This window comes from Oncorhynchus clarkii, chromosome 18 (assembly GCF_045791955.1).
Source record: "Oncorhynchus clarkii lewisi isolate Uvic-CL-2024 chromosome 18, UVic_Ocla_1.0, whole genome shotgun sequence".
NCBI lineage: Eukaryota > Metazoa > Chordata > Actinopteri > Salmoniformes > Salmonidae > Oncorhynchus > Oncorhynchus clarkii.
In genome coordinates this window covers 3,365,790-3,426,737 of record NC_092164.1, presented here as the reverse complement: position 1 = coordinate 3,426,737, position 60,948 = coordinate 3,365,790, and the positions used below count along the sequence as shown (strand labels likewise).

Genomic DNA, 60,948 nt, shown 5'->3' with positions numbered 1-60,948 from the left:
ATGTATTGTTGGGAGATCATTTGAGGTCAGGAAGATGGTAAAGGAGGCATTAGGAAAGGTAGAGTCAGTCAGAGTGACCAGTAGTGGTTTTGATTTCATGCGTCTCAGAAGAGCAGAAGGAGAGAGCATTGTTTTTTGGAGCAGGGCACCGATAAAATGTGTTATATCTGGAGTTTCGTTGGAAGAGTGAAGAGTGTCTGCCTACTCATGTGATGCTGCGATATGTAAGATACGCAGTGAGAGGGATTGTGAATAAACCACTGCAGTTATGAAATTGATAAAATAATGGCCATGTTTCAAGTGTGTACCGACGGAATATTTTTGGTATTTATTAGGATCCCCATTTAACCACTGCAAAAGTATCAAAATTGTTCACTTCTCTCATTGACTTCTCAAACCCATGATTGGTCCGCTTCACAAGCGTTCTCTGAAGTCTCGCGTTGTTTGCGTCTCTTGGGTTTAGAAGCTGGTAGTGGGGGAACAGGAAATTCCACGCAGGCGCACATCATTCTTCACAACAAAGGACACGCCAGAATTGTGCAGTCGAGACCAACTTCTGTGTACGTTTCAAATGTATTACTACTGGTATGTAATAGCACGTTTTAATATCTTAAGAACCCGTCATAACATGCTAGGTAACAAATACGTCAAGTTATTATCACGTCTGGTAGAGAAAAAAAAATGTGCCAAACCGCGTGAGTGAACGTGATCACTTTTTTAATTTTTAAATTTTTACAATTGACATAGATACTCTGGGTTTGTCTGAGTGGATGTATCTCGTCAAGGTAATCTCATTAAGGATCAAATAATTTGAGATTTCTGGGTTCGTTTAACATGTCGTTTTTGGTTTTGTGTAACGTTAAAATTCACGAGCTGGTAAAATGGCGGCTCCCTCTCGGTTTGCATCAACGGACTTCAGTGCAGGCAGTGAGGGTGCAGCAGAGAGACACCATTTTACGGTTGCACTACTGTTTTGGAGATAAATGTAATGATTATCAGTTTTCTACACGTGTACTAATATTGAGACATTCAGTTGTTTCTGTCTGTCTATAAGTGTTACTATGGTGTGAACGGAAATAATATTGTTTTTTGATTGGAATAATACAGGGACGACCAGGTTATTCAGGAAAATAGTACAGAGTGCTCCCTGAAACATACTGAAACCTTGTACTAAATGGTTTTTGAGTCATTTATGTCAATTCAGAAATCTACTATAGATTAAGTTCTGTAGCCTAATATAAAGTGTATACTTTGTCTAATGTGAATGAACTCGTGTTTTGTTGTCAATGCTTAGCTACCAGATCTGTTGAAATGAGATCAGTGCTTGAATTGGACAGGAGCTCACTGGAGCTGAGTACCAGCACCTCAAATTTCTACCGCTTGAGCTCATGTTCCTCTTATAGAGAATAAAGTGCCAGAACTGTCAAGAGTAACTTTTGTATCCTTTCCTATTTATTACTACTGGCCGACTCAGATTAAGCCTGAGGCTGGTAACATCAACAGTGAGGACAAACCCAGCCTGCCTCTTATTGGGAATTTTCCAGTAAATGTGTGCACATTATACATCTTAGAGTAGTCAGCAGAATAAGTGCACTCTCTATGTATGTCTAGGTCATTAGGCACCATTAAACATGCACCTGTCTTGAGAGTGGGTGTGTCTGTTTATTGTTGTACCATTGCTATGGCTTCATGTTTACTGTTGCTATGGTTATGCCAGGAATGGAATCTATGCCCTACATGCACCTGTCTTGGGAGTGTGCATATCTGTCTATTTTTGTACCATTGCTATGAATGGAATCTATGCCCTAATGTGAAACCAAGCTAAAGTTAGTGCAAGGCAAAAAGATAATGGTGGCTAAATGGCCGAGGGGATGAACCATTAACATAAAGAGGAGTTACGTAAAGGAGGAAAACTATAACAAGTGTATGCCAAGGCTGGAAAGACACTTGCTTCATGAACCAGCTCGGGTTCTATTACTTTGTAATAAAGTATTTTTGAACTCACAGGCTCCGGTATTTCCACGACACTCTCCTTCCACACTGAGTCCAAACCTACAGTCACTGGGTCCTGATTGTGACAGTGGAGCCCAGTTTGCTCTGCAGGATCCAGAGATGGCATCAGTGAAGCTGGAAGACTGCAGTCAAACAGTGGAACTGAATGCCAACATTAAAGATGAAGAAGTGGAGGAGAAGATTGGGACATCTGTTTCTCATGGTAAGAGCAGGTTCTATCTAACTAAGTTTGTTGTTCATTCCAACTTCCCACTGTGTATGAAAAGTTGCAGTAGAACTGTTTCATGATGAACTGTTTCAATGAGAAGGTAGATGTTATTTCATGCTACTGACTAGGGATACACAATATATCGGTGAACATATCAGGTGTCTAGGTTAACGCTGATGTGCAAAACCGGTGTCAAAGCTGACGTAAATACCTACCTATATAACGTAGGTACAGGACGTAATGAACTCGCGTAAACTTTTGCGACACAGCATTCCCATCCTAGCCCACCATGTCTGCTGTGTGTTGACTTCAAATTCTGGGGTGTGAACTACGTTTCTATGTAAGCGTTGATAGACATGGTAATGGCTTCATAGTATTGGAGAAAAGCTGAAAAAAACTGACCCTCCGTTACATCGTGACGTGTCATGCTGTAACGAACAGCATGCATAAAGCAACTATTTATGTCTTACAATCTCTCTCCACCAGGTGTAGCACTTCTCTCATCGTTTTAAAAACAAGAAATGGACAGTGACGGGGGTAAGGAGAGGATACCTAGTCATTTTTTGCGTCATCATTGCATGCGATCAGCATTCTCAAAGGCGCTGTTTACTTCTAAGATCACTTTAGCACTGCCCTAAAAACCCTATTAAAATTCGACACAAACCTTCAAATAGGAATCTAATAAAACATTTATATAAACTCTTTATCGTGTTTTATTGACATTTGAGGCGATAAGTTGGACAGATCGAGTGGGGAAAAAAGCAATTTTCCCACACAACATCTCTCCTTCTCACTATCACGCATTAGTTTAGCTTCCCCACCTGCCATTTAAAAAAAGACCCCACAGGGCTCATTGCCTGCTTGAATTATGCAAGAAACGGGCAGTGTTTACGTCATGTAATTGATAATGTTGGAAAGGGGAGAAATTGTGCTTTACAATGGTATTGACATTACAGTTGATCTGGAAGTATTACGCTTTTGGGGCGCTAAAATAAGGGTAATTGTACGGACCAAGGCGATGTGTGAGTTTACGTTAGCACCAATACAACCAGCCTGAAAACAATAGCTAGGTTGCCACTTGTTGTTCGCCTATTGAAATTGAATTTCAGTTCATGAAAATAAACAGTTAGCCAGCTACTTTAGCCTGTTGCCCAAAGCTTCCGTTATAAGCAGCCAACTAGCTTCATCTGGCTAGTGAGGCTCGACCGGACCGGGTTATGTGTTGTGAAGCTAGCCACAATAAGGATTGGCACAAAAGTGGAATTTGCTGTTTTCAAAATAAAGGTATGTCATTGATAGTGATGCAAATGATTACAAATAGTAGAATTATGCCCTACCTTTACTTTGAAGGCTAACTGCAAATTCCACTATTGTGGCTAATCCTTATTGTTGCTAGTTTCACATAGATGGGTCCAACCACCATTAATCAAATAAGAACCGTCTTATAAATTAGGGCTATTTTAGATAATGATACCTAGCTATATAGTTAGCTACCTGACTATAGCTACTGAAACAGATTATGTCGGTTTGCAAAGTTTTTGGGGAAGAACATTGTTTGCATCCATGAGTTAGCTAGCTTTTTTTATGACCAGCATCAGAGCATACGTATTGATGAATCGTTGACATGTGAAATTCGAGTGATTGTGTAATCAATGTGTAATAACTACGTAAAAAAAATATGAACGCGTAAAATTATTATGTGACGGCCAGTCATATTCAGGTCCTGATTGGTCAACAAGCTTGTTTTTTGACACGCAAAGACCCAAACGGCTTCCATAGAAATCCTGGTTGAGAATGAAACGACGGAACAAATGAACAGCACAGCAAGTAAGTGAGGAAATAGGTTTTGATTATGTTTTACTGGTAATGGGGACATATGGAAATGCCAACAAAATAACTTTTTGGTGTGTTTGTGTAACCTTTTATTTAACTAACTAACAAATTCTTATTTACAATGATGGCCTACCCCGGCCAAACCCGGATGACGATGGGCCAGTTGTGCGCCGCCCAATCATGGCCGGATGTGATACAGCCAGGATTTGAACCGGGGACTGTAGTGACGCCTCTTGCACTGAGATGCTGTGCCTTAGACTGCTGCGTCCATGTGTGTGTTTGTGTGTGTGTTAACTATTTAACTGTACTAAAATGCATAAAAGGCCGCAAAAAATGTCAATATCGGGTATCGGTAGCTGTTTTTTTTGTCAAGGAAAATATCGGAATGGGCAAAAAATGTCATAGCGGTGCATCACTACTACTGACACTTGCATGGTTTGACACCAGTATTGCCAGCATTTGTTTTATTAACTGGACTGTCTGGAGTGTTCAGAGAGGAGACTAAAGAAGTGAAGTGGACAAACTGCCAGTGTTTTAAAGTTCTATGAAATGAGTCTGTGTCGTTACTAACCTTTGTGATAGTGAGTGGAGGAAAGGTTGCTGGATTGAATCCCCGAGCTGACAAGGTAAAAATGTTATTCTGCCCCTGAGCAAGGCAGTTAAGCCACTTATCCTTGGGCACCGAAGACGTGAATGTCGATTATGGCAGCCCCCCCCCCCCCCCTCCACCTCTTTGATTCAGAGGGGTCGGGTTAAATGTGGAAGACACATTTTAGTTGAAATCATTCAGTTGTACAACTGACTAGGTATCCCCTCTCCCATTCAGAAAGTATTTAGACCCCTTGACTTTTCCCACGTTTTGTTACGTTACAGCCTCATTCTAAAAAATAATTAAATAAATAAAAGAGAGTTTTTATTTATTTTTTATTTTTTTGTGTGAAAGCGAGTGATTGTTATCAACTATTTTACAATTCACATAGCTAGAATCTTTTGGTTTGTCTGAATAAATGTACATAATTTCCTCAATGTAGTTTTAATAAAGAATACAAGTATTTGAGCTTTCTGAGTTTGTTTAGCATGTTATTGGTTTTGTGTAAAATTCACGAGCTGGTAAAATGGAGCTCTGTCTGCTCCAACGGACTTCAGTGCTGGTGCAGAGAGACCATTTCATGGGCACACTCCAGTTTTGAAGCTTAATGTAATGATCATCAGTTTTCTACATGTGTACTAATAGTCAGACACCTTCAGTTGCTTCTATCTTTATCTATAAATGTTACTATGGTGTGAACGGGAAACACAATTGGTTTTTGATTAAAATAATACAGTGAAGACCAGGTTAACTAAACTTGTACTAAATGTGTTTTGCCATTTATGTGAATTGGGGAAATCTACTTTAGTTTAAGTGCACTTAGTTTGTGTAGACTAATTTTAAAGTGTGTACTTTGTGATATGAATGAATTAGTGTTTTGTTGTCAATGCTTAGCTACCTGATCCATTGAAATGAGATCAGTGCTTGACTTGGACAGGAGCTCACTGGAGCAGAGAACCGGCACCTCAAATGTCTACTGTTTGAGCTCATGTTCCTGTCAAGGCTTTGGGTAACTGGTGAAAAGGAGTCAGACGCAGGAGAGTTGAGATGCGTGGACAAGGTATTTAATACACGACAAAACACCGGTATAGAAACAATACAACGGTCCGTGAAATATACCGGTACCACGAATAAACTGGCGTTCATACAAAGCCCGGCAACAAAATACCAGCCATCAAGCAGTATGTATGTGGAAAACAGAGGGTTAAATACTGAATCTGTAATGGGGGAATTGAAACCAGGTGTGAAAAAAACAAAGACAAAACAAATGGAAAATGAAAAGTGGATTGGCAATGGCTAGAATACCGGTGACGCTGACCGCCGAGCGCCGCCCGAACAAGAAGGACTGACTTCGGTGGAAGTCATGACAGTACCCCCCCTTGAGCCGCGCGCCGACACCGGCCTCGGGGACGACCCGGATGGAGACGGTGGAACTCCTGCAGCATCGACGGGTCCAATACGTCCTCCACCGGCACCCAGGATCTCTCCTCCGGACCTTACCCCTCACACTCCACGAGGTACTGAAGGCCCCTCGCTAGTCGCCTCCGAGTCCAGTATGGCCCGAGTCCAGTATGGCCCGAACTGCATACGCCGGGTCCCCCTCGATGTCCAAAGGGGGCGGAAGAACCTCACGCACCTCAGACTCCTGGAGTGGACCAGCCACCACCGGCCTGAGTAGAGACACATGGAACGAGGGGTTAATATGGTAATCGGGGGGGAAGCTGTAACCTGTAACAAACCTTGTTCAGTCTCCTCAGGACTTTGAATGGCCCCACAAACCGCGGGCCCAGCTTCCGGCAGGGCAGGTGGAGGGGCAGGTGGAGGGTCGAGAGCCCCGGTGTGCCGTGGCGGTCTGCGCCAGTCCTCTGACGCCTCCCGGCCCACTGAAGGTGCACATGAGCGGTGTCCCATGTCTCCTCCGAGCGCCTAAACCAATCGTCCACCGCAGGAGCCTCGATCTGGCACTGATGCCTAGGTGCCAGAACCGGCTGGTACCCCAGTACGCACTGGAAGGGGGAGAGGTTAGTGGATGGGCAATCTCTGGCCAAGGTGTGAACGCCGCCCACTCCCCCGGCCGGTCCTGGCAATAGGACCGCAGAAACCTACCCACATCCTGGTTCACTCTCTCCACCTGACCGTTACTCTTGGGGTGAAAACCTGAGGTAAGGCTGACCGAGACCCCCAGACGTTCGATGAACGCCCTCCAGACCCTTGATGTGAACTGGGGACCTCGATCAGATACTATGTCCTCAGTGCATCTGCCTTAGCGTTCTAGGAACCTGGTCTGTAGGACAGGGTGAAAACAAAACGGGTAAAGAACATGGCCCACCTTGCCTGGCGAGGGTTCAGTCTCCTCGCCGCCCGGATGTGCTCCAGATTGCGGTGGTCAGTCCAGATGAGAAAAGGGTGTTTAGCCCTCTCAAGCCAATGTCTCCACGCCTTCAAGGTCTTGATGACAGCCAACAGCTCCCGGTCCCCCACATCATAGTTTCGCTCCGCCGGGCTGAGCTTCTTCGAAAAGAAGGCACAGGGGCGGCGCTTTGGTGGCATACCTGAGCGCTGAGAGAGCACGGGTCCTAACCCAGTCTCGGACCTGCGTCCACCTCAACTATGAACGCCAAAGAGGGATCCGGATGCGCCAGCACGGGAGCCGAGGTAAACAGCCGTGAACAAAAGCCCTGTCCGCCTCAGCCGACCCCTTCAGCAGTGAGGTCATGGCAGCTGCTACCTGACCAAAGCCCCGGATAAACCTCCGGTAGTAGTTGGCAAACCCTAGAAACCGCTGCACTTTCTTTACCGTGGTGGGAGTCAGACAATTACGGGAAGTGCTGCGTCTACCGGGAGATTTATCGCACAATTCCCCCCCCCCCCCGTCGATGGGGTGGTAATTGAGTCAAATCGGTATATTCAGAGGGGATGCGCACGGTGGAGACCTGGTCTAGGCTTTCCACTGTAGTAGCACCGATGGAAACCCCTACTCACCTGGGTTGACACGAGAGTGTCCCGACGGACGTCCTCGCGCCTGCTGCCTCTACTCCCAGAGGAACCTCCCCAGCACCAACCGGCAGGGTGCCCTCACAGATGGTGCATGGAATGGCCCCGCCTCCGGTCGCCCTAAGTGCAGCACCTCCCAGCTCCATGGGCGGTGGTGCTGGGGGATGGAATTGACAGACCCCGATCTGGATGTCCGCGGTTATCCAGCCGGATGGACAGGTCCACCAGCTGGTTGAATGTGAGAGTGGTGTCCCTGCAGGCCAACTCCCGACGGACGTCCTCGCGCAGACTGCACCGGTAGTGATCGATCAGGGCCCTGTCATTCCATCACAAACTCGTGTGCGCTCCTCGTCCCCTGCCTCAGGTGTACGAGACGTTCACCCGCCGCTCTACCCTCAGGCGGGTGGTCAAAGACTGCCCGGAAGCAGCGGGTGAAATCCCGAAGTGGTCCAACAAGCTTCTTCTTCCCCCACATAAGGCGTTGGCCCACTCCAGGGCCTTCCCTGAGAGGCAGGAGACGAGAGCGATACTTAGCCCGGCAACAAAATACCAGCCATCAGATACAGCCATCAACATAGAACTAACACACACACATACATGTGGAAAACAGAGGGTTGATTACTGAACATGTAATGGATCGGCGATGACTAGAAGACCGGTGACGTCGACAGCCGAGCGTCGCCCGAACAAGGAGAGGGATCGACTTCGACGGAAGTCGTGGCAGTTCCTCTTATAGAATATTAGCTCAACAGTATTGTGGAGCTCCTGTGCCTAAATATAAACAGTACCAGCACCCATTTCAGTCCAAGTCAAGCACTGAATTAGATAATTGAACATATAATATATTTTTAGAGAGTAAAGAAAGTGCCAGAACTGTCAAGACAATAACATTTGTTTCTGTTTCTCATTGTTACTACAGGACTAGAATTAAGTCTGAGGCCAGTAACATCAACAGTAATGACAAACCCAGCCTGCCTCTCTCCTTCCACACTGAGTCCAACCCCACAGTCACTGGGTCCTGATTGTGACAGTGGAGCCCAGTTTGCACTGCAGGATCCAGAGATGGCATCAGTGAAGGTGGAAGACTGCAGTCAAACACTGGAGCTGAATGTCAACATTAAAGATGAAGAAGAGGAGGAGAAGATTGGGAAATCTGTTAATCATGGTAAGAGCAGGTTCTAAGTTTGTTGTTCATTCCAACTTCCCACTGTGTATGAAACGTTGCAGTAGAGCTGTTTCATGATGAACTGTTTCAATGAGAAGGTAGATGTTATTTCCTACTACTGAGATGTGCATGGTTTGACACCGGTATTGCCAGCATTTTTTTTTATTAACTGAGCTGTCTGGAGTGATCAGAGAGTAGACTAAAGAAGTGAAGTAGACCAACTGCCAGTGTTTTAAAGTTCTATGAAGTGAGTCTGTGTAGTTACTAACTCTTGTGATAGTGAGTGGAGGATGATATGAAATTAGTCTGTGTCGTTTCTAACCCTTGTTATAGTGAGTGGAGGATGACAAGCCCCTTTTTTTAGCTTTCATCTGTTACCCACTTTTAGAATAGTTTTATTCCCCTGTATTGTACAGGCTACTGATATGAATAGATATGTCACCCGGTACAGACAGAAGAGGACCGGCCACCCCTTTGAGCCTGGTTCCTCTCTGTTTCCTCCAAGGTTCCTGCTTTCTAGGGAGTTTTTCGTGGCCATTGTGCTTCTACATCTGCATTGCTTGCTCTTTGGGTATTTTGGGTTGGTTTCTGTAAAGAACTTTGTTACAACTTGTGTAAAAAGAGCTTCATAAAATACATTTGATATACATGTATATCACACCAATTGACTGGTTGTTCTGATATTGTTCACACAGGAGACCATGTTGAGACATTCTCTACATCCAGAGAGCATCAGCAGGAAGATCACATAGCAAAGAGGTCTCACCACTGCACACATTGTGAGGAGATTTTCCCATTTCTATCAAAGCTAAAAATACACCTAAAAATACACACAGGAGAAAAGCTTTACTCCTGCTCTGAATGTAGAAAATGCTTCAAAACATCAACTAAACTAAAAGTTCATCAGAGAACACACACAGGAGAGAAGCCTTACTCCTGCTCTGAATGTGGAAAATGCTTCAAAACGTCAACTGCGCTAAAAGTTCATCATGGAACACACAGAGCAGAGAAGCCTTTCTCCTGCTCTGACTGTGGAAAGAGTTTCTCTCATCGGGGCACCTTAAAACAACATGAACATATACACACAGGAAAGAAGCCTTACTCCTGCTCTGACTGCGGGGCGAGTTTCTCTCATCGTAACGCCTTAAAACGTCACGAACATATGCACACAGGAGAGAAGCCTTACTCCTGCTCTGACTGTGGAAGGAGTTTCTCTCAACTGGGCCACCTAAAAAGACACGAGCGTTTACACGCAGGAGAGAAGCCTTACTCCTGCTCTGACTGTGGATCAAGTTTTTCGCAACGGGGCACCTTAAAACACCATGAACGTATACACAAAGGAGAGAAGCCTTACTCCTGCTCTGACTGTGGGGCGAGTTTCTCTCGACTGGGCACTTTAAAAAAACATGAACGTATACACACAGGAGAGAAGCCTTACTTCTGCTCTGACTGTGGAAAGAGTTTCTCTCAACTGGGTACCTTAAAACAACATGAACGTATACACATAGGAGAGAAGCCTTACTCCTGCTCTTACTGTGGAAAGAGTTTCTCTCGACCGTGCACCTTACAAAAACATGAACGTATACACACGGGAGAGAAGCCTTACTCCTGCTATGACTGTGGTGCGAGTTTCTCTCGTCCGGACACCTTAAAACAACATGATTGTATACACACAGGAGAGAAGCCTTACTCCTGCTCTGACTGTGTAAAATGCTTCAAAACATCAACTGACCTAAAAGTTCACCAGAGAACACACACAGGAGAGAAGCCTTACTCCTGCTCTGACTGTGGAAAAAGTTTCTGTCAACTGGGCAACTTAAAACAACATGAACGTATACACACAGGAGAGAAGCCTTACTCCTGCTCTGACTGTGGAAAGAGTTTCTGTCAACTGGGTGCCTTAAAACAACATGAACGTATACACACAGGAGAGAAGCCTTACTCCTGCTCTGACTGTGGAAAGAATTTCTCTCACCTGGGCACCTTAAAACAGCATGAACGTATACACAAAGGAGAGAAGCCTTACTCCTGCTCTGACTTTGAAAAGAGTTTCTCTCAGGAGTAAGAGAAGCCTTACTCCTTTTCTGACTGTGGGGCAAGTTTCTCTCGTCCGGACACCTTAAAATGACCTGAACATACACACACAGGAGAGAAGCCTTACTCCTGCTCTGACTGTGGAAAAAGTTTCTGTCAACTGGGCAACTTAAAACTACATGAACGTATACACACAGGAGAGAAGCCTTACTCCTGCTCCGACTGTGGAAAGTGTTTCTCTTGAATGTGCCATTTAAAAAGACACCAAAGGAAACACGAGAGGAGCCTTACCACTGATCTGACTGTAGGAAATGTTAAAACACCAGCTGAGCTTTAAGGTCATTCGAGAAAAGACAAAGGAGAGAAGCCTTATTTCCGCTCTCAATGTGGCAAGAGTTTTTCCCAATTGGGCAATGTAAAAACACACCAACGGATACACACTTCAGAGAAGCCTTATCACTGCACTGACTGTGGGAAGAGGCTCTACAGATTGGGTCATTTAAAAAGACACAAATGTATACATAAAGGACAGGCCTCATCAGTTCTCTCAGACCAGCTAAGATTAGACACTCCACTTAATTCTCATGTCATTAAATAATTGGCAACGTTGAATTTGATCAAATGAAGAAAGTGTAGAACACTATTGTAATCCTATAGTTTCTCACTGTGAGAGAACAATGCAGACGAAAGGGAGCATTATAGAATGTTAGTCTCTCTTTACTGATCAGTGTGCACCTTGTCAGTTTTGGTGTGAGAGAGAATAAAGTAGACGGCACACGTCAAACGTTTGATTTATGACCCTATGTCCGGATGACGTGTGCATGCCCATATTTGGGCATCCGGTAAGGACATCCTGGCGGGAAGTGATCACGTGGTTATGCCCATATGTTCATCCTGTTCCTGTTCTCACGCCTTGGAGTGAGTGCGACAATATGTATATAATGCCTTTGAAGTTGTCATGATGATTGATGTCTAGTGACCTCTTTGAACTGGGGGGGATGACCATTTCAAAGAGTTTGACCCCCCCACCCCCTGTTTTATTGACCTTAGGGTTGTTTTCTATGAAACACGAATGTCCTGGGGTATTGGGGTTGGCAGACGCCTTATAAATAAAGCCCAGAACAAGACATGCGTCCTCAGAACACTAAACAAGATTTTTTAAATCAGCATGGATTTTGTGATCAGTGGCAAAGCTGTGATGACTGTAATAACGGAAGCAGGACCTCGGTTGAAACATCGAGAAAGGGCCAAGTATCAAGCCACAATATACGATGCGCCAAAAAAAGCGGTTTCTAAGTGTGTATAGAACCCAAATACCGCCCGCAACTACGCTGAAAGATCAAGTGCTGATGTCTAATGGACATCAATCGGGTTATCGGTTTGATTACCTGGCCTGTAGAGTGAACCTCTATACGGTAGCCGAAGGAGAAGAATATACAGACCAGACTTTAGGAGTGGACTACGGGCTTGAAGACTGGACGGTTTTTCGCAAGGTTGTGTGTCACAAACTGAGCCTTATAACCAAGGGGTATAGCTTGTTCAAGGTGCCCCTGACTCCTCAGGAAGAATAATTCACAGGGTGAAAATACAAAGAAAGAATGGACTTCCATGTGGCTACGTGGAGTTCTATTTCGGCAACGAGGAAACCCGCAACCAAAACATTTGTGATGGAGGGGATTTTAGGTTGCGCATGCTTATTCCTTTTCAAATTTGGGATCTAATGGAATTGAAAATGTTCCAGCTGTTGGACGCTCTCTTTGCACATCATGAATCATGTTGTGGATGATTCTGAAGAACTAGAAACAACTTTGTCTAAGATTTTACTTGTTTGAAACACCATTTAATTGTAACGTGTATCATATTTGTTGTTTATATGCTTATATATCGGACATGTGTGTTTTAAAAGTTCAGCGACACAAGTCTGTAAATTAAAACCAAATATACAGGGTGTTGCATGCTGTGATCGTTGCGAAAACTGGGACATGTATCCTGGAAAGAATCCTGAATTGTCTGTATACGTAATACTTGATGCATGAATAAAATAAAAATTCTATAATGAAAATGAAATGTTGTCGTTATTTGAAAGTGGCTCATTAACGTTATTGTACCTCAGAGAGGCAAGAAGGATGGCGGAGCAGATGTTGAAAAACATTTATTATAATCCCTCTAACCCCGGGTCTTATGGGGGTAAGGAACGTTTACAGAGAGCTATAGCCGAAGAAACAGGTAGCCGGTTAAGTGATGCTAAAGTGAATGAGTGGTTATCAGAGCAGGATGCATATACTCTCCATAAACCTGTAAGAAAGGCGGATCTATGTGACATGCAGGTCCTTGCAGATAAAAATGATGGAAATCGCTACATGCTAACGGTTACAGATATTTTCTCTAAAATAGCATTTGTAAGGGGCTTAAATAAGAGCGGGGCAGAGGTGACCCGGGCCTTTGACCCTATCTTGAAGGATGGAGGAGCCCCCAAGAAAGTGCAGACTGATGGCGGAAAATAATTTTTTAATAATGCTTTTCAGAAACTCATGAAGAAGCACAATATAGTACATCAAAAACGACAAAAATACTCTGAAGTATTTTCTAAAAGAACAAGCACCATGGCTCTTTTACACCGCATGTCCTCTGAAGCTGTAAAGACAGAGCTCGATCTTTTCACGCCCCCCTTAACCCAACATTCAAATAGAGAGGTCCAGTTATGTGGAGATAGCCCCACTCTCTGCCATTACAGACAACGGTCCTATATAATTGTTCATACCAGGCCACGGTGACAACTATCTGGACTTCAACAACACCTTGGTGCATTTGCGTCTAAAAGTGACCAAAAGAGATGGTACTAATATTGCAGGCGATGCCAAAGTGAGATGACCCAAGATGGCCGTCCGTTCTTTAGCTGTAGCCCCAACTAGGATTCTCAAGAGGGGCAGGTTTCTTTTTAAACGCAGAGACATAGCCGTTACTTTTTAGGAATGTACGCAGCCGGCCACTCCCATGAGGAGCAGGCTGGTTCGTAGCCTCAGGTGTTCTGGAATATTTGCTTTTAAATCCATGATTAAATAAGAAAATGGCGCTTAGCTCTCCATAAAGTAGGATTTCCTTCCCGGGTACATCTGCTGAGCTAGAATGCTAATTTGCAGTTTGTCTCTAGGATTTTTGAACAAAACCATGTAATTGGCGTTCAAGCTAATGCTACGACTATTTTTACCTTGGTGAAACACATTCTGCACCGAGTAAAGCACGGACAGGTTCCTATGATTTTTTATTTATTTTACCTTTACCAGGCAAGTCAGTTAAGAACAAATTCTTATTTTCAATGACGGCCTAGGAACAGTGGGTTAACTGCCTGTTCAGGGGCAGAACGACAGATTTGTACCTTGTCGGCTTGGGGGTTTGAACTTGCAACCTTCCGGTTACTAGTCCAACGCTCTAACCACTAGGCTACCCTGCCGCCCCATGATGAGTATATTGGGTAAAAGCTTGTGCAATTTCGGGATGTTCGCTACCTGCAAATAGCATATCGTCCAAAACCAGCAGATTGTTTTTATGAGGAGGGAGAAGTTCATCATCAGACAGGGATTCAGGTTTTCCTTCAACAAACGTGATTTTTATTGTCTTCAATAATTCATCATACAGAGGTTGATAACATGAATAACACCACACAACATTATCAGGCTTTTGAGATAACACATGTTCAGAATTCTCTCAAATACTTTTTACAAAGCAAGTTTTACCACTATTTGATGGGCCTGCGATTTAGGCCGAAAATGGCAGTTGCAAACGGGGGTCAAAATCAGCTACAGCAGTCATTATATCTTAAGCTTTAAGACACACTGGGGGGGCTTGTAGCATAAGTCAGTAGCCAAAGGGCAATGTGGTCCCTTCAGACAATAGCAGTCTTGTCCGGCCTGGCTTGTGCTCAGGGTCGTATCCGCCGATACCTGACAACCTGTATCCTCCTCTGTCAAAGTTGCTTCTTCTGGTATGATGGAACAGCTCGGCCTTGGCTCACTTGAAACGCTAAAAGCTGCTGCTGGTGAAGATAAACCTACATCCTCTTCTGGTCCTGCTACATTGCTTGTGCTAGCAATGGCTGCAGTTGAACTGCATTTGAAAAAGGAATCTAATTTAACTAATTTGATACCTCCTCTCGTCCTTTCTCATTTTTGATCTTTGCTCTTTTGGTCTCCACTTTTGTGTTGATACATTGCTGATTTTTAAATCCGTAATTTTCTATTCTCGACATTCTCTCTTTATTTTTCTTTTGCCCGTTGTCTCTTGACAGCTAGCTCAACTGTTGCTTTAAACGATGACAGAAACAACAACACTTTGGAGAGTATTTGCACAATGAATCCCAGAATGCATTTCATTATCTTAACATGGTATTGAATAATATGATTTATTTAGCAAATGAATTAGATGTATTGTCATCAATACACTAAAATATCATGCTGACATGTAGTGACAAAAAAACATTTTGTTAGTGAAACCATCAGTGAGATCATTTATCATATGGCCTAAATTAAAGAAGTAATCGGTGCGATGGACTCGTGTAAACAATTAATAATTGGCCATGGTAGGGTGGAATTAAAATTACATAGGGGGCCTGTGGCTCCGCAGATCCGGGCCCGTCACCGGGTTCATATACGATGCGGGCCCTGGTGCAACCACACCGGCTGAAGCTACGTCACTGGGTGGTATACAGAAGATTTGGTAAAATACCAAGTCCATATTATGGCAAGAACAGCTCAAATAAACCATTTGTAACATAATTTTAGTTAGTCCAACATAATGCTAGAGCGTTGCTTTCAGCACCATGGAGTGAATCCTTACCACCGCTGCACCTGGCTATCAGCCACAGGAGCCTCGTCTGGCAGCTAATTCGCCCTCAATTACTGCTTTTTTTAAAAACATAGCTGATATGGCTGACTTGCTTAAACAAATGTGGTTTCTACTGACTCCTTGTGGATTTGTGTAAGTCGATAAGAACCGCCTAGTTAAATAAATGTTAGATAACAATAAAATATGTACATGCTAAAATCGCCACTGTAAAGCACACAGGGTGTTCACTCCTTAGGCCCACCTTCCTTTCTGCATCAGACTTCAGCTTCATATCTGGGGTGGAACATCTACTTCTGAAAGTACCATGGTTAGATTCATAATGACATCTCAGATTGAACTCTTTGCAAACAGCAACAGTCTCGTTACAAAGAAGACATACTGGTTTGAAATTGGAGAAGTACGATGAATATGGGTGATCAAATCCAACAGGTGTAGGTAGACCTTACAGTGAAATACTTACTTACAAGCCCTTAACCAACAATGCAGTTTTAAGAAGAAAAATAATAAATAAAAGTAACAAATGATTAAAGAGCAGTAAAATAACAATAGCGAGGCTATATGCAGGGGGTACTGGTACAGAGTCAATGTGCGGGGGCACTTGACTGTCATTCCCAGTCAAGGTAATTGAGGTAATATGTACATGTAGGTGGCGTTATTAAAGTGACTATGCATAGATAATAACAGAGAGTAGCAGCAGCATAAAATAAAGGGGGGGGGGGACGCAATGCAAATAGTCTGGGTAGCCATTTGATTAGCTGTTCAGGAGTCTTATGACTTGGGGGTTGAAGCTGTTTAGAAGCCTCTTGGACCTTGACTTGGCGCTCCGGTACTGCTTGCCGTGCGGTAGCAGAGAGAACAGTCTATGACTTGGGTGGCTGGAGTATGTGGTGGAAAATCGTCTTAGAAATATAACACTTACAAGAACTTGTGAATTCAATAAAGGCTTTTAATACAAAATATCATAAGCCGTGCTGGTCCGCGGAACAGCCAACTTCCCTGAGCACTGGCTCTGCTTTTATACACATACAGCATATGAGTCCATCCCACATGCAAATGAAGTTACTTCCCTCTGTCCATCTGCCACCATTACCTTTTAGTTTAAGCTTCCTGTTTGTTCACGCCCAATAACGCCCATATCTGCTTTCGGTTAGGTTATAATGGTGGCGGGACCCTTTCATGTCCTGAAAATAATATATGTCCAGCTGTCCTATGGGCCTGTGTCTTTGGCCTTTGTACTTATGTTTAGCTTGGTGTGCTCTTTGGTATGTTGCCCTTTATTAGGACTAGTAGATTGTGTGTCCCTCTGACATTGGTATGTATTATTATTACTGGGTTCGGGTTAAATATCAACATTTAGACATGACAACTCACTACGGAGTTACTGGGTTATTACAGGCTGGCTAAACCGCTCGCTTCGCCTGCGCGCACCCAGCTAAGAAAACATAGGAACAATAATTACATTAATAGGATGTAGAGATGATGTAATCTCGTGTATTTGTTGCTTCTGGGCAAAACAACATGCCAATGATTACATTAAGTTAATGTACATGACGACATTAGCTGAGGTCATAATTACATTTGTTACATCTGGACATACTAATTACAAGAGTAAGCGGAGAGAAAATTGTAGCAACAAATGACCAACATATGAAACATGGAGTATACAAACATTAGCTATATTTGGATCAAAACAGACGGACAATTTTGGGCGAAATAAAGTCCTTGATGGATGGACCTGCAAAGCCAGCGTAAAATTCCCATTTAACCGGTAGATGTTGGCTTTTTTCAATGCAGGATTCTACATGCAGGAGTTAGTCGGTAGCGTGGTGTGTCTGGTTTTGGGTAGGGAAATATGGCGAAGCCGAAGTGCTGTTCGAGTCTGGTGGCTCCAAGTTGAGTAAAATTGGTAAGAATGAATTGAATGGAAGACGGAGACGACGAAAAATGGAGCAAACAGGCCAAAAGTTGTAAATGAACATCGGTTTCTTATGGAGTGCGATTCATCAACAATTATGTATTGTTGGGAGATCATTTGAGGTCAGGAAGATGGTAAAGGAGGCATTATGAAAGGTAGAGTCAGTCAGAGTGACCAGTAGTGGTTTTGATTTCATGCGTCTCAGAAGAGCAGAAGGAGAGAGCATTGTTTTTTGGAGCAGGGCACCGATAAAATGTGTTATATCTGGAGTTTCGTTGGAAGAGTGAAGAGTGTCTGCCTACTCATGTGATGCTGCGATATGTAAGATACGCAGTGAGAGGGATTGTGAATAAACCACTGCAGTTATGAAATTGATAAAATAATGGCCATGTTTCAAGTGTGCACCGACGGAATATTTTTGGTATTTATTAGGATCCCCATTTAACCACTGCAAAAGTATCAAAATTGTTCACTTCTCTCATTGACTTCTCAAACCCATGATTGGTCCGCTTCACAAGCGTTCTCTGAAGTCTCGCGTTGTTTGCGTCTCTGGGTTTAGAAACTGGTAGTGGGGGGAACAGGAAATTCCGCTCATGCGCACATCATTCTTCACAACAAAGGACACGCCAGAATTGTGCAGTCGAGACCACAACTTCTGTGTACGTTTCAAATGTATTACTACTGGTATGTAATAGCACGTTTTAATATCTTAAGAACATGTCATGACATGCTAGGTAACAAATACGTCAAGTTATTATCACGTTTGGTAGAAGAAAAAAAATGTGCCAAACCGCGTGAGTGAACGTGATCACTTTTTAAATTATTATTTTTTTTACAATTGACATAGATACTCTGGGTTTATCTGAGTGGATGTATCTCGTCAAGGTAATCTCATTAAGGATCAAATAATTTGAGATTTCTGGGTTCGTTTAACATGTCGTTTTTGGTTTTGTGTAACGTTAAAATTCACGAGCTGGTAAAATGGCGGCTCCCTCTCGGTTTGCATCAACGGACTTCAGTGCAGGCAGTGAGGGTGCAGCAGAGAGACACCATTTTACGGTTGCACTACTGTTTTGGAGATAAATGTAATGATTATCAGTTTTCTACACGTGTACTAATATTGAGACATTCAGTTGTTTCTGTCTGTCTATAAGTGTTACTATGGTGTGAACGGAAATAATATTGTTTTTTGATTGGAATAATACAGGGACGACCAGGTTATTCAGGAAAATAGTACAGAGTGCTCCCTGAAACATACTGAAACCTTGTACTAAATGGTTTTTGAGTCATTTATGTCAATTCAGAAATCTACTATAGATTAAGTTCTGTAGCCTAATATAAAGTGTATACTTTTTCTAATGTGAATGAACTCGTGTTTTGTTGTCAATGCTTAGCTACCAGATCTGTTGAAATGAGATCAGTGCTTGAATTGGACAGGAGCTCACTGGAGCTGAGTACCAGCACCTCAAATTTCTACTGCTTGAGCTCATGTTCCTCTTATAGACAATAAAGTGCCAGAACTGTCAAGAGTAACTTTTGTATCCGTTCCTATTTATTACTACTGGCCGACTCAGATTAAGCCTGAGGCTGGTAACATCAACAGTGAGGACAAACCCAGCCTGCCTCTTATTGGGAATTTTCCAGTAAATGTGTGCACATTATACATCTTAGAGTAGTCAGCAGAATAAGTGCACTCTATATGTGTGTCTAGGTCATTAGGCACCATTAAACATGCACCTGTCTTGAGAGTGGGTGTGTCTGTTTATTGTTGTACCATTGCTATGGCTTCATGTTTACTGTTGCTATGGTTATGCCAGGAATGGAATCTATGCCCTACATGCACCTGTCTTGGGAGTGTGCATATCTGTCTATTTTTGTACCATTGCTATGAATGGAATCTATGCCCTAATGTGAAACCAAGCTAAAGTTAGTGCAAGGCAAAAAGATAATGGTGGCTAAATGGCCGAGGGGATGAACCATTAACATAAAGAGGAGTTACGTAAAGGAGGAAAACTATAACAAGTGTATGCCAAGGCTGGAAAGACACTTGCTTCATGAACCAGCTCGGGTTCTATTACTTTGTAATAAAGTCTTTTTGAACTCACAGGCTCCGGTATTTCCACGACACTCTCCTTCCACACTGAGTCCAAACCTACAGTCACTGGGTCCTGATTGTGACAGTGGAGCCCAGTTTGCTCTGCAGGATCCAGAGATGGCATCAGTGAAGCTGGAAGACTGCAGTCAAACACTGGAGCTGAATGTCAACTTTAAAGATGAAGAAGAGGAGGAGAAGATTGGGACATCTGTTTCTCATGGTAAGAGCAGGTTCTATCTAACTAAGTTTGTTGTTCATTCCAACTTCCCACTGTGTATGAAAAGTTGCAGTAGAACTGTTTCATGATGAACTGTTTCAATGAGAAGGTAGATGTTATTTCAAGCTACTGACTAGGGATACACAATATATCGGTGAACATATCAGGTGTCTAGTTGAACGCTGATGTGCAAAACCGATGTCAAAGCTGACGTAAATACCTACCAATATAACGTAGGTACAGGACGTAATGAACTCGCGTAATCTTTTGCGACACAGCATTCCCATCCTAGCCCACCATGTCTGCTGTGTGGATTGAGCAGTTATTTGAAAGAGTAAGAACATTTCAGCTGAGACAAGTCGAAGACAAAATCCGTTAAAGCCAAGATAATGGAATTCGTTGCCCTTGACAATCAACCGTTCTCTGTCGTGGGTGATGTTGGCTTTCGCCGACTGGTCAAGCACCGGTACACACTAATGTAAACTCACCCCATTCCGTACAAATGTGCGCAACCGCAACATTCAAACGAGGCTGCAAAGAAAACGAATGGGACTGTAGCGACTGTGTTGACTTCAAATTCTGGGGTGTGAACTACGTTTCTATGTAAGCGTTGATAGACATGGTAATGGCTCCATAGTATTGGAGAAAAGCTGAAAAAAACTGACCCTCCGTTACATCGTGACGTGTCATGCTGTAACGAACAGCATGCATAAAGCAACTATGTCTTACAATCTCTCTCCACCAGGTGTAGCTCTTCTCTCATCGTTTAAAAAACAAGATATGGACAGTGACGGGGGTAAGGAGAGGATACCTAGTCATTTTTTGCATCATCATTGCATGCAATCAGCATTCTCAAAGGCGCTGTTTACTTCTAAGATCACTTTAGCACCGCCCTAAAAACCCGATTCAAATTCGACACAAACCTTCAAATAGGTATGTAATAAAACATTTATATAAACTCTTATTCGTGTTTTATTGACATTTTAGAGGCGATAAGTTGGACAGATCGAGTGGGGGAAAAAGCAATTTTCCCACACAACATCTCTCCTTCTCACTATCACGCATTAGTTTAGCTTCCCCACCTGCCATTTAAAAAAAGACCCCACAGGGCTCATTGCCTGTTTGAATTATGCAGAAACGGGCAGCGTTTACGTCATGTAATTGATCATGTTGGAAAGGGGAGAAATTGTGCTTTACAATGGTATTGACATTACAGTTGATCTGGAAGTATTACGCTTTTGGGGCGCTAAAATAAGGGTAATTGTACGGACCAAGGCGATGTACGAGTTTACGTGAGTTTACGTTAGCACCAATACAACCAGCCTGAAAACAATAGTTAGGTTGCCACTTGTTGTTCGCCTATTGAAATTGAATTTCAGTTCATGAAAATAAACAGTTAGCCAGCTACTTAACCCTGTTGCCCAAAGCTTCTGTTATAAGCAGCCAACTAGCTTCATCTGGCTAGTGAGGCTCGACCGGACCGTTTTATGTGTTGTGAAGCTAGCCACAATAAGGATTAGCACAAAAGTGGAATTTGCTGTTTTCAAAATAAAGGTATGTCATTGATAGTGATGCAAATGATTACAAATAGTAGAATTATGCCCTACCTTTACTTTGAAAGCTAACTGCAAATTCCACTATTGTGGCTAATCCTTATTGTTGCTAGTTTCACATAGATGGGTCCAACCACCATTAATCAAATAAGAACCGTCTTATAAATTAGGGCTATTTTAGATAATGATACCTAGCTATATAGTTAGCTACCTGACTATAGCTACTGAAACAGATTATGTCGGTTTGCAAAGTTTTTGGGGAAGAACATTGTTTGCATCCATGAGTTAGCTAGCTTTTTTTATGACCAACATCAGAGCATACGTATTGATGAATCGTTGACATATGAAATTCGAGTGATTGTGTAATCAATGTGTAATAACTACGTAAAAAAAATATGAACGCGTAAAATTATTATGTGACGGCCAGTCATATTCAGGTCCTGATTGGTCAACAAGCTTGTTTTTTGACACGCAAAGACCCAAACGGCGTTCCATAGAAATCCTGGTTGAGACGACGGAACAAATGAACAAGGAAACAGCACAGCAAGTAAGTGAGGAAATAGGTTTTGATTATGTTTTACTGGTAATGGGGACATATGGAAATGCCAACAAAATAACTTTTTGGTGTGTTTGTGTAACCTTTTATTTAACTAGGCAAGTCATTTAATAACAAATTCTTATTTACAATGATGGCCTACCTCGGCCAAACCCGGACGACGCTGGACCAGTTGTGCGCCGCCCAATCATGGCCGGATGTGATACAGCCAGGATTTGAACCGGGGACTGTAGTGACGCCTCTTGCACTGAGATGCTGTGCCTTAGACTGCTGCGTCCATGTGTGTGTTTGTGTTAACTATTTAACTGTACTAAAATGCATAAAAGGCCGCAAAAAATGTAAATATCGGGTATCGGTAGCTGTTTTTTTTGTCAAGGAAAATATCGGAATGGGCAAAAAATGTCATATCGGTGCATCACTACTACGGACACTTGCATGGTTTGACACCAGTATTGCCAGCATTTGTTTTATTAACTGGACTGTCTGGAGTGTTCAGAGAGGAGACTAAAGAAGTGAAGTGGACAAACTGTTCTATGAAATGAGTCTGTGTCGTTACTAACCTTTGTGATAGTGAGTGGAGGAAAGGTTGCTGGATTGAATCCCCGAGCTGACAAGGTAAAAATGTTATTCTGCCCCTGAGCAAGGCAGTTAAGCCACTGTTCCCGGGGCACCGAAGATGTGAACGTCGATTATGGCAGCCCCCCCCCCCCCCCCTCCACCTCTTTGATTTAGAGGGGTTGGGTTAAATGTGGAAGACACATTTCAGTTGAATGCATTCAGTTGTACAACTGACTAGGTATACCCTCTCCCATTCAGAAAGTATTTGGACCCCTTGACTTTTCCCACGTTTTGTTACGTTACAGCCTCATTCTAAAAAATAATTAAATAAATAAAAGAGATGTTTTATTTTTGTGTGAAACCGAGTGATTGTGATCAACTATTTTACAATTCACATAGCTAGAAGCTTTTGGTTTGTCTGAATAAATGTACATAATTTCCTCAATGTAGTTTTAATAAAGAATACAAGTATTTGAGCTTTCTGAGTTTGTTTAGCATGTCATTGGTTTTGTGTAAAATTCACGAGCTGGTTAAATGGAGCTGTCTACTCTGTCTGCTCCAACAGACTTCAGTGCTGGTAAAGAGAGACCATTTCATGGTCACACTCCAGTTTTGAAGCTTAATGTAATGATCATCAGTTTTCTACATGTGTACTAATAGTCAGACACCTTCAGTTGCTTCTATCTTTATCTATAAATGTTACTATGGTGTGAACGGGAAACACAATTGGTTTTTGATTAAAATAATACAGTGAAGACCAGGTTAACTAACGTTGTACTAAATGTGTTTTTTGCCATTTATGTGGATTGGGGAAATCTACTTTAGTTTAAGTGCACTTAGTTTGTGTAGACTAATTTTAAAGTGTGTACTTTGTGATATGAATGAATTAGTGTTTTGTTGTCAATGCTTAGCTACCTGATCCATTGAAATGAGATCAGTGCTTGACTTGGACAGGAGCTCACTGGAGCAGAGAACCGGCACCTCAAATGTCTACTGTTTGAGCTCATGTTCCTGTCAAGGCTTTGGGTAACTGGTGAAAAGGAGTCAGACGCAGGAGAGTTGAGATGCGTGGACAAGGTATTTAATACACGACAAAACACCGGTATAGAAACAATACAACGGTCCGTGAAATATACCGGTACCACGAATAAACTGGCGTTCATGCAAAGCCCGGCAACAAAATACCAGCCATCAAGCAGTATGTATGTGGAAAACAGAGGGTTAAATACTGAATCTGTAACGGGGGAATTGAAACCAGGTGTGAAAAAAACAAAGACAAAACAAATGGAAAATGAAAAGTGGATTGGCAATGGCTAGAATACCGGTGACGTTGACCGCCGAGCGCCGCCCGAACAAGAAGGACTGACTTCGGTGGAAGTCATGACAGTACCCCCCCTTGAGCCGCGCGCCGACACCGGCCTCGGGGACGACCCAGATGGAGACGGTGGAACTCCTGCAGCATCGACGGGTCCAATACGTCCTCCACCGGCACCCAGGATCTCTCATCCGGACCTTACCCCTCCCACTCCACGAGGTACTGAAGGCTCCTCGCTAGACGCCTCGAGTCCAGTATGGCCCGAACTGCATACGCCGGGTCCCCCTCGATGTCCAAAGGGGGCGGAGGAACCTCCCGCACCTCAGACTCCTGGAGTGGACCAGCCACCACCGGCCTGAGTAGAGACACATGGAACGAGGGGTTAATATGGTAATCGGGGGGAAGCTGTAACCTGTAACAAACCTTGTTCAGTCTCCTCAGGACTTTGAATGGCCCCACAAACCGCGGGCCCAGCTTCCGGCAGGGCAGGTGGAGGGTCGAGAGCCCCGGTGTGCCGTGGCGGTCTGTGCCAGTCCTCTGACGCCTCCCGGCCCACTAAAGGTGCACATGAGCGGTGTCCCATGTCTCCTCCGAGCGCCTAAACCAGTCGTCCACCGCAGGAGCCTCGATCTGGCACTGATGCCGAGGTGCCAGAACCGGCTGGTACCCCAGTACGCACTGGAAGGGGGAGAGGTTAGTGGATGGGCACTCTCTGGCCAAGGTGTGAACGCCGCCCACTCCCCCGGCCGGTCCTGGCAATAGGACCGCAGAAACCTACCCACATCCTGGTTCACTCTCTCTCCACCTGACCGTTACTCTTGGGGTGAAAACCTGAGGTAAGGCTGACCGAGACCCCCAGACGTTCGATGAACGCCCTCCAGACCCTTGATGTGAACTGAGTATCTGATCGAGGTCCCATGTCCTCAGGCACCCCGTGGTGCCGGAAGACGTGTGTGAACAGGGCCTCCGCAGTCTCTGGGGCCGTAGGGAGACCGGACAAAGGGAGGAGATGGCAGGACTTAGAAAACCGATCCACAACGGCCAGGATCGTGGTGTTCCCCTGTGAGGGAGGAAGATCTGTTCGGAAGTCCACCGACTGGTGCGACCACGGCCGTTGTCGAATGGGTAAGGGTTGTATCTTCCCTCTGGGCAGGTGCCTAGGAGCCTTGCACTTGGCGCACACCGGGCAGGAGGAAGCATAAACCCTCATGTCCTTAGCCATGGTGGATCACCAGTACTTCTCACTGAGACAACGCACTGTCCGGCCGATACCCGGATGACCAGAGGAGGGTGACGTGTGGGCCCAATAGATCAAACGGTCGCGGACAGCAGACGGAACGTACAGACGCCCAGCTGGACACTCGGGGGAGTGGGCTCTGCACGTAACACCCGCTCGATGTCCGCGTCCAGCTCCCACACTACCGGTGCCACCAGGCAAGAGGCCGGGAGTATGGGAGTGTTATCCATGGACCGCTCCTCTGTGTCATACATCCGGGACAGTGCATCTGCCTTAGCGTTCTACGAACCTGGTCTGTAGGACAGGGTGAAAACAAAACGGGTAAAGAACATGGCCCACCTTGCCTGGCGAGGGTTCAGTCTCCTCGCCGCCCGGATGTACTCCAGATTGCGGTGGTCAGTCCAGATGAGAAAAGGGTGTTTAGCCCTCTCAAGCCAATGTCTCCACGCCTTCAAGGTCTTGATGACAGCCAACAGCTCCCGGTCCCCCACGTCATAGTTTCGCTCCGCCGGGCTGAGCTTCTTCGAAAAGAAGGCACAGGGGCGGCGCTTTGGTGGCATACCTGAGCGCTGAGAGAGCACGGGTCCTAACCCAGCCTCGGACCTGCGTCCACCTCCACTATGAACGCCAAAGAGGGATCCGGATGAGCCAGCACGGGAGCCGAGGTAAACAGAGCCGTGACCAAAAGCCCTGTCCGCCTCAGCCGACCACTGCAAACGCAGTGAGGTAATGGGAGCTGCTACCTGACCAAAGCCCCAGATAAACCTCCGGTAGTAGTTGGCAAACCCTAGAAACCGCTGCACTTTCTTTACCGTGGTGGGAGTCGGCCAATTACGCACAGCTGAAATGCGGTCACTCTCCATCTCCACCCCCTGATGTGGAAATGCGATACCCTACGAAGGAGATGGCCTGCTGGAAGAACAGGCATTTCTCAGCCTTGACATACAGGTCATGCTCCAACAGTCGTACAAGTACCCTGCGCACCAAGGACACATAATTGGCGCGTGTAGAGGAGTAAATCAGAATGTCATCGATATACACCACTACACCCTGCCCGTGCAGGTTCCTGAAAATCTCGTCTACAAAGGATTGGAAGACTGATAGAGCATTCATCAACCCGTATGGCATGACAAGGTACTCATGGCCTGATGTGGTACTAAACGCCGTCTTCCACTCTTCTCCCTCCCGGATACGCACCAGGTTGTAAGCGCTCCTGAGATCCAATTTTGTGAAGAAGTGTTCCCCGTGCATTGACTCGATCGCACTGGCAATGAGAGGCAGCGGGTAAATACCTCACAGTGATTTGGTTAATGCCTCAGTAGTCAATACACCTATCCTTCTTCTTCACGAAAATAAACTGGAGGAGGCAGGTGAAGTGGAGGGCCGAATGTACCCCTGCCCCAGAGATTCGGAAACGTATGTTTCCATAGCCGCCGTCTCCTCTTGCGACAGGGGATACACGTGACTCCTGGGAAGTGCTGCGTCTACCGGGAGATTTATCGCACAATCCCCCCCCCCCCCCCCCCCCCCCCCCCGTCGATGGGGTGGTAATTGAGTCAAATCGGTATATTCAGAGGGGATGCGCACGGTGGAGACCTGGTCTAGGCTTTCCACTGTAGTAGCACCGATGGAAACCCCTACTCACCTGGGTTGACACGAGAGTGTCCCGACAGACGTCCTCGCGCCTGCTGCCTCGACTCCCAGAGGAACCTCCCCAGCACCGACCGGCAGTGTGCCCTCTGCGGCCACAGATGGCGCATGGAATGGCCCCGCCTCCGGTCGCCCTAAGTGCAGCACCTCCCAGCTCCATGGGCGGTGGTGCTGGGGGATGGAATTGACAGACCCCGATCTGGATGTCCGCGGGTAGCCAGCACGCTATCCAGCCGGATGGACAGGTCCACCAGCTGGTTGAATGTGAGTGGTGTCCCTGCAGGCCAACTCCCGACGGACGTCCTCGCGCAGACTGCACCGGAAGTGATCGATCAGGGCCCTGTCATTCCATCACAAACTCCTGTGCGCTCCTCGTCCCCTGCCTCAGGTGTACGAGACGTGAAATCCTAGTGGTCCAACAAGCTGCTTCTTCCCCCACATAAGGCGTTGGCCCACTCCAGGGCCTTCCCTGAGAATCAGGAAACGAGGGTGATACTTAGCCCGGCAACAAAATACCAGCCATCAACATAGAACTAACACGCACACATACATGTGGGAAACAGAGGGTTAAATACTGAACATGTAATGGATCGGCGATGACTAGAAGACCGGTGACGTCGACAGCCGAGCGTCGCCCGAACAAGGAGAGGGATCGACTTCGGCGGAAGTCGTGGCAGTTCCTCTTATAGAATATTAGCTCAACAGTATTGTGGAGCTCCTGTGCCTAAATATAAACAGTACCAGCACCCATTTCAGTCCAAGTCAAGCACTGAATTAGATAATTGAACATATAATATATTTTTAGAGAGTAAAGAAAGTGCCAGAACTGTCAAGACAATAACATTTGTTTCTGTTTCTCATTGTTACTACAGGACTAGAATTAAGTCTGAGGCCAGTAACATCAACAGTAATGACAAACCCAGCCTGCCTCTCTCCTTCCACACTGAGTCCAAACCCACAGTCACTGGGTCCTGATTGTGACAGTGGAGCCCATTTTGCACTGCAGGATCCAGAGATGGCAGCAGTGAAGCTGGAAGACTGCAGTCAAACACTGGAGCTGAATGTCAACATTAAAGATGAAGAAGAGGAGGAGAAGATTGGGAAATCTGTTAATCATGGTAAGAGCAGGTTCTATCTAACTAAGTTTGTTGTTCATTCCAACTTCCCACTGTGTATGAAAAGTTGCAAAAAGCTGTTTCATGATGAACTGTTTCAATGAGAAGGTAGATGTTATTTCATGCTACTGAGATGTGCATGGTTTGACACCAGTATTGCCACCATTTGTTTTATTAACTGAGCTATCTGGAGTGATCAGAGAGTAGACTAAAGAAGTGAAGTAGACCAACTGCCAGTGTTTAAAGTTCTATGAAGTGAGTCTGTGTAGTTACTAACTCTTGTGATAGTGAGTGGAGGATGATATGAAATTAGTCTGTGTCGTTACTAACCCTTGTTATAGTGAGTAGAGGATGACAAGCCCCTTTTTTTAGCTTTCATCTCTTACCCACTTTTAGAATAGTTTTATTCCCCTGTATTGTACAGCCTACTGATATGAATACATATGTCACCCGGTACAGACAGAAGAGGACCGGTCACCCCTTTGAGCCTGGTTCCTCTCTGTTTCCTCCAAGGTTCCTGCTTTCTAGGGAGTTTTTCGTGGCCATTGTGCTTCTACATCTGCATTGCTTGCTCTTTGGGGATTTTGGGTTGGTTTCTGTAAAGAACTTTGTTACAACTTATGTAAAAAGAGCTTCATAAAATACATTTGATTGATATGTATATCACACCAATTGACTGGTTGTTCTGATATTGTTCACACAGGAGACCATGTTGAGACATTCTCTATATCCAGAGAGCATCAACAGGAAGATCACATAGCAAAGAGGTCTCACCACTGCACACATTGTGAGAAGATTTTCCCATTTCTATCTAAGCTAAAAATACACCTAAAAATACACACAGGAGAAAAGCTTTACTCCTGCTCTGAATGTGGAAAATGCTTGAAAACATCAACTGCGCTAAAAGTTCATCAGAGAACACACACAGGAGAGAAGCCTTACTCCTGCTCTGAATGTGGAAAATGCTTCAAAACGTCAACTGCGCTAAAAGTTCATCAGAGAACACACACAGGAGAGAAGCCTTACTCCTGCTCTGAATGTGGGACGAGTTTCTCAAATTGGTACACCTTAAAACGACATGAACGTATACACACAGGACATGAACGTATACACACAAGAAAGAAGCCTTACTCCTGCACTGAATGTGGGGCGAGTTTCTCTGAACTGGGTACCTTAAAACGACATGAACGTATACACACAGGAGAGAAGCCTTACTCCTGCTCTGAATGTGGGGCGAGTTTCTCTCAACTGAGTACCTTAAAACGACATGAACGTATACACACGGGAGAGAAGCCTTACTTCTGCTCTGACTGTGTAAAATGCTTCAAAACATCAACTGACCTAAAAGTTCACCAGAGAACACACACAGGAGAGAAGCCTTACTCCTGCTCTGACTGTGGAAAGAGTTTCTCTCAACTGGGTACCTTCAAACAACATGAACGTATACACACAGGAGAGAAGCCTTACTCCTGCTCTGACTGTGTAAAATGCTTCAAAACATCAACTGACCTAAAAGTTCACCAGAGAACACACACAGGAGAGAAGCCTTACTCCTGCTCTGACTGTGGAAAGAGTTTCTCTCTACTGGGCAACTTCAAACAACATGAACGTATACACACAGGAGAGAAGCCTTACTCCTGCTCTGACTGTGGAAAGAGTTTCTCTCTACTGGGCAACTTCAAACAACATGAACGTATACACACAGGAGAGAAGCCTTACTCCTGCTCTGACTGTGGAAAGAGTTTCTCTCACCTGGGCACCTTAAAACAACATGAACGTATACACACAGGAGAGAAGCCTTACTCCTGCTCTGGCTGTGGAAAGAGTTTCTCTCACCTGGGCACCTTAAAACAACATGAACGTATACACAAAGTAGAGAAGCCTTACTCCTGCTCTGACTTTGAAAAGAGTTTCTCTCAGGAGTAAGAGAAGCCTTACTCCTTTTCTGGCTGTGGGGCAAGTTTCTCTCGTCCGGACACCTTAAAATGACCTGAACATACACACACTGGAGAGAAGCCTTACTCCTGCTCCGACTGTGGAAAGTGTTTCTCTTGAATGTGCCATTTAAAAAGACACCAAAGGAAACACGAGAGGAGCCTTACCACTGATCTGACTGTAGGAAATGTTAAAACACCAGCTGAGCTTTAAGGTCATTCGAGAAAAGACAAAGGAGAGAAGCCTTATTTCCGCTCTCAATGTGGCAAGAGTTTTTCCCAATTGGGCAATGTAAAAACACACCAACGGATACACACTTCAGAGAAGCCTTATCACTGCACTGACTGTGGGAAGAGGTTCTACAGATTGGGTCATTTAAAAAGACACAAATGTATACATAAAGGACAGGCCTCATCAGTTCTCTCAGACCAGCTAAGATTAGACACTCCACTTAATTCTCATGTCATTAAATAATTGGCAACGTTGAATTTGATCAAATGAAGAAAGTGTAGAACACTATTGTAATCCTATAGTTTCTCACTGTGAGAGAACAATGCAGAGGAAAGGGAGCATTATATAATGTTAGTCTCTCTTTACTGATCAGTGTGCACCTTGTCAGTTTTGGTGTGAGAGAGAATAAAGTAGACGGCACACGTCAAACGTTTGATTTATGACCCTATGTCCGGATGACATGTGCATGCCCATATTTGGGCATCCGGTAAGGACATCCTGGCGGGAAGTGATTGCGTGGTTATGCCCATATATGTTCATCCTGTTCCTGTTCTCACGCCTTGGAGTGAGTGCGACAATATGTATATAATGCCTTTGAAGTTGTCATGATGATTGCTGTCTAGTGGCCTCTTTGAACTGGGGGGATGACCATTTCAAAGAGTTTGACCCCCCCACCTCCTGTTTTATTGACCTTAGGGTTGTTGTCTATGAAACACGAATGTCCTGGGGTATTGGGGTTGGCAGACGCCTTATAAATAAAGCCCAGAACAAGACATGCGTCCTCAGAACACTAAACAAGATTTTTTAAATCAGCATGGATTTTGTGATCAGTGGCAAAGCTGTGATGACTGTAACAACGGAAGCAGGACCTCGGTTGAAACATCGAGAAAGGGCCAAGAATCAAGCCACAATATACGATGCGCCAAAAAAAGCGGTTTCTAAGTGTGTATAGAACCCAAATACCGCCCGCAACTACGCTGAAAGATCAAGTGCTGATGTCTAATGGACATCAATCGGGGTATCGGTTTGATTACCTGGCCTGTAGAGTGAACCTCTATACGGTAGCCGAAGGAGAAGAATATACAGACCAGACTGGAGTGGACTACGGGCTTGAAGACTGGACGGTTTTTCGCAAGGTTGTGTGTCCCGAACTGAGCCTTATCACCAAGGGGGTATAGCTTGTTCAAGGTGCCCCTGACTCCTCAGGAAGAATAATTCACAGGGTGAAAATACAAAGAAAGAATGGACTTCCATGTGGCTACGTGGAGTTCTATTTCGGCAACGAGGAAACCCGCAACCAAAACATTTGTGATGGAGGGGATTTTAGGTTGCTCATGCTTATTCCTTTTCAAATTTGGGATCTAATGGAATTGAAAATGTTCCAGCTGTTGGACGCTCTCTTTGTACAGAGCCAACAGCGGCAGAGCATTGTTCATGTAAAGAAGTGCATAATATATACGAATCCTGAGGATTATGATTCAAAGGAGCCCCAAGAAGGTACATCCTCAGAAGGGACAGCCTCCGAAGAAAACTAAGTACGCGGTTGCGTTAACCACGCCCTGATACCCAAAAGACTGGTTCAACAATAAAAGGAGTGCCCTTAAAGCCTCCAGTTCTTCATTTCATCATACACCATGGATATTCATACAACATACCAGGACTCCGATACGACATGGGGGCCAGACCCTAAGGACTCTATGCCTCGCAGCCCGGCTTTCTACTCCCCCCTGGCGAGACCCACGACACCCCCTACATGTACACAGCCTGAGGACGTGTTTGATGGGGTAGTCAGTACTATTTTTGTGGACACCATCAAGGCCTCTGTAGCCACACTTCTAGACGTGGTGATTGGAGAATATATAAGAGAAATGCATCGGTTGTGAGATCAATCACCCCAGCAAGCGCCGTATATGACCCGCCAAGATACTACTTCTTCAACCAATTTGAGGAGCTGGTGAAAAGACTGTGGTCCTGCAGGTTTATACCATCGCTGGTCAGAGTCCTGGAGTCTATGGGTCTTGTGCCGTCTTTCCCCGGAGTTTACTTGGTAACCACGGCATTCCTACACGAACTGAAGGAGGCAATCTACATCCACTATAAACTCAAAGAAATCCGACACACCCTGTTGGACGACAATAAATACCGGGAAGTTGTGGTGGCTGATGTGATGACTTTCTGGCTCAATAAACCCCAAGAGACCGAGTGACATGTTGTTATTTAGATGTAATGCAATGGGCAACTATGTGTATACGATGTTAGAGATAATAAATAAATGTCTTATTTTGAGAGAACTTACAAATGTTATGCATCAGATTATTGAAAATAAAGTGAACGATGTATCGTTCTACACAACACACAATGCCTGGGTTAATGTAGAGCGTGTGCTGAAAATGGAACAAATCATGAATCATGTTGTGGATGATTCTGAAGAACTAGAAACAACTTTGTCTAAGATTTTACTTGTTTGAAACACCATTTAATTGTAACGTGTATCATATTTGTTGTTTATATGCTTATATATCTGACGTGTGTTTTCAAAGTTCAGCGACACAAGTCTGTAACTCAAAACCAAATATACAGGGTGTTGCATGCTGTGATCGTTGAGAAAACTGGGACTGAATATACAGACAATCCTGAATTGTCTGTATATGTAATACTTGATGCATGAATAAAATAATTCTATAATGAAAATGAAATGTTGTCGTTATTTGAAAGTGGCTCATTAACGTTATTGTACCTCAGAGAGGCAAGAAGGATGGCGGAGCAGTTATTATAATCCCTCTAACCCCGGGTCTTATGGGGGTAAGGAACGTTTACAGAGAGCTATAGCCGAAGAAACAGGTAGCCGGTTAAGTGATGCTAAAGTGAATGAGTGGTTATCAGAGCAGGATGCATAGACTCTCCATAAACCTGTAAGAAAGGCGGATCTATGTGACATGCAGGTCCTTGCAGATAAAAATGATGGAAATCACTACATGCTAACGGTTACAGATATTTTCTCTAAAATAGCATTTGTAAGGGGCTTAAATAAGAGCGGGGCAGAGGTGACCCGGGCCTTTGACCCTATCTTGAAGGATGGAGGAGCCCCCAAGAAAGTGCAGTCTGATGGCGGAAAATAATTTTTTAAATATTACTTTTTAGAAACTCATGAAGAAGCACAATATAGTACATTTTGCTACAGGCTCGGATTTGAAAGCTTCAGTTGTTGAACGCTTTAACAGAACTCTGAAGGAGCGGATGTGGCAATATTTTACAGCTCACCACAAGCATAGAAATATCGATATAGTTCAAGGTTTAGTGAAGGGATACAACAACAGCTGCCATAAGAGTATACAGTGCCTTGCGAAAGTATTCGGCCCCCTTGAACTTTGCGACCTTTTGCCACATTTCAGGCTTCAAACATAAAGATATAAAACTGTATTTTTTTGTGAAGAATCAACAACAAGTGGGACACAATCATGAAGTGGAACGACATTTATTGGATATTTCAAACTTTTTTAACAAATCAAAAACTGAAAAATTGGGCGTGCAAAATTATTCAGCCCCCTTAAGTTAATACTTTGTAGCGCCACCTTTTGCTGCGATTACAGCTGTAAGTCGCTTGGGGTATGTCTCTATCAGTTTTGCACATCGAGAGACTGACATTTTTTCCCATTCCTCCTTGCAAAACAGCTCGAGCTGTTTTAAGACACACTGGGGGGGCTTGTAGCATAAGTCAGTAGCCAAAGGGCAATGTGGTCCCGTCAGGCAATAGCAGTCTCTTGTCATAGACTACCCTGAATCTTTTAGTTAGTGGGGTGTTCCTTAGATGGAAGCCCTTTTTATCCCTAACAATTTTTTTGTAGGAGCTCAACATCTCCAAATCACTATTCCTGTTGTTTATGAAACCCTCGACCAAGCGTGTGATTGATTCCAAGTTTACACGCGGGGCATTTTCATAGTTTTGAGTCACGCCTTTGGCTTTCAACACCACGTGATTGTCTTTAGTCCTAAAAGCATAGCTTTCGGGTCCACATGAGGACCATTCTGTGATATGGTCACCCTCTTCAAGTTCACTCGTTAAACCACCCAGATCGTCGCCAAGTGGGGGGTTCCAATCACGCATCAAAGAAGAAAGGGTCTCTCTGATCTCCGAACAGCCAGCAAGGCTCACAATACGTGCAATCTACCTTGGCCGAATAACATAGTCATGTACGTGGTCATTTGATTCCAGCCTTGGTTGTAGTGGTGTAATACGACTCGGAAAAACGCCGCCTTTGGATCCACATTTGTTGCATAATGCCCCCTGTCAGTTGGATAGGTAAAAATGTTGTCTGTCCCACTTCCACCTGTTTCCTCAGCCACCACGATTCTAGCCTCGCCCTGATCCTCTTCCTCCCTGCCCGGCCCGGGGATAGCTTGTCCGGCCTGGCTTGTGCTCAGGGTCGTATCCGCCGATACCTGACAACCTGTATCCTCCACTGTCAAAGTTGCTTCTTCTGGTATGATGGAACAGCTCGGCCTTGGCTCACTTGACACGCTAAAAGCCGCTGCTGGTGATGATAAACCTACATCCTCTTCTGGTCCTGCTACATTGCTTGTGCTAGCAATGGCTGCACTTGAACTGCATTTGAAAAAGGAATCTAATTTAACTAATTTGATACCTCCTCTCGTCCTTTCTCATTTTTGATCTTTGCTCTTTTGGTCTCCACTTTTGTGTTGATACATTGCTGATTTTTAAATCCGTAATTTTCTATTCTCGACATTCTCTCTTTATTTTTCTTTTGCCCGTTGTCTCTTGATAGCTAGCTCAACTGTTGCTTTAAACGATGACAGAAACAACAACGCTTTGGAGAGTATTTTTGCACAATGATTCCCAGAATGCATTTCATTATCTTAACATGGTATTGAATAATATGATTTATTTAGCAAATGAATTAGATGTATTGTCATCAATACACTAAAATATCATGCTGACATGTAGTGACAAAAAAACATTTTGTTGGTGAAACCATCAGTGAGATCATTTATCATATGGCCTAAATTAAAGAAGTAATCGGTGTGATGGACTCGTGTCAACAATTAGTATTTGGTATGGTAGGGTGGAATTAAAATTACATAGGGGGCCTGTGGCTCCGCAGATCCGGGCCCGTCACCGGGCTCATGTACGACACGGGCCCTGGTGCAACCACACCGGCTGAAGCTACGTCACTGGGTGGTATACAGAAGATTTGGTAAAATACCAAGTCCATATTATGGCAAGAACAGCTCAAATAAACCATTTGTAACAGAATTGTAGTTAGTCCAACATAATGCTAGAGCTTTGCTTTCAGCACCTTGGAGTGAATCCTTACCACCACTGCACCTGGCTATCAGCCACAGGAGCCTCCTCTGGCAGCTAATTCACCCTCATTTACTGCCTTTTTAAAAAACATAGCTGATATGGCTGACTTGCTTAAACAAATGTGGTTTCTACTGACTCTTTGTGGATTTGTGTAAGTCGATAAGAACCGCCTAGTTAAATTAAGGTTAGATAACAATAAAATATGTACATGCTAAAATCGCCACTGTAAAGCACACAGGGTGTTCACTCCTTAGGCCCACCTTCCTTTCTGAATCAGACTCCAGCTTCATATCTGGGGTGGAACATCTACTTCTGAATGTACCACGGTTAGATTCATAATGACATCTCAGATTGAACTCTTTGCAAACAGCAACAGTCTCGTTACAAAGAAGACATACTGGTTTGAAATTGGAGAAGTACGATGAATATGGGTGATCAAATCCAACAGGTGTAGGTAGACCTTACAGTGAAATACTTACTTACAAGCCCTTAACCAACAATGCAGTTTTAAGAAGAAAAATAATAAATAAAAGTAACAAATGATTAAAGAGCAGTAAAATAACAATAGCGAGGCTATATGCAGGGGGTACTGGTACAGAGTCAATGTGCGGGGGCACTTGACTGTCATTCCCAGTCAAGGTAATTGAGGTAATATGTACATGTAGGTGGCGTTATTAAAGTGACTATGCATAGATAATAACAGAGAGTAGCAGCAGCATAAAATAAAGGGGGGGGGGGGACGCAATGCAAATAGTCTGGGTAGCCATTTGATTAGCTGTTCAGGAGTCTTATGACTTGGGGGTTGAAGCTGTTTAGAAGCCTCTTGGACCTTGACTTGGCGCTCCGGTACTGCTTGCCGTGCGGTAGCAGAGAGAACAGTCTATGACTTGGGTGGCTGGAGTATGTGGTGGAAAATCGTCTTAGAAATATAACACTTACAAGAACTTGTGAATTCAATAAAGGCTTTTAATACGATATGAGTCCATCCCACATGCAAATGAAGTTACTTTCCTCAGTCCATCTGCCACCATTACCTTTTAGTTTAAGCTTCCTGTTTGTTCACGCCCAATAACGCCCATATCTGCTTTCGGTTTGGTTATAATGGTGGCGGGACCCTTTCATGTCCTAAAAGTAATATATGTCCAGCTGTCCTATGGGCCTGTGTCTTTGGCCTTTGTACTTGTGTTTAGCTTGGTGTGCTCTTTGGTATGTTGCCCTTATTAGGACTAGTATATTGTGTGTCCCTCTGACATTGGTATGTATTATTATTACTGGGTTCGGGTTAAATATCAACATTTAGACATGACAACTCACTACGGAGTTACTGGGTTATTACAGGCTGGCTAAACCGGTCGCTTCGCCTGCGCGCACCCCGCTAAATCGGGAGTTAATGTCATGTATGCTGAGAAAACATAGGAACAATAATTACATTGACAGGATGTAGAGATGATGTAATCTCGTGTATTTGTTGCTTCTTGGCAAAACAACATGCCAATGATTACATTAAGTTAATGTACATGACTACATTAGCTGAGGTCATAATTACATTTGTTACATCTGGACATACTAATTACAAGAGTAAGCGGAGAGAAAATGGTAGCAAAAAATGACCAACATATGAAACATGGAGTATACAAACATTAGCTATATTTGGATCAAAACAGACGGACAATTTTGGGCGAAATAAAGTCCTTGATGGATGGACCTGCAAAGCCAGCGTGAAATTCCCATTTAACCGGTAGATGTTGGCTTTTTTCAATGCAGGATTCTACATGCAGGAGTTAGTCGGTAGCGTGGTGTGTCTGGTTTTGGGTAGGGAAATATGGCGAAGCCGAAGTGCTGTTCGAGTCTGGTGGCTCCAAGTTGAGTTAATTGGTAAGAATTAATTGAATGGAAGACGGAGACGACGAAAAATGGAGCAAACAGGCCAAAAGTTGTAAATGAACATCGGTTTCTTATGGAGTGCGATTCATCAACAATTCATGCAATTCATGCGTCTCAGAAGAGCAGAAGGAGAGAGCATTGTTTTTTGGAGCAGGGCACCGATAAAATGTGTTATATCTGGAGTTTCGTTGGAAGAGTGAAGAGTGAAGAGTGTCTGCCTACTCATGTGATGCTGCGATATGTAAGATACGCAGTGAGAGCGATTGTGAATAAACCACTGCAGTTATGAAATTGATAAAATAATGGCCATGTTTCAAGTGTGTACCGACGGAATATTTTTGGTATTTATTAGGATCCCCATTTAACCACTGCAAAAGTATCAAAATTGTTCACTTCTCTCATTGACTTCTCAAACCCATGCTTGGTCCGCTTCACAAGCGTTCTCTGAAGTCTCGCGTTGTTTGCGTCTCTGGGTTTAGAAACTGGTAGTGGGGGAACAGGAAATTCCGCTCATGCGCACATCATTCTTCACAACAAAGGACACGCCAGAATTGTGCAGTCGAGACCACAACTTCTGTGTACGTTTCAAATGTATAACTACTGGTATGTAATAGCACGTTTTAAATCTTAAGAACATGTCATAACATGCTAGGTAACAAATACGTAAAGTTATTATCACGTTTGGTAGAAGAAAAAAAATGTGCCAAACCTCGTGAGTGAACGTGATCACTTTTTAAATTATTTTTTTTTTTACAATTGACATAGATACTCTGGGTTTTTCTGAGTGGATGTATCTCGTCAAGGTAATCTCATTAAGGATCAAATAATTTGAGATTTCTGGGTTCGTTTAACATGTCGTTTTTGGTTTTGTGTAACGTTAAAATTCACGAGCTGGTAAAATGGCGGCTCCCTCTCGGTCTGCATCAACGGACTTCAGTGCAGGCAGTGAGGGTGCAGCAGAGAGACACCATTTTACGGTTGCACTACTGTTTTGGAGATAAATGTAACGATTATCAGTTTTCTACACGTGTACTAATATTGAGACATTCAGTTGTTTCTGTCTGTCTATAAATGTTACTATGGTGTGAACGGAAATAATATTGTTTTTTGATTTAAATAATACAGGGACGACCAGGTTATTCAGGAAAATAGTACGTAGTGCTGCCTGAAACATACTGCAACCTTGTACTGAATGGTTTTTGAGTCATTTATGTCAATTCAGAAATCTACTATAGATTAAGTTCTGTAGCCTAATATAAAGTGTAAACTTTGTCTAATGTGAATGAACTCGTGTTTTGTTGTCAATGCTTAGCTACCAGATCTGTTGAAATGAGATCAGTGCTTGAATTGGACAGGAGCTCACTGGAGCTGAGTACCAGCACCTCAAATTTCTACTGCTTGAGCTCATGTTCCTCTTATAGAGAATAAAGTGCCAGAACTGTCAAGAGTAACTTTTGTATCCGTTCCTATTTATTACTACTGGCCGACTCAGATTAAGCCTGAGGCTGGTAACATCAACAGTGAGGACAAACCCAGCCTGCCTCTTATTGGGAATTTTCCAGTAAATGTGTGCACATTATACATCTTAGAGTAGTCAGCAGAATAAGTGCACTCTATGTGTGTCTAGGTCATTAGGCGCCATTAAACATGCACCTGTCTTGAGAGTGGGTGTGTCTGTTTATTGTTGTACCACTTGCTATGGCTTCATGTTTACTGTTGCTATGGTTATGCCAGGAATGGAATCTATGCCCTACATGCACCTGTCTTGGGAGTGTGCATATCTGTCTATTTTTGTACCATTGCTTTGAATGGAATCTATGCCCTAATGTGAAACCAAGCTAAAGTTAGTGCAAGGCAAAAAAGATAATGGTGGCTAAATGGCCGAGGGGATGAACCATTAACATAAAGAGGAGTTACGTAAAGGAGGAAAACTATAACAAGTGTATGCCAAGGCTGGAAAGACACTTGCTTCATGAACCAGCTCGGGTTCTATTACTTTGTAATAAAGTATTTTTGAACTCACAGGCTCCGGTATTTCCACGACACTCTCCTTCCACACTAAATCCAAACCTACAGTCACTGGGTCCTGATTGTGACAGTGGAGCCCAGTTTGCTCTGCAGGATCCAGAGATGGCATCAGTGAAGCTGGAAGACTGCAGTCAAACACTGGAACTGAATGTCAACTTTAAAGATGAAGAAGAGGAGGAGAAGATTGGGACATCTGTTTCTCATGGTAAGAGCAGGTTCTATCTAACTAAGTTTGTTGTTCATTCCAACTTCCCACTGTGTATGAAAAGTTGCAGTAGAACTGTTTCATGATGAACTGTTTCAATGAGAAGGTAGATGTTATTTCAAGCTACTGACTAGGGATACACAATATATCGGTGAACATATCAGGTGTCTAGTTGAACGCTGATGTGCAAAACCGATGTCAAAGCTGACGTAAATACCTACCAATATAACGTAGGTACAGGACGTAATGAACTCGCGTAAACTTTTGCGACACAGCATTCCCATCCTAGCCCACCATGTCTGCTGTGTGTTGACTTCAAATTCTGGGGTGTGAACTACGTTTCTATGTAAGCGTTGATAGACATGGTAATGGCTCCATAGTATTGGAGAAAAGCTGAAAAAAACTGACCGTCCGTTACATCGTGACGTGTCATGCTGTAACGAACAGCATGCATAAAGCAACTATTTATGTCTTGCAATCTCTCTCCACCAGGTGTAGCTCTTCTCTCATCGTTTAAAAAACAAGATATGGACAGTGACGGGGGTAAGGAGAGGATACCTAGTCATTTTTTGCGTCATCATTGCATGCGATCAGCATTCTCAAAGGCGCTGTTTACTTCTAAGATCACTTTAGCACCGCCCTAAAAACCTGATTCAAATTCGACACAAACCTCAAATGTCTACTGTTTGAGCTCATGTTCCTGTCAAGGCTTTGGGTAACTGGTGAAAAGGAGTCAGATGCAGGATAGTTGAGATGCGTGGACAAGGTATTTAATACACAAAAAAACACGGGTATAGGAACAATACAACGGTCCGTGAAATATACCGGTACCACGAATAAACTGGCGTTCATACAAAGCCCGGCAACAAAATACGAGCCATCAGATGTATGTGTGAAACAGAGGGTTAAATACTGAATCTGTAATGGGGGAATTGAAACCAGGTGTGAAAAAAACGACAAAAGACAAAACAAATGGAAAATGAAAAGTGGATCGGCAATGGCTAGAATACCGGTGACGTTGACCGCCGAGCGCCGCCCGAACAAGAAGGACTGACTTCGGTGGAAGTCATGACACCGACCTCGGGGACGACCCGGATGGAGACGGTGGAACTACTGCAGCATCGACGGGTCCAATACGTCCTCCACCGGCACCCAGGATCTTTCCTCCGGACCTTACCCCTCCCACTCCACGAGGTACTGAAGGCCCCTCGCTAGACGCCTCGAGTCCAGTATGGCTCGAACTGCATACGCCGGGTCCCCCTCAATGTCCAAATGGGAGGAGGAACCTCCCGCACCTCAGACTCCTGGAGTGGACCAGCCACCACCGGCCTGAGTAGAGACACATGGAACGAGGGGTTAATATGGTAATCGGGGGAAGCTGTAACCTGTAACAAACCTTGTTCAGTCTCCTCAGGACTTTGAATCGCCCCACAAACCGCGGGCCCAGTTTCCGGCAGGGCAGGTGGAGGGGCAGGTGGAGGGTCGAGAGCCCCGGTGTGCCGTGGCGGTCTGTGCCAGTCCTCTGACGCCTCCCGGCCCACTGAAGGTGCACAAGAGCGGTGTCCCATGTCTCCTCCGAGCGCCTAAACCAGTCGTCCACCGTAGGAGCCTCGATCTGGCACTGATGCCTAGGTGCCAGAACCGGCTGGTACCCCAGTACGCACTAGAAGGGGGAGAGGTTAGTGGATGAGTGGCAGAGCGATTTTTGGGCAATCTCTAGCCAAGGTATGAACGCCGCCCACACCCCCGGCCAGTCCTGGCAATAGGACCGCAGAAACCTACCCACATCCTGGTTCACTCTCTCCACCTGACCGTTACTCTTGGGGTGAAAACCTGAGGTAAGGCTGACCGAGACCCTCAGACGTTCGATGAACGCCCTCCAGACCCTTGATGTGAACTAGGGACCTCGATCAGATACTGTGTCCTCAGGCACCCCGTGGTGCCGGAAGACGTGTGTGAACAGGGCCTCCGCAGTCTCTAGGGAGGTAGGGAGACCGGGCAAAGGGAGGAGACGGCAGGACTTAGAAAACCAATCCACAACGGCCAGGATCGTGGTGTTCCCCTGTGAGGGAGGAAGATCTGTTCGGAAGTCCACCGACAGGTGCGACCACGGCCGTTGTCGAATGGGTAAGGGTTGTAGCTTCCCTCTGGGCAGGTGCCTAGGAGTCTTGCACTGGGCGCACACCGGGCAGGAGGAAGCATAAACCCCCATGTCCTTAGCCAAGGTGGATCACCTGTACTTCTCACTGAGACAACGCACTGTCCGACCGATACCCGGATGACCAGAGGAGGGTGACGTGTGGGCCCAATAGATCAAACGGTCGCGGACAGCAGACGGAACGTACAGACGCCCAGCTGGACACTCGGGGGAGTGGGCTCTGCACGTAACACCCGCTCGATGTCCGCGTCCAGCTCCCACACTACAGGTGCCACCAGGCAAGAGGCCGGGAGTATGGGAGTGTTATCCATGGACCTCTGTGTCATACATCCGGGACAGTGCATCTGCCTTAGCGTTCTAGGAACCTGGTCTGTAGGACAGGGTGAAAACAAAACGGGTAAAGAACATGGCCCACCTTGCCTGGCGAGGGTTCAGTCTCCTCGCCGCCCGGATGTACTCCAGATTGCGGTGGTCAGTCCAGATGAGAAAAGGGTGTTTAGCCCTCTCAAGCCAATGTCTCCACGCCTTCAAGGTCTTGACGACAGCCAACAGCTCCCGGTCCCCCACGTCATAGTTTCGCTCCGCCGGGCTGAGCTTCTTCGAAAAGAAGGCACAGGGGCGGCGCTTTGGTGGCATACCTGAGCACTGAGAGAGCACGGGTCCTAACCCAGCCTCAGACCTGCGTCCACCTCCACTATGAACGCCAAAGAGGGATCCGGATGAGCCAGCACAGGAGCCGAGGTAAACAGAGCCGTGACCAAAAGCCCTGTCCGCCTCAGCCGACCACTGCAAACGCAGTGGTCCCCCCCTTTCAGCAGTGAGGTAATGGGAGCTGCTACCTGACCAAAGCCCCAGATAAACCTCCGGTAGTAGTTGGCAAACCCTAGAAACCGCTGCACTTTCTTTACCGTGGTGGGAATCGGCCAATTACGCACAGCTGAAATGCGGTCACTCTCCATCTCCACCCCCTGATGTGGAAATGCGATACCCTACGAAGGAGACGGCCTGCTGGAAGAACAGGCATTTCTCAGCCTTGACATACAGGTCATGCTCCAACAGTCGTACAAGTACCCTGCGCACCAAGGACACATAAATGGCGCGTGTAGAGGAGTAAATCAGAATGTCATCGATATACACCACTACACCCTGCCCGTGCAGGTTCCTGAAAATCTCGTCTACAAAGGATTGGAAGACTGATGGAGCATTCATCAACCCGTATGGCATGACAAGGTACTCATGGCCTGATGTGGTACTAAACGCCGTCTTCCACTCTTCTCCCTCCCGGATACGCACCAGGTTGTAAGCGCTCCTGAGATCCAATTTTGTGAAGAAGTGTTCCCCGTGCATTGACTCGATCGCACTGGCTATGAGAGGCAGCGGGTAAATACCTCACAGTGATTTGGTTAATGCCTCAGTAGTCAATACACCTCTATCCTTCTTCTTCACGAAAATAAACTCGAGGAGGCAGGTGAAGTGGAGGGCCGAATGTACCCCTGCCCCAGAGATTCGGAAACGTATGTTTCCATAGCCGCCGTCTCCTCTTGCGACAGGGGATACACGTGACTCCTGGGAAGTGCTGCGTCTACCGGGAGATTTATCGCACAATTCCCCCCCCCCCCCGTCGATGGGGTGGTAATTGAGTCAAATCGGTATATTCAGAGGGGATGCGCACGGTGGAGACCTGGTCTAGGCTTTCCACTGTAGTAGCACCGATGGAAACCCCTACTCACCTGGGTTGACACGAGAGTGTCCCGACAGACGTCCTCGCGCCTGCTGCCTCGACTCCCAGAGGAACCTCCCCAGCACCGACCGGCAGTGTGCCCTCTGCGGCCACAGATGGTGCATGGAATGGCCCCGCCTCCGGTCGCCCTAAGTGCAGCACCTCCCAGCTCCATGGGCGGTGGTGCTGGGGGATGGAATTGACAGACCCCGATCTGGATGTCCACGGGTAGCCAGCACGCTATCCAGCCGGATGGACAGGTCCACCAGCTGGTTGAATGTGAGTGGTGTCCCTGCAGGCCAACTCCCGACGGACGTCCTCGCGCAGACTGCACCGGTAGTGATCGATCAGGGCCCTGTCATTCCATCACAAACTCCTGTGCGCTCCTCGTCCCCTGCCTCAGGTGTACGAGACGTGAAATCCTAGTGGTCCAACAAGCTGCTTCTTCCCCCACATAAGGCGTTGGCCCACTCCAGGGCCTTCCCTGAGAATCAGGAAACGAGGGCGATACTTAGCCCGGCAACAAAATACCAGCCATCAACATCAACACGCACACATACATGTGGGAAACAGAGGGTTAAATACTGAACATGTAATGGATCGGCGATGACTAGAAGACCGGTGACGTCGACAGCCGAGCGTCGCCCGAACAAGGAGAGGGATCGACTTCGGCGGAAGTCGTGGCAGTTCCTCTTATAGAATATTAGCTCAACAGTATTGTGGAGCTCCTGTGCCTAAATATAAACAGTACCAGCACCCATTTCAGTCCAAGTCAAGCACTGAATTAGATAATTGAATATATAATATATTTTTAGAGAGTAAAGAAAGTGCCAGAACTGTCAAGACAATAACATTTGTTTCTGTTTCTCATTGTTACTACAGGACTAGAATTAAGTCTGAGGCCAGTAACATCAACAGTAATGACAAACCCAGCCTGCCTCTCTCCTTCCACACTGAGTCCAAACCTACAGTCACTGGGTCTTGATTGTGACAGACGAGCCCAGTTTGCACTGCAGGATCCAGAGATGGCATCAGTGAAGGTGGAAGACAGCAGTCAAACACTGGAGCTGAATGTCAACATTAAAGATGAAGAAGAGGAGGAGAAGATTGGGAAATCTGTTAATCATGGTAAGCGCAGGTTCTATCTAACTAAGTTTGTTGTTCATTCCAACTTCCCACTGTGTATGAAAAGTTGCAAAAAGCTGTTTCATGATGAACTGTTTCAATGAGAAGGTAGATGTTATTTCATGCTACTGAGATGTGCATGGTTTGACACCAGTATTGCCAGCATTTGTTTTATTAACTGAGCTATCTGGAGTGATCAGAGAGTAGACTAAAGAAGTGAAGTAGACCAACTGCCAGTGTTTAAAGTTCTATGAAGTGAGTCTGTGTAGTTACTAACTCTTGTGATAGTGAGTGGAGGATGATATGAAATTAGTCTGTGTCGTTACTAACCCTTGTTATAGTGAGTAGAGGATGACAAGCCCCTTTTTTTTGCTTTCATCTCTTACCCACTTTTAGAATAGTTTTATTCCCCTGTATTGTACAGGCTACTGATATGAATACATATGTCACCCGGTACAGACAGAAGAGGACCGGCCACCCCTTTGAGCCTGGTTCCTCTCTGTTTCCTCCAAGGTTCCTGCTTTCTAGGGAGTTTTTCGTGGCCATTGTGCTTCTACATCTGCATTGCTTGCTCTTTGGGGATTTTGGGTTGGTTTCTGTAAAGAACTTTGTTACAACTTATGTAAAAAGAGCTTCATAAAATACATTTGATTGATATGTATATCACACCAATTGACTGGTTGTTCTGATATTGTTCACACAGGAAACCATGTTGAGACATTCTCTATATCCAGAGAGCATCAACAGGAAGATCACATAGCAAAGAGGTCTCACCACTGCACACATTGTGAGGAGATTTTCCCATTTCTATCTAAGCTAAAAATACACCTAAAAATACACACAGGAGAAAAGCTTTACTCCTGCTCTGAATGTGGAAAATGCTTGAAAACATCAACTAAACTAAAAGTTCATCAGAGAACACACACAGGAGAGAAGCCTTACTCCTGCTCTGAATGTGGAAAATGCTTCAAAACGTCAACTGCGCTAAAAGTTCATCAGAGAACACACACAGGAGAGAAGCCTTACTCCTGCTCTGAATGTGGGACGAGTTTCTCAAATTGGTACACCTTAAAACGACATGAACGTATACACACAGGACATGAACGTATACACACAAGAAAGAAGCCTTACTCCTGCACTGAATGTGGGGCGAGTTTCTCTGAACTGGGTACCTTAAAACGACATGAACTTATACACACAGGAGAGAAGCCTTACTCCTGCTCTGAATGTGGGGCGAGTTTCTCTCAACTGAGTACCTTAAAACGACATGAACGTATACACACGGGAGAGAAGCCTTACTCCTGCTATGACTGTGGGGCGAGTTTCTCTCGTCCGGACACCTTAAAACAACATGATTGTATACACACAGGAGAGAAGCCTTACTTCTGCTCTGACTGTGTAAAATGCTTCAAAACATCAACTGACCTAAAAGTTCACCAGAGAACACACACAGGAGAGAAGCCTTACTCCTGCTCTGACTGTGGAAAGAGTTTCTCTCAACTGGGTACCTTCAAACAACATGAACGTATACACACAGGAGAGAAGCCTTACTCCTGCTCTGACTGTGTAAAATGCTTCAAAACATCAACTGACCTAAAAGTTCACCAGAGAACACACACAGGAGAGAAGCCTTACTCCTGCTCTGACTGTGGAAAGAGTTTCTCTCTACTGGGCAACTTCAAACAACATGAACGTATACACACAGGAGAGAAGCCTTACTCCTGCTCTGACTGTGGAAAGAGTTTCTCTCACCTGGGCACCTTAAAACAACATGAACGTATACACAAAGTAGAGAAGCCTTACTCCTGCTCTGACTTTGAAAAGAGTTTCTCTCAGGAGTAAGAGAAGCCTTACTCCTTTTCTGACTGTGGGGCAAGTTTCTCTCGTCCGGACACCTTAAAATGACCTGAACATACACACACTAGAGAGAAGCCTTACTCCTGCTCCGACTGTGGAAAGTGTTCCTCTTGAATGTGCCATTTAAAAAGACACCAAAGGAAACACGAGAGGAGCCTTACCACTGATCTGACTGTAGGAAATGTTAAAACACCAGCTGAGCTTTAAGGTCATTAGAGAAAAGACAAAGGAGAGAAGCCTTATTTCCGCTCTCAATGTGGCAAGAGTTTTTCCCAATTGGGCAATGTAAAAACACACCAACGGATACACACTTCAGAGAAGCCTTATCACTGCACTGACTGTGGGAAGAGGTTCTACAGATTGGGTCATTTAAAAAGACACAAATGTATACCTAAAGGACAGGCCTCATCAGTTCTCTCAGACCAGCTAAGATTAGACACTCCACTTAATTCTCATGTCATTAAATAATTGGCAACGTTGAATTTGATCAAATGAAGAAAGTGTAGAACACTATTGTAATCCTATAGTTTCTCACTGTGAGAGAACAATGCAGAGGAAAGGGAGCATTATATAATGTTAGTCTCTCTTTACTGATCAGTGTGCACCTTGTCAGTTTTGGTGTGAGAGAGAATAAAGTAGACGGCACACGTCAAACGTTTGATTTATGACCCTATGTCCGGATGACATGTGCATGCCCATATTTGGGCATCCGGTAAGGACATCCTGGCGGGAAGTGATTGCGTGGTTATGCCCATATATGTTCATCCTGTTCCTGTTCTCACGCCTTGGAGTGAGTGCGACAATATGTATATAATGCCTTTGAAGTTGTCATGATGATTGCTGTCTAGTGGCCTCTTTGAACTGGGGGGATGACCATTTCAAAGAGTTTGACCCCCCCACCTCCTGTTTTATTGACCTTAGGGTTGTTGTCTATGAAACACGAATGTCCTGGGGTATTGGGGTTGGCAGACGCCTTATAAATAAAGCCCAGAACAAGACATGCGTCCTCAGAACACTAAACAAGATTTTTTAAATCAGCATGGATTTTGTGATCAGTGGCAAAGCTGTGATGACTGTAACAACGGAAGCAGGACCTCGGTTGAAACATCGAGAAAGGGCCAAGTATCAAGCCACAATATACGATGCGCCAAAAAAAATGGTTTCTAAGTGTGTATAGAACCCAAATACCGCCCGCAACTACGCTGAAAGATCAAGTGCTGATGTCTAATGGACATCAATCGGGGTATCGGTTTGATTACCTGGCCTGTAGAGTGAACCTCTATACGGTAGCCGAAGGAGAAGAATATACAGACCAGACTTTAGGAGTGGACTACGGGCTTGAAGACTGGACGGTTTTTCGCAAGGTTGTGTGTCCCGAACTGAGCCTTATCACCAAGGGGGTATAGCTTGTTCAAGGTGCCCCTGACTCCTCAGGAAGAATAATTCACAGGGTGAAAATACAAAGAAAGAATGGACTTCCATGTGGCTACGTGGAGTTCTATTTCGGCAACGAGGAAACCCGCAACCAAAACATTTGTGATGGAGGGGATTTTAGGTTGCACATGCTTATTCCTTTTCAAATTTGGGATCTAATGGAATTGAAAATGTTCCAGCTGTTGGACGCTCTCTTTGTACAGAGCCAACAGCGGCAGAGCATTGTTCATGTAAAGAAGTGCATAATATATACGAATCCTGAGGATTATGATTCAAAGGAGCCCCAAGAAGGTACATCCTCAGAAGGGACAGCCTCCGAAGAAAACTAAGTACGCGGTTGCGTTAACCACGCCCTGATAACCAAAGGACTGGTTCAACAATAAAAGGAGTGCCCTTAAAGCCTCCAGTTCTTCATTTCATCATACACCATGGATATTCATACAACATACCAGGACTCCGATACGACATGGGGGCCAGACCCTAAGGACTCTATGCCTCGCAGCCCGGCTTTCTACTCCCCCCTGGCGAGACCCACGACACCCCCTACATGTACACAGCCTGAGGACGTGTTTGATGGGGTAGTCAGTACTATTTTTGTGGACACCATAAAGGCCACTGAAGCCACACTTCTAGACGTGGTTATTGGAGAATATATAAGAGAAATGCATCGGTTGTGAGATCAATCACCCCAGCAAGCGCCGTATATGACCCGCCAAGATACTACTTCTTCAACCAATTTGAGGAGCTGGTGAAAAGACTGGTCCTGCAGGTTTATACCATCGCTGGTCAGAGCCCTGGAGTCTATGGGTCTTGTGCCGTCTATCCCCGGAGTTTACTTGGTAACCACGGCATTCCTACATGAACTGAAGGAGGCAATCTACATCCACGATAAACTCAAAGAAATCCGACACACCCTGTTGGACGACAATAAATACCGGGAAGTTGTGGTGGCTGATGTGATGACTTTCTGGCTCAATAAACCCCAAGAGACCGAGTGACATGTTGTTATTTAGATGTAATGCAATGGGCAACTATGTGTATACGATGTTAGAGATAATAAATAAATGTCTTCTTTTGAGAGAACTTACAAATAATCAGATTATTGAAAATAAAGTGAACGATGTATCGTTCTACACAACACACAATGCCTGGGTTAATGTAGAGCGTGTGCTGAAAATGGAACAAATCATGAATCATGTTGTGGATGATTCTGAAGAACTAGAAACAACTTTGTCTAAGATTTTACTTGTTTGAAACACCATTTAATTGTAACGTGTATCATATTTGTTGTTTATATGCTTATATATCTGACATGTGTGTTTTCAAAGTTCAGCGACACAAGTCTGTAACTCAAAACCAAATATACAGGGTGTTGCATGCTGTGATCGTTGAGAAAACTGGGACTGAATATACAGACAATCCTGAATTGTCTGTATACGTAATACTTGATGCATGAATAAAATAAGAATTCTATAATGAAAATGAAATGTTGTCGTTATTTGAAAGTGGCTCATTAACGTTATTGTACCTCAGAGAGGCAAGAAGGATGGCGGAGCAGATGTTGAAAAACATTTATTATAATCCCTCTAACCCCGGGTCTTATGGGGGTAAGGAACGTTTACAGAGAGCTATAGCCGAAGAAACAGGTAGCCGGTTAAGTGATGCTAAAGTGAATGAGTGGTTATCAGAGCAGGATGCATAGACTCTCCATAAACCTGTAAGAAAGGCGGATCTATGTGACATGCAGGTCCTTGCAGATAAAAATGATGGAAATCGCTACATGCTAACGGTTACAGATATTTTCTCTAAAATAGCATTTGTAAGGGGCTTAAATAAGAGCGGGGCAGAGGTGACCCGGGCCTTTGACCCTATCTTGAAGGATGGAGGAGCCCCAAAGAAAGTGCAGACTGATGGCGGAAAATAATTTTTTTAATAATACTTTTCAGAAACTCATGAAGAAGGACAATATAGTACATTTTGCTACAGGCTCGGATTTGAAAGCTTCAGTTGTTGAACGCTTTAACAGAACTCTGAAGGAGCGGATGTGGCAATATTTTACAGCTCACCACACGCATAGATATATCGATATAGTTCAAGGTTTAGTGAAGGGATACAACAACAGCTGCCATAAGAGTATATGTATGAAGCCCTCCGAGGTCTCTTCTGAAAACTCTTTTCTTCAAGTCTTTAAAAATCTGTATGGTTTGTTCCCCCTTCGCCGTAAGAATTTTTTTTTTTTTAAATTCATAGTTGGGGACTTGGTGCGTATATCCAAGTTGAGGGGTGTTTAGACTCAAAATATGAGCAGCGATTAGTTGTTCACCGCTACCGAGTGTTGTCTTGGAGGATCGTTACAAAATATAACACTTACAAGAACTTGTGAATTCAATATAGGCTTTTAATACAAACATATCAGAAGCCTAGATGGTCCGCGGAACACACCCTTTTCCAGAGCACTGGCTCTGTTTTTATACACATACAACATATGAGTCCATCCCACATGCAAATGAAGTTACTTCCCTCAGTCCATCTGCCACCATTATCTTTCAATCTGTGCTTCCTGCTTGTTCACGCCCAATAACGCCCATATCTGCTTTCAGTCAAGTTATAATGGTGACAGGACCTCTTCATGTCCCAAAAATAATACATGCCCATCTTATCCTATGGGCCCCTTATGTTTAGCTTGTCCTTATTAGGACTAGTAGACTATGTGTCTCTTCTCTTCATGTCCTAAAAATATATACCCTATGTCTATAGTCCATCAGTTGGTCATTTGGCTGACCCCCTCCTTTGTATGTCCCTCTGACCTTGGTATGTCCAGCTGTCCTATGCTCTCATGGCCTTACTTTGGCTTCCTGTCCTATACAATAGACAATGCATTTTACCAGAATGGCAAATGCACTCTAAGTGTATCTTTCTCTTGTGGTACAGTATTATGTTTCTCCCTATATGTACATCTTGCTCCCACAGTGTCTGCCACGCATACCCCAGGTCTACAAGTTAAAATATTATGACGGGGAGCTTATAGAGGGATCTTTTTATGAGCAGGAATTACAGAAGGTACAGTTGGGTAAAGACAAAGTCTTTCACGTGGAGGAGATTCTAGATCAAAAGAGAGAAAAGGGTAAAAAAAAAAAATGGGTGCTGGTCCGCTGGAAAAACTGGCCCCAAAAGTTCAACAGTTGGGTATTAGAGCAGGATGTGGTGGAGGCATCGGGGGTTAACTTAAACCCTCATGCATGATAAATACCCCATCATTCGCGGGTACACAGGAGTGCATCATGGAACACACCGGCTTCTACCTGACTCTCCCCAGTAATGCGTCGTAATAATCAGAGTTAGAATTATACAACCAATTTTCCAAAGCCTATAGAGTTACCAGAGGCCTGTAGGTCTCAGCGAGATTACATACCCCCATAGTTGGTATAATATCAAAGATAAGGACCGTGATTTTTATTGCAAAGGGATATCGGAACCTGCAAAACTTATTAAGCTTAAAAAAGCTTAAAAAACTGTCGACAGGATCGTCTCAGAGTTGAATGAACTCTTAACCCTGAACAATATGGAAATATTCCTGATCTACAACCCTATACATAAACGTGTACAAATCTCAGGGGATGCTGACGGGGGTATAAAGACCAGCGGTAAGTTAGCCTACATGTTGGGGATGGGTCCCAATAAATGGACGTATGTGAAAGATAAATTATTCCCATTTCCTGCGGATATACATTCAGGATTTTACAACATATTTGTGTATACCGACATCATATCCTATCAAAGGGTCGGAGACAGCTGTGTGCCCCTCCTGAGAACAGTTCATATAGACGGAAAGGATGGGGACATAGTCACTGTCACCTACGACAAGCCACACTACGTACCTGTAAGCAAGAAATATATTGAAAACATTCTGGTTGAGCTTAAAACGGATCAGAACGAAAACATTGAATTTACTTATGGTAAAACGATTGTAAAACTCCACTTTAGACCCACCAAAACCTCTCTACAAATATAATATTAGTATTATATATTTTTATAAACATAATACAAATAAATTTAAATAGGGTTATGGACCATCAACATCTCGACCCTAACCGCTATGTCTCATACTATGTTGATCAAGTGGGTAATGGACTACCCGGCTGTTATGGATCCCCGACCATGTACGGTTCGGGGATAGGAGGGATAGTTCGTAACCTCTTTAGGATGGTTTTACCGTTTATGAAGAGAGGCTTCAGCATAGCCAACCCACATTTAAAATCAGTGGCTAAAAATACAGTAAGTGAGGTTGTAGCCAATGCTATGACCAGAAGGGCGTCACCAGATGCAGAGCGTCAAGAAAGCTCGGGGCTTATGATGTTGTCTCGAAGACCAAAAAAGAGACCTCTGGGTATAAGGCGCAGGCTTGCTTCTAAAAAGCAGAGGTTAACAGTTAAAAGAAACTCAGTAAGTCAAAGACGTGGTACAGTGAGGAGGTCTGGACCAAAAACGACAAAAATACTCTGAAGTATTTTCTAAAAGAAGAGTGCAACATGGCTCTTTTACACCGCATGTCCTCTGAAGCTGTAAAGACAGAGCTCGATTTTTTTCACGCCCCCCGTAACCCAACATTCAAATAGAGAGGTCCAGTTATGTGGAGATAGCCCCACTCTGCCATTACAGACAACGGTCCTATATAATTTTTCATACCAGGCCACGGTGACAACTATCTGGACTTCAACAACACCTTGGTGCATTTGCGTCTAAAAGTGACCAAAAGAAATGGTACAAATATTGCAGGCGATGCCAAAGTGAGATGACCCAAGATGGCCGTCCGTTCTTTAGCTGTAGCCCCAACTAGGCTTCTCAAGAGGGGCAGGTTTCTTTTTAAACGCAGAGACATAGCCGTTACTTTTTAGGAATGTACGCAGCCGGCCACTCCCATGAGGAGCAGGCTGGTTCGTAGCCTCAGGTGTTCTGGAATATTTGCTTTTAAATCCACGATTAAATAAGAAAATGGCACTTTGGTAGCGTCCTCATAGCTCTCCATGAAGTAGGATTTCCTTCCCGGGTACATCTGCTGAGCTAGAATGCTAATTTGCAGTTTGTCTCTAGGATTTTTGAACAAAACCATGTAATTGGCGTTCAAGCTAATGCTACGACTATTTTTACCTTGGTGAAACACATTCTGCACCGAGTAAAGCACGGACAGGTTCCTATGATTTTTTATTTATTTTACCTTTATTTAACCAGGCAAGTCAGTTAAGAACAAATTCTTATTTTCAATGACGGCCTAGGAACAGTGGGTTAACTGCCTGTTCAGGGGCAGAACGACAGATTTGTACCTTGTCGGCTCGGGGGTTTGAACTTGCAACCTTCCGGTTACTAGTCCAACGCTCTAACCACTAGGCTACCCTGCCGCCCCATGATGAGTATATTGGGTAAAAGCTCGTGCAATTTCGGGATGTTCGCTACCTGCAAATAGCATATCGTCCAAAACCAGCAGATTGTTTTTATGAGGAGGGAGAAGTTCATCATCAGACAGGGATTCAGGTTTTCCTTCAACAAACTTGATTTTTATTGTCTTCAATAATTCATCATACAGAGGTTGATAACATGAATAACACCACACAACATTATCAGGCTTTTGAGATAACACATGTTCAGAATTCTCTAAAATACTTTTTACAAAGCAAGTTTTACCACTATTTGATGGGCCTGCGATTTAGGCCGAAAAATGGCAGTTGCAAGCGGGGGTCAAAATCAGCTACAGCAGTCATTATATCTTAAGCTTTAAGACACACTGGGGGGGCTTGTAGCATAAGTCAGTAGCCAAAGGGCAATGTGGTCCCGTCAGACAATAGCAGTCTCTTGTCATAGACTACCCTGAATCTTTTAGTTAGTGGGGTGTTCCTTATATGGAAGCCCTTTTTATCCCTATCAATTTTTTTGTAGGAGCTCAAAATCTCCAAGTCACTATTCCTGTTGTTTATGAAACCCTCGACCAAGCGTGTGATTGATTCCAAGTTTACACGCGGGGCATTTTCATAGTTTTGAGTCATGCCTTTGGCTTTCAACACCACGTGATTGTCTTTAGTCCTAAAAGCATAGCTTTCGGGTCCACATGAGGACCATTCTGTGATATGGTCACCCTCTTCAAGTTCACTCGTTAAACCACCCAGATAGTCGCCAAGTTGGGGGTTCCAATCACCCTGTTTGCTTATATAGACCACAGAGTCTGTGTTGTGGTAAAGAACCCGCCTCTGAAGCTGTTCCATGAGGGTGTACAGTTCAAGTCGGCAATAGGCCTTGGTAAATGCTGCAATAAACACATTTACATTACCCGGGGGTAGAACCCACTTCTGGTTGCGCCTCCATTGCACCAGGGCAATGTCTTGACTCAAGAATGAAAAATGTGAAATTTCGTATTCGTCCGAAAAAACAAATTCCCCAAATTCTTTGGGGTTTTTAATGATCGACGTTGTTAACATATTGCATCTCTGCGATAATTTGCCCCAAAGTGAGTTGCCCATCTCTAGAGCCTTAGAGAATTCAACTGTGACCCATACACCTGTCAGGGCTCTTTCTTGATCTGAGTGATCACAAGGGTTTTGCTGGTTGTTGTTTTCACTGCAGGTGCGACAAAGGGGAAAGAAAAGTTTTCCTTGAGGGCCCCTGTAAGTAAACACTGGTATAAACAAACCCCTAGGAGGGTAGACAGTTGCTTTGATCAGACCAAAATAGTTTTGGGGTAAGTCAAAGTCGCGGTGAATAATTTCCGGATGCCCCATAGGATAGCATGAGGAACATTACATGAGGATAAAGGGATGTAAAATCTACATATCCTATTGTCTCGTCGGGTTGCGCTACATACCGCAAGGTCAAAGCATTGGTACGGCCTCCATACAAGGCCTGTCGTGGTTCCAGGAGTTCTAGTGTGTCATAGCTGGAAAGGAAGGCTTGAACATGAGGATCAGACTTTTTGAGGGCTGTCCATTCGTGCTCCCACAAAACCACAACTTTTAACCTGTAAGTAGCCTGGAAAGAATCCAATTAGTCTTGAAACTCTTGATACATTTCCACAAAAGTATTTTGGGTTAGGACACACATGGCCTGGGGCACAAAGCAAGATTTACAACCGTGGAAGAAACAGCCGTTGTACTCATACGATAGGTTTTCATGCACGCCGATGCAATAGTTACACAACTCCAGGGGTCAATGCCTGCATCTAGTATGATTCCATCTCTTTATGGAAATCAAAGGGGCCATGTCTTACTGTCTCGTACCATGTCATGAATCTCTCACGCTCTTTGGGAGACATTTGATCACACCCGTACATTTCGGGGCAGGGATAAGATCCAATATAATGTAGATTCTCCTCAGATGTGAAGAAGTGCGGGGAACCAGCCTTTCACAGAGTTTTCAAAACCCAAGGCCTCTGGCATTTGAGCCAATCTCATGGGTAAGAAGCTTAAACTGTCAATCTATCTCTGGTTGAAGGCGGGGTCTACAAAACACAAGATTTTACTACCTCTAGTTATGACACTGGGTGCAACGCTTTGCTGTATCAAGGGGTTCAGAAGAAGGTCATAGGCTCGAGCATTGTGTGCTATAAACGTGAAGCTTCTGTATTGGGGTTTTCTAAAGTGTTTTAGAAAGAACAGTGCACAATTGGGTCCCTCGGCCGACCACTTTTCACCCTTGAAAGTCATGGTAGATACAAAAATAGGCAAATTAACCCCTGATTGCTGATTTGTCTCAAAATCACATAACACTTTATTTCTCTGAATGTTCAACTTCAGCCACGGGCTGAATATAACACTTGTGTTGCACTTCTTGAACCACTTCAGTGTCTCTGCTTTTCAAAGGCCCTTTACAGATTGAGCAATGTATGATTCCACACACATGCGGTTTAGGGCTATCTATTTTAAGGTTGTAATTACAATGGCATTTTGGGCATTTCTTGTTAATGTCACAACTGCTTACAGATTTACAGGCCTTGGGGTGCCATGTTTCAATTTTGTGTTTTTCGTAACAGTAGGCCGAACGACATGTGCGGTGGCAATCCTCACAGGGTGTCAAGTGTAAGGGTTGCATAGGACAATTTTTATCCAGACATACTGAACAGTTATAACGGCACGAGTGCCCCCCCCCATTCGGGTGTATCCGGTATGGCAGGATGGACACACATATGGTGCGCCTAAAAACGCTGTGATGTTAGTAACGGCATAGTAATGTTCGTTTTGCACATAAAAGTACAGAGTCTGAGGATGAGGTTGGGGGGTTGTTTTGGAATTTCAAGAGAGCTGCATTAGCTCTACTGTGGTACCAAACCACAATCTTGATATTCAGAAAAGTTTTCACATTTGAGTATGTCAGAGAAAGCCACAGCATCCTGTATACCGTTGTAACGCCGCTAGATCAGTACATCCCGGGTTGAGTAAATGGGACAGACCTATTGCAAAGCATAGCTTATTACCAGGATTGTGAACGTTTATGAGGTAGGCCCTTTTGTTGTTTATGATTTCTGACTGCATTAGACCATCTAGCTTCCGTCTCTGCCCACCACCACCCAGGGGTTGACGTATTATTTGCACTACAAGCTCGAGGGTCCTATCGGCTGTGAAGGATAAATTTGACTGAACAAGTCGTTCTAGCAGCGCGATAAATTGTTCAAGATCTGCTTCGCCATTGGATAAAATAAGAGATACCGTGTTATGCAGGCAATCTCCACAAATTTCCAACTGTAAGACATCACGTGGTTCGCTATAATCTCTAGCCCTTTCTAACAGTTCGTTCAGAGTGTCCAATATCATTACGTAAAACACAGCATAGTCAAGATTCTGATTCACCCATGCGAAATTGAAAAACTGTCGAATCTCTGTATTGTTGAATTGATTTCGGTACAGAACACGAACACTTCTATCCATACCATCCTGATTTATTAGACAAGTTTACAATTCCTCAAAAACATCGTATTGCGTTTCAGACTCTTCGGACATGGGTGTTAATGTCTGGTTTTGAGGGGTGTGTGTTGCAGAATTAGATCTCAGGCTCTCGTTCATCTGGGTAATTAGCGATATGAGGGCTTCGGGAATCTGTGATAACAGGTTTTCATCCGAAGGCCCTGACTCATTCATACGATTAATAATTTCTATGAGTTCGGCTGGAATCTGTGATAATATGCTTTCATAATTATAGCTTGGAATTCTGGCGGTATCTGGGATAAGAGGTTTTCTACTGTCTAGCCTAGGTCTGTTGGGTCAGCCATTTGGATAATTAATGATGTGTGTTCTTGGGTTATTCTGGAAGGATCCGTGTAACATATATGCTTTTAAGGCCTGTATTTGCGTTTTTTAATCGGATTGCTGTTTAACATACGTGGAATTGCTCTATGCCAGAAGGATATATCCTGACGGTATTGGCGCTCTAGTAAAACACCCAGATGTCTGTGTAGCGAAACCTTTCGGGATTTTAGAGCCCTGGAAAAGGCTGTGAAAAACCTACCTTGTTCTATTTCAGATCCATCTGTTGTCACCACAGAATTGGCAGAATCAAGAAGGTTGGCCGCATCCCATGATAACCGGTCGTCTGCCTCGGAAATGTCATTTATAACGTTGAAATCCTCCGGTTTGGTTGTTTCATTGGGAATGTTCAGTGAGCCGGAATCCTCCTCGCGCTTAAGATGTGTGAGGTATTCGGTGCCGTTATACGCCGGGGAGGAGTCTGAAAGAAAATAATACATACATAATAGGTTATTAAACATAAAAATATGTTAGATAAAAAATGTCAAATACATTTCAGGTGTAATACCATATATTAACAATACATAATTACATTACCTCTGCTTTTTTGACGAGGGCTGTTCTGACGAATCGCGTAAACGGGGGGGCTTGACTTTTGTCACCAAGAATTCCCGATTCTGCCAGGCCTGTCTCGTTGGAGCCTGAAAAAACATTATTTGTCATTGTTTTAACATATTCAAGCCTAAAAATGTATAAATAATAATATATATATATATATAATGGTTTCATACCGTGTCCATGGAGCGCCGTCTCGTAAATTCCCTATCTTGTCGTACTTTTCCGGAGGGGTTGATTCTGAGCAATGTATTTGTGCCGAGTTGTGCGTTGTTTGCTTGGGTTAGGAATATGGAGCCAGCTGGTGGAGGTTTCCGGGGGAGTCGACCGGACGTGTAAATCCTCTGTTCTCGGTGTGTTTGAAAAAACGTTCGTACAGAACGGGAGAATTGCATCTGTGTCATCGGATGTGTCATCTGCTCTTCCGAAGCCGTTCAGGGTCCATATGGACCCCGTTATTCTTCTTGGCTGTATGTCAGCTGTAAACACAAAACATAGCTTTTAATATCGGGTGCACACTTTTTGTTTTGAATGTATAAATATTCGTGTGTATGTGATTATTGGATTTACGTCTACAATAATGTGACGGGGTTTGGCTGCATGCGATTTGCTGTCTAACGTATTTTTTCTTCGTTACAGACCGGGGTGGGAGAGAAAACGAGATCTTCCCATTAATTAAGGGATGAGATACAATTTTAAAACCATTTTATTTCATTCAAATATTAAGTACATACCGTTTAAAACCTCTACGGGGTTGCTGTCCCTAAACCGGGATGATTGTTGTTAACGTGCTCTAATGTGACTAGAATGACTCTGTATACAGCAGCCAACTTTCCGGGACAGACATGTCCTTATATGGTCTTTATTTATATTCTTGTTCATTCTTGTTAATCTAACTACAGTGTCCAATTTACAGTAGCCATTACAGAGAAACAATACCATGCTATTGTTTGAAGAGAGTGCACAACAACAAAACACTTATCTCGGCAACTGGTTTAATACATTCCCCTCTGAAGGTAAATAATGTACTTACATTCAGTAATGTTGCTCTGATTCGTCATCCTGATGGCCTCAGAGATGTAAAAAAAAAAAAAAAAAATGTAGCACAGGTTTGATTGATTAAAAAAATATATATTTTAAAATGTAGGAACTGGGTTCTACTGTTTGAACCTCTGACGTACACTCTAAGGGAAGTCTAAACTGAGACAAAGACAGCATCTTTAATCATGTGGTTCAATCGCAACAGCCATTGTCTACATTGTGGGAGGCAACCCGTTAGTTTAAACCCTAAATAAACATTCCTGTTTCTAACCTCTAATGACTACTGAAAAGTCCAAATTCAACCCTTCTTTATAAGATAACTTTGAATATATATAGGCAGGGTAGCCTAGTGGTTAGAGCGTTGGACTAGTAACCGGAAGGTTGCGAGTTCAAACCCCCGAGCTGACAAGGTACAAATCTGTCGTTCTGCCCCTGAACAAGGCCGTCATTGAAAATAAGAATTTGTTCTTGCCTGTAAAGGTTAAATAAAGGTAAAATATATTAAAATCACAATCATTATTTCAAATAAATGATCAACACGTTTTGGTAAACGGCTAGAAAAACGAATTCAAAATAAAATATCAAATCTAGAGGTAAAAATACATTGTTCCTTCTGATAGTGGTAAATTGTTATTAGTATTATTAACATAATATTCAATAATTCCACCATTCACATCCACTGGAGAAATAATAGACAGTAGATAAACTGACTAAATATGTGAATAAATACCAAATACTTCACCTTGCCCTTGTGCTTCCCATTCCCTTCCCTTGTGTATGAAAAACATTCATATGGGTACTGTTTAATTTCCTTTGGGGGGGGGGGGGGGGGGGGGGGAAGACATCCATAGAGAAATGAAAATAAAAATTATATTTTTTAAATCTGTTCTTATCAGTTTAATGGGGCTTGCTCCGTCCACTCCACGCATCGACCTGGTATTGCAGTACCTCCAGGAACGGTGCACCCCCTGTCGTTGTAAATATAAATCAGGCGTTGATACGTTTTAATTTATTACATCTCTCTTAAACAGCACAGTAGATTCACTGTAGAAGCACTGGTCCTCTTACATTTTAATTCCAGGTTGCATATTACAATATTTAAGGGCATATCAGATGGTCTGCTCTGTCAATAACAGTCACAGCAAGCATAGGGTTGGTTGGTATAAGATTGAAATGGGTAAATAATGTACCCATGAAAACCCTATGAAATAGCTCCCCAATACCACCTGATGTATATATTTAATGTATTACATGAATGGTGACCACAGCCCTTCCAACAATACATTTAAATCATGTTTTACTGTGATTGTTCCACCCTGCTGAATGTATTCAATGTATTCCATTTCAAATGTGTCTCCCAGTGCAGCTTTACTTCCAGGCTATTATGACACATCTGGCAGTTTCTTCTATGTTCCTGGGCCCAGTACAATGGAAAACATAGTTTTTTGGTCACTACCATTCCACGAAAATACCATGCTATATTTTTTAAAATTGTACTACAATCCTACATTTTAGTATGGGCTGTTCTTCACATCAGGGTGCTGCTGCAGAGTCTCTTGACCATGTAAGGCGGGCCGGGCACAAAGCTCAAGACGCCTCTCCACTTTCCTCCGGTAGTTATTTAACAAGCTGATAATACATCACTCCCGACAGACACAAGCAAAAACTCTTGCATAAATGTAGCAGCCTATAAACCTAATCATTAGTGATCTGACATGCTGTATTACATGGAAACTGTAGGCTACTAACAGCAGCAGTTACATAGTCTAGTTTACTATGGCCCTGTACCTCTGGCCAGGGTAAACACAGTGGTAATGTTGTGTATTGTATATACAGTATTTCACTTCAAACATTTAATTATAATTATAATTGAATTATACACAAGATAAAAAAAAGTGGTTGCCCATCGGGGTGGCAGGGTAGCCTAGTGGTTAGAGTGTAGAGGAGGCAGGTAGCCTAGTGGTTAGAGTGTAGAGGCGGCAGGTAGCCTAGTGGTTAGAGTGTAGAGGAGGCAGGTAGCCTAGTGGTTAGAGTGTAGAGGAGGCAGGTAGCCTAGTGGTTAGAGTGTAGAGGAGGCAGGTAGCCTAGTGGTTAGAGTGTAAAGGCTGCAGGTAGCCTAGTGGTTAGAGTGTAAAGGCGGCAGGTAGCCTAGTGGTTAGAGTGTAAAGGCGGCAGGTAGCCTAGTGGTTAGAGTGTAAAGGCGGCAGGTAGCCTAGTGGTTAGAGTGTAAAGGCGGCAGGTAGCCTAGTGGTTAGAGTGTAAAGGCGGCAGGTAGCCTAGTG

The 60,948-nt window shown here is 44.2% G+C and overlaps 3 protein-coding genes across 5 annotated transcripts; all 3 read left to right on the top strand.

Moving 5' to 3' along the window:
• The first annotated feature begins 489 nt into the window (after positions 1-489).
• On the top strand, positions 490-10,960 carry LOC139372846 (zinc finger protein 345-like). Its single transcript, XM_071112682.1, has 4 exons — positions 490-585; positions 2,008-2,215; positions 8,557-8,802; positions 9,498-10,960. Exons 2-4 carry the CDS (start codon positions 2,113-2,115, stop codon positions 10,865-10,867), a joined length of 1,719 nt encoding a protein of 572 aa, XP_070968783.1. The 5' UTR covers positions 490-585; positions 2,008-2,112; the 3' UTR covers positions 10,868-10,960.
• A 7,232-nt stretch (positions 10,961-18,192) lies between these two features.
• On the top strand, positions 18,193-32,746 carry LOC139372853 (zinc finger protein 135-like). 3 transcript variants are annotated; one of them, XM_071112689.1, is made up of 5 exons: positions 18,195-18,277; positions 19,701-19,908; positions 27,647-27,892; positions 28,403-28,477; positions 28,593-32,740. In XM_071112689.1, the coding sequence occupies exons 2-5, from the start codon at positions 19,806-19,808 to the stop codon at positions 29,813-29,815; spliced, it is 1,647 nt and encodes a 548-aa protein (XP_070968790.1). In that variant the 5' UTR covers positions 18,195-18,277; positions 19,701-19,805; the 3' UTR covers positions 29,816-32,740. The 3 variants fall into 3 exon arrangements, with proteins under 3 accessions (XP_070968791.1, XP_070968790.1, XP_070968792.1); XM_071112691.1 differs by having other exon boundaries at positions 18,201-18,277; positions 28,403-28,487; positions 28,593-28,736; XM_071112690.1 differs by lacking the exon at positions 28,403-28,477 and having other exon boundaries at positions 18,193-18,277; positions 28,593-32,746.
• Positions 32,747-37,774: 5,028 nt separating this feature from the next.
• Positions 37,775-49,566, top strand: LOC139372861 (oocyte zinc finger protein XlCOF19-like). The gene is made up of 5 exons (XM_071112712.1): positions 37,775-37,865; positions 39,288-39,495; positions 44,256-44,501; positions 45,202-45,666; positions 45,752-49,566. Exons 2-5 carry the CDS (start codon positions 39,393-39,395, stop codon positions 45,757-45,759), a joined length of 822 nt encoding a protein of 273 aa, XP_070968813.1. The 5' UTR covers positions 37,775-37,865; positions 39,288-39,392; the 3' UTR covers positions 45,760-49,566.
• Positions 49,567-60,948: the final 11,382 nt, after the last annotated feature.

Excerpts from the sequence above, each read along its gene's own strand:
- LOC139372861 (XM_071112712.1), top strand. The coding sequence starts at position 39,393 with ATGGCATCAGTGAAGCTGGAAGACTGCAGTCAAACACTGGAACTGAAT. Across the intron at positions 39,496-44,255 it reads TGGGACATCTGTTTCTCATG|GACTAGAATTAAGTCTGAGG; the intron begins GTAAGAGCAGGT and ends TTGTTACTACAG. Across the intron at positions 44,502-45,201 it reads TGGGAAATCTGTTAATCATG|GAAACCATGTTGAGACATTC; the intron begins GTAAGCGCAGGT and ends TTGTTCACACAG.
- LOC139372853 (XM_071112689.1), top strand. The coding sequence starts at position 19,806 with ATGGCATCAGTGAAGCTGGAAGACTGCAGTCAAACACTGGAGCTGAAT. Across the intron at positions 27,893-28,402 it reads TGGGAAATCTGTTAATCATG|GTTCCTGCTTTCTAGGGAGT; the intron begins GTAAGAGCAGGT and ends GTTTCCTCCAAG. Across the intron at positions 28,478-28,592 it reads TTGCTCTTTGGGGATTTTGG|GAGACCATGTTGAGACATTC; the intron begins GTTGGTTTCTGT and ends TTGTTCACACAG.
- LOC139372846 (XM_071112682.1), top strand. The coding sequence starts at position 2,113 with ATGGCATCAGTGAAGCTGGAAGACTGCAGTCAAACAGTGGAACTGAAT. Across the intron at positions 2,216-8,556 it reads TGGGACATCTGTTTCTCATG|GACTAGAATTAAGTCTGAGG; the intron begins GTAAGAGCAGGT and ends TTGTTACTACAG. Across the intron at positions 8,803-9,497 it reads TGGGAAATCTGTTAATCATG|GAGACCATGTTGAGACATTC; the intron begins GTAAGAGCAGGT and ends TTGTTCACACAG.